Source organism: Lissotriton helveticus, chromosome 10, assembly GCF_964261635.1.
Source record: "Lissotriton helveticus chromosome 10, aLisHel1.1, whole genome shotgun sequence".
NCBI classification, from domain to species: Eukaryota; Metazoa; Chordata; class Amphibia; order Caudata; family Salamandridae; genus Lissotriton; species Lissotriton helveticus.
The window spans coordinates 1195928570-1196000658 of NC_136071.1; the positions used below are offsets into that span (position 1 = coordinate 1195928570).

The window sequence follows — 72089 nt, forward strand, 5'->3', positions numbered from 1 at the left end:
GAGTGAGCAAGGACTAACAATTTGCTCCTTAATGAGCAAGGAGGAACTAGCTTAGTTCCACGGGTCAAAAGACCATCGTTTACCGACAGTTCATCAGTAACCAACAACCAAGGTTTGTCTAAACGAGAGTTATTCTTCAAGGAAAGAATAACCTTTGAAATGTCCTCATCTTTCTCCAATTCAGTTCTCCATTCAGACTCAACAATGGCACCATCGGTCACTTCACACACATTTACAAACTCCTCAGAATCACACACTTCATCATGCTCAGAGTTCTCATTACCAACCAATCTGGATAAACAATCCGCTGACTTGTTGGCAATCCCAGGGATATACTCAACTTCAAATTCAAATTCTTGTAATGACACAATCCACCTTCTTATCCTTGATGAGATTGCATCTAAACCCTTTTTTGAAAACACCTCTTTTAAAGGTTTATGGTCAGACAAGACACAGATTCTGGTCCCCCAAATCAAATTCTTTAACTTTCTCAATGCCCAAAAGATCGCTAATGACTCCTTCTCTATTACAGAGTAATTTAACTCCGATCCCCTTAGACAACGGGAGGAACAACATATCAATGAATCTTTTCCATCTTTCTTTTGTACTAAGACTGCACCAAGTCCCTTATCACTTGCGTCAGTAAATAAAATAGTGGGTAAACCAGGGACAAAGGCATGGAGTGAAGGTGCCCTATTCAAATCTTTCTTTAAATTAATAAATTCAGATTCGCAATCAGATGACCAGTTAAAAATCGAATTTTTTGCTGTTAATTTTCTTAAATTGTATGTTTTCTCCGCAAAATTAAAAATGAATTTCCCGTAAAATTCTACCATCCCTAAAAAGGAGAGAAGTTCATCTTTGCTAGAAGGTTCCTTCACTTTATCTATGGTATCAACTAATTCCTTTTTTGGAAAAACCCCATTACACGTGATACAATGACCTAGATAATTGACTTCTTGTACACCAAACTTGCACTTTGTCCTTTTTAAAGTCATGCCAGCTCTTTCTAATCGTTTCAACACCATAGAAACCCGAGTATCATGTTCCTGAGCAGTATCGCCATAAATTAGCAAATCATCTTGGTAGCACTTCACACCAGTTAAACCTTTCAAAATTCTAGACATAATCCTCTGAAAAACAGATGCCGCCGAAACTAAGCCAAACGGCATTCTTTTGAACTTAAATGTACCCATAGGTGTAATGAAGGCAGTTAAGTCCTGGCATGAATCATCTAATTCCACCTGGTGGTAGGCAGAGGCAAGATCAAGAGTAGTAAAATATCTTGCTCCTTCCAATGTACCAATCATTTCATCTATATTAGGAAGTGGAAACCTGTCAACTACCACCTCTTTGTTTAGTGCCCTCAAATCAATGCATAGCCGAATCTCACCTGTGGGTTTCTTTGCTATGACCACAGGAGCAAGCCATTCTGTAGCTTCAACTGGGACAATTATGCCATTCTTGATGAGCTTATCTAACTCATCTTGTACTTTAGCCTGTTCTGAAAGAGGAATTCTCCTAACTTTGGCCACAACAGGAATGGCATTGTCTTTTAATCTGATTAGATGTTTATATCCACGCAAACACCCCAGATCATCTTTAAAGACATTCGGAAACTGTTTTGCTAACTTCAGAGATAAATTTTCATCACTCACTGTATTATGTGCATCAGATATTTCTTGAATACGAACCTGAGGAACAGCATTTGGATCAAGGGTGACTCCCAACTGTCGCTGATGCAACCAACCTAACAATGCATCTCCTTTTCTTGAAATATATACTTTTCCTACAATTATACGAGAGCCCAGTTCAATTTCAGCTAAAAATTATCCCAACATAGAGATTGGCTTTTCACTGTAACCTAGCGGAACAATATCACATTTAAACAGTTTTACATTTTTTTCAAATAAATCATTAAACATTTTCTCATTTATAATTGTTATCTTAGAGCAAGAATCAAACTTTAGGTTTATCATGTTATTTTCTACTTTGACAGGAAACGAAGGATGATCAGATTCATCATCATTTACTTCAAAGCAAATAGATCTTACTTGAGTTTGTGACCACCTCCTCCTGGGATTAGTACTGTTTTGTGGTTTGGTTCTGCAAAATCTAGCATAATGACCTCTCTTATTACATAAATTACATGTCGTTTTTAGAGCAGGACACATGGGAGAATTAGCTAAATGGTTACTTTGACCACATCTAAAACAAGACAATTTAGTGTTAAAAGAATTCATTTGCCCAAATGTCTTCTCTTCAAAATTTGCTCCATCAGTTTTTTTAACTTGGCAAATCGTTTCATCAACTTTTATCTCTTCTTTTGAATCAGCCACAGAAGGTTTATCCTTCTCTTTTTTAAGTTCACCGACACATTTCGTCATGTGCTCCACTTGTTTAGCAATCTCCAGTACTTCTTCGAGAGGTGGTTCATCTTTCAACCAAAGTTCCTTCCTTATGTCATCATGAGCACACCTTAAGACAAACTGATCACGAATTCTCTCATCAAGAGATTGTCCAAAATTGCAAGAGGATGCAAGTTTCCTCAAGGAAGAGACATAGTCTTCTACAGACTCATCTTTTTTCTGTTCCCTCAGACCAAAATGATACCTTTCCATAATCGTGCTGAGTCTAGGTAAGTAGTGTCTGTCTAGTTGTACAATAGCTATCTCATACTCATTCAAATTCCTTTGTTCAGCTGCTGACAGGTCAGGTAAATGCTCCAGAACATCTTGTCCCTCTCCTCCTAAACAATGCAATAGAAGTGAATGTTTTCTTTCTGTACTGAGATTAGTTCCACAAACTCTCGCATAGTTTGCAAAAATCTTCTTCCACTTTTTCCATTTTACATTTGGTTCACCAGGACTAACGAGAAAAAATGCAGGTTGAGTAACATTTTGCATCTTTATACTGGATTGTGTACTTGAACGTTTTATAAATAGTAAATAATATGATAAATTTAACTTCAGGCTTCTTCCCTTTATTTATTTAAAAAAATCTTTTTTTTTTTTTTTATAGAGCAGAATTCAGTCTTATCAATTTATATAATTATAGAGAATGTTTACTTGTTGAATGACTGATCAATTGAGTTATAATCTTCCAAGTGTCTATGAGGTCATATCATTTCCATTCTAATAACTTTTCCAGGGAGAGATGTTCCTTAGTACAATGTAAGAATTAGTTCCTTTGTTTATAAAGCTTCCAATTGCAGAAGGGGTTCTAAGAGAATCAATAGAACTTGTTGAGAAGTAGTGTTCTTCTTTTTTTTTTTCATGCGCGTTCGTTTACTTGCATGGAACGCTGTGTACTTGGCGAGTTACGCTATTCCATGCTGAAACGCAGCGTTGCTTAGAAACTGAAACGCAGCGCACGCGTTCTATTAGAAGACCGTCAAAGGTATGCGCGCGCAGCTTTGTTTCCTGTGTTGCGCGAGCAGGATCAGAATGTAGAGCCCGCGCATGAGAAATAGCGCTTCAGTTATAATATTACTCAAAGTCTCTTTTCACTCAAAATCCCTGATTAAGTTAATTTGGAGATTATTTATAGATTATCCTCCCGCTCTCCTCACCGCGTTGTTGAGATTGAGGCAGCCGCTGGGAAGTCGACGCTTCACTTCGTTCGTTCAGCCGCTGGAGGAGAAAGCGAGGTACTCTTCTTTTCATCAAGTTGTCCTGGTTGAGGCTTCCAATCGTCGCCAGTGTGAAATTTGTGGGATTTGTTAGTTGTATCAATAAAACATTGAAACTTAAGATAGGTAGATAAGGTGGGTTTATTAAAACCTCATCCCAGAAACAGCCATCAGTAACTGACAACAGTCAGAACATTGTAAATGCATACATTCTCAGAACATAGAATGTGGGAAGGGAATCTGAGGAATTAAAGGGGCAGTAAGTAAGACATTACAACCGCCTTTTGTCTCTTAGCCCCGTCCTTTTCAGACTGGGGAGCGTGTTTTTGACTGAGAACGTCACTAGGTAAAAAGAAAGTCAAAAACACGCCCCCCCAATCGCAAAAGGACGGGGCTTAGATCGAAAAGAGAACGTCGCTGAGACCTCTTCTCCAATGGCTGGCTGCCGTTTAGGAGGCCAGCCAATGGAGAAGAGGGGCGGGGTTTAACCTCGCTACTCAGAGTCATTAAATCTCACCAGCGAGACTGCGCATGTGTGCAGCCTACGCTAGCCGAGACCTAAACAGGGGCAGCCCAACAATAAACACAATTAAGCATAAATTAATTATGGCATCATTTACCCGATGTGACTAGGTATACATTGTTATTACGTAAGGTGTTTCACGGTTAACTATTCACTATCCTGTCTCTTCCATAGTTCTTGGTCTCCTTTTCGTAAAGAGGCTAGACATGAAATAACTTTGCAGCCCTTTTTAGGTCGAGGACCTAAAGGCTGCGCTTGCGCAGTCTGGGGTCGGAGATTTAATGTCTCTTAGTAGCGCTGTAGAACCCGCCTCCCTAAACGGAGGCCAGCCATTGGAGGAGAGATGCGTCACTCCGATTTAGCCCCGTCTTTTTCGGATTTGGGGGCGTAAGTTTTGCTGTTATTTAGACAGTGACGTTGTCTGTCACTCAGAACCTGAAAACCACGCCCCCAACTCCGAAAATGGCCGTAGTATTGTAAATGCCATTTTGCGCTGATCGTCTCTGCAAGAAGTCGCTGAATAATTCTTCCGACGGTATGTATGCTTGCTTTTATTTTTGTTTTTGTTTCTTTTGATGTAAGCTTTTTTTTTGCTAATCTTATGTTTATTCTCTCTTTTCTAGGTCCAACATGGCCCGTGGCGTCTCCCTGCAGCGATGTGCACCGCTGTGCACGGAGTGGTTCCGATATGCGGCTCCTTTGGGAAGGCATGGCTTGGCAGTTCGGGCTAGACTGTTCCCATGAGGCACAGGGTCAGACTGATTTGCATATAGCCATGTCTGAACTGGGGTGGCAGAGTGGGCTAAAGAACGGTGATGGATCAAACCCAGATCTTTTGACTGGGTGTGAGTGTTTGATTGGTTCAGATGCTCCGTCCATCACCTCCCCCTTTTGTACCGCTTTGACCGCCATAAGTGTGGCAGGGTATGCTCAGACGTGAGTCCCTTGCTCACTTTGCCACTGGATTCAAGCAAGCCGGGCTGAAGAAGGCTGGAATGCCAGAAAGCGGTCCTCGTAAGCTTGTTTCCGGTCCAGGGAAGGCTTGGCTTGGCAGTTCGGGCTGGACTGTTCCCATGAGGCACAGGTTCAGACTGATTTGCATATAGCCATGTCTGAACTGGGGTGGCAGAGTGGGCTAAAGAACGGTGATGGATCAAACCCAGATCTTTTGACTGGGTGTGAGTGTTTGATTGGTTCAGATGCTCCGTCCATCACCACCCCCTTTTGTACCACTTTGGCCGCCATAAGTGTGGCAGGGTATGCTCAGACGTGAGTCCCTTGCTCACTTTGCCACTGGATTCAAGCAAGCCGGGCTGAAGAAGGCTGGAATGCCAGAAACCGGTCCTCGGAAGCTTGTTTCCGGTCCAGGGAAGGCTTGGCTTGGCAGTTCGGGCTGGACTGTTCCCATGAGGCACAGGGTCAGACTGATTTGCATATAGCCATGTCTGAACTGGGGTGGCAGAGTGGGCTAAAGAATGGTGATGGATCAAACCCAGATCTTTTGACTGGGTGTGAGTGTTTGATTGGTTCAGATGCTCCGTCCATCACCACCCCCTTTTGTACCGCTTTGGCCGCCATAAGTGTGGCAGGGTATGCTCAGACGTAAGTCCCTTGCTCACTTTGCCACTGGATTCAAGCAAGCTGGGCTGAAGAAGGCTGGAATGCCAGAAACCGGTCCTCGGAAGCTTGTTTCCGGTCCAGGGAAGGCTTGGCTTGGCAGTTCGGGCTGGACTGTTCCCATGAGGCACAGGGTCAGACTGATTTGCATATAGCCATGTCTGAACTGGGGTGGCAAAGTGGGCTAAAGAACGGTGATGGATCAAACCCAGATCTTTTGACTGGGTGTGAGTGTTTGATTGGTTCAGATGCTCCTTCCATCACCACCCCCTTTTGTACCGCTTTGGCCGCCATAAGTGTGGCAGGGTATGCTCAGACGTGAGTCCCTTGCTCATTTTGCCACTGGATTCAAGCAAGCCGGGCTGAAGAAGACTGGAATGCCAGAAACCGGTCCTCGGAAGCTTGTTTCCGGTCCAGGGAAGGCTTGGCTTGGCAGTTCGGGCTGGACTGTTCCCATGAGGCACAGTGTCAGACTGATTTGCATATAGCCATGTCTGAACTGGGGTGGCAGAGTGGGCTAAAGAACGGTGATGGATCAAACCCAGATCTTTTGACTGGGTGTGAGTGTTTGATTGGTTCAGATGCTCCGTCCATCACCACCCCCTTTTGTACCGCTTTGGCCGCCATAAGTGTGGCAGGGTATGCTCAGACGTGAGTCCCTTGCTCACTTTGCCACTGGATTCAAGCAAGCCGGGCTGAAGAAGGCTGGAATGCCAGAAAACGGTCCTCGAAAGCTTGTTTCCGGTCCAGGGAAGGCTTGGCTTGGCAGTTCGGGCTGGACTGTTCCCATGAGGCACAGGTTCAGACTGATTTGCATATAGCCATGTCTGAACTGGGGTGGCAGAGTGGGCTAAAGAACGGTGATGGATCAAACCCAGATCTTTTGACTGGGTGTGAGTGTTTGATTGGTTCAGATGCTCCGTCCATCACCACCCCCTTTTGTACCGCTTTGGCCGCCATAAGTGTGGCAGGGTATGCTCAGACGTGAGTCCCTTGCTCACTTTGCCACTGGATTCAAGCAAGCCGGGCTGAAGAAGGCTGGAATGGCAGAAACCGGTCCTCGGAAGCTTGTTTCTGGTCCAGGGAAGGCTTGGCTTGGCAGTTCGGGCTGGACTGTTCCCATGAGGCACAGGGTCAGACTGATTTGCATATAGCCATGTCTGAACTGGGGTGGCAGAGTGGGCTAAAGAACGGTGATGGATCAAACCCAGATATTTTGACTGGGTGTGAGTGTTTGATTGGTTCAGATGCTCCGTCCATCACCACCCCCTTTTGTACCGCTTTGGCCGCCATAAGTGTGGCAGGGTATGCTCAGACGTGAGTCCCTTGCTCACTTTGCCACTGGATTCAAGCAAGCCGGGCTGAAGAAGGCTGGAATGCCAGAAACCGGTCCTCGGAAGCTTGTTTCCGGTCCAGGGAAGGCTTGGCTTGGCAGTTCGGGCTGGACTGTTCCCATGAGGCACAGGGTCAGACTGATTTGCATATAGCCATGTCTGAACTGGGGTGGCAGAGTGGGCTAAAGAACGGTGATTGATCAAACCCAGATCTTTTGACTGGGTGTGAGTGTTTGATTGGTTCAGATGCTCCGTCCATCACCACCCCCCCTTTTGTACCGCTTCGGCCGTCACAAGTGTGGCAGGGTATGCTCAGACGTGAGTCCCTTGCTCACTTTGCCACTGGATTCAAGCAAGCCGGGCTGAAGAAGGCTGGAATGCCAGAAACCGGTCCTCGGATGCTTGTTTCCGGTCCAGGGAAGGCTTGGCTTGGCAGTTCGGGCTGGAATCTTCCCATGATGCACAGGGTCAGACTGATTTGCATATAGCCATGTCTGAACTGGGGTGGCAGAGTGGGCTAAAGAACGGCGATGGATCAAACCCAGATCTTTTGACTGGGTGTGAGTGTTTGATTGGTTCAGATGCTCCGTCCATCACCACCCCCTTTTGTACCGCCGGACCTGGTAAGGCGGGGGCTGCCCGCGCATGCGCGGCATTTCTAACCGGGGCTCTGCAGAATGAAAGTGAGAAATTCCGCGCATGCGCGGGCAGCCCCCGCCCTACCAGGTCTCGTTTGCTATCTGTCAGCCAGCCAGAACCACATTCCTTCCGACTGATGTCTTTTGCTACACAATGCTCGTTTTATGACTGTTGTAATGCTTTATTACCCCCGACTAAATTAGCATGCATTGCTAAATTGCATACAACGTCCCCACTATGTTTTGAAAGTGGGTAGGATAAAGTCTTCCGTGTATATCCAGATATCTTTAGTTATATAGTGCATACATTTCTCATAGCGTTGGAACATTTGAAATAGACAAACAGCACTAAAGTATGCAATACTGCAATGTACTGAACAGTCAATCGCTCACACCAAGATGGCCGCTCAAGAATAGTTCTGTTTCAACAGAGACGTGAAACCCTCTTTTCAAAGATCGCCGCCACGTTCGCTCAGAGCTGGTTCTGGGCACCCTGGCGTGTCCGTGCTCGATGTCTATGCTGCTAGACACGCCGCTGCTCTCCGTACTAACACCGGCGGGCCGGCGCATGGCCGCGGATCCACCGCACTGTTCTGACAGCAGCCCCGCCGTGACTATGCCCTGCCAGAACCAGCAGCCAGCCTCGGGGCCCGCGGAACCCGCTGCCAACAAGCAGCTGCGGTTTGCGGAGTCGGTAGAGAACGACGTCCGGGATGCAGGCGGCAGCACCGGGTCGTTCCCCGCCAGCAGCGACGGGAGCGAGGACAATGGGAGCAGCGCTGCCCAGCAGGAGCAGGAGGAGCAGCTCCTGGCACAGCAGATCGGGCCCCAGCTCAAGGTGCTGCCAATCAACGACCAGATCCGGGAGCGACAGACCATCACTCGGGACAAGTGAACGCAGGAGGGGGCTTGTCATACTGGAGGAGCGAGAAATGCTGTTATGGGGTTTGGAGATGCTGGGAATTTTTATTTTAATTTTAAAAGTGTTATATAGCGCTAGCTTGACCCGTGGGTATCAGAGCGCTTTACATATACACAAGAGATAAAGGTTGCATTACGTAGCATGATCTCAGGAAGCAAAAAAGATATGTAACCTATAGAGTACCTTCCCCACTTAGTCAAAGAGGTGGCTACTACTTTTTTTGAACCCCGATAGTATACTTATTTAATGAAGCCCCCTTGTTTCTTTTAGGAAATCTCTTGATTGTAGCCCATTAGGTAAAAACTGTATGCGATGGGATGAGCATAACCAGCAACCAACTGAAGACTGTCCAGTGTTTTGCAACTGCTTGTCACGATGCTGTAAATGACACTGGGTTAAGTGAGGTTAAGGCTGGCCACAATGATGCCATGACAATTATATCCTATGATGTCATCTGGGTCAGAAGCCAAAAATCTGAAGGGGTATCGGATGGGGTGCGCCCGTTACAGGCCCTCAGGGCAAAGTTCACTATAAATTACAATAACTTTCATTTAAGTATTAATTATTGAAAAAAAATTAAAAGGCATTGTTATTTGCAATATCAATACGTGTAAGTCACGTAAATACAACACATATTGCATTACAAATGCTATAGGTGTCACATTTGCGAAAGTTATAACTATTGGCATTGTAAATGACAAAGCTATTAATTTCGCTATTTTCAAAAACAAAACATAAATAAAAAATGTGTCATTTACAATACCAATAGCTCAAACTTTCCTAATGCGAGACCTATTGCATTGCAAATGCTTGTTATTTTTGCTAATCTTATGTTTTTTCTCTATTTTCTAGGTCCAACATGGTCCGTGGTGTCTCCGTGCTCCCTGCAGCGATGTGCACCGCTGTGCACGAAGTGGTTCCGATATGGCTAAGTGTCTCTATTTAAAAGTAGCTCTGTCTGTGTGTACCTAAGTTTAGGCTGGATATATGTGTGTAACTCTGTGTGTGTGGTGCTCTGTGTGTGGCTCTGTATGTGTGTGTGGCTCTGTGTGTGTGTTGCTCAGTATGTGTGGGTCTGTGTATGTCTGTGTGGTTCTATGTGTGTAGCTGTGCTTGTGTGTAGCTCAGTGTATGTGTAGCTCAATAAGTGCATAGTGGCCTCTATGTGTGTGTATAGATGGCTCAGTATCTTTATGTGGCTGGCTCACTATGTGTGTTAGGTGACTCTATGTCTGTGGCTAGCTCTGTATGTGTAAGTCAGTGGCTATGTATGTGGATGTCTGTAGCTCTGTATATTTGTGGCTCTGTATGTATGTCTGCGTGATACACTTTGTATGTGTGTGGCTCTTTGTGGGTGGGTCTGTATGTGTGTGGGGTTGGCTCGCTCTCTCACTACGTCACTCTCTCTCTCCCTAAATCTCTCACTACCTCACCCTCTCTCTCACTAACTCACTATCTCTCTCACTGCCTCACTATCTCTCACACTACTACACTATCTCTCACTAACTCACTCTCTCTCTACCTCACTCTCTACCTCACTACTCAACTCTCTCTTTCTCAAAGCATAACAATATCACTACCACAGTAAATATCTCTCTCTCTAACACACTACTTCACAACTTCACTCTCTCTCTATCTCACTACCTCACTCTCTCTACATCACTACCTCACTCTATCTATTCTATTCTCACTATCTCACTCTCGCTACCTCACTATATCACGACACACTCTCTCAGAACTTCACTACATCACTCTCTCACTACCTCACAACTTCATTCTCTCTCTCTAACTCACTACTTCACTCTCTCTCTATCTCACTACCTCACACTCTCTCTATATCACTACCTCACTCTATTTCTATCTCACTATCTCTCTCTCACTACCTCACTATATCACGACACACTCTCTCTAAAGTTCACTACATCACTCTCTCACTACCTCACAACTTCAGTCTCTCTCTATCTCACTACCTCACTCTCTCTCTCTCTCAAATACACTAACTCACTTTCACTCTCTCATTCACTACCCCACTCTCTCTCTAGCTCACTACTTCACAACATCTCTCTGTTTCTATCTCAATACAGCACAACAACTCTCACCCTCACTACCTCATTCTTTCACTACCTCACTCTCTCTATCTCTCACTACCTCACTCTCTATCTACTTCACTCTCTCACAAAAAAACTCTCACTACATCACTACTCAAAATATATCTATAACACTATCTCACTCTCTCTCTCCCTAACTCTCTCCCTAACATCACTCTATCTATTTTGATATCACTCTCACTACCTCACTATAACACAACTCACTCCCTCAAAAATTCACTACATCACTCTATCGCTAACTCACTCCCTATCTCACTACCTCACAACTTCACTCTCTCTCTCCAACTCACTACGTCACTCTCTATCTCACTAACTCACTCTCTCTTTCTATCTCACTAAGTCACTTTCACTCTCTCTTTCACTACCTCAACCTTTCTCTATCTTACTACGTCACAACATCACTCACTGTTTCTATCTCACTACCTCACAAAATCCGTCTCCCTCACTAACTCACACTTTCACTACCTCACTCTCTCTGTCTCTCACTACCTCACTCTCTATCTACCTCACTCTCTCTCACTACATCACTCTCTATACATCACTACTCCCCTCTATCTATATCACTACCTCACTATCTCACAACTTCTCTCTCTAAAAACATCACTACCTCGCTCTCTCACTACCTCACTCTCTATCTCACAACATCACAACTTCACTCTCTCTCTCTCTCTAACTCACTACATCACTCACTCTCTATCTCTCTACCTCACTCTTTCTATCTCACTAACTCACTTTCACTGTCTCTTTCACTACCTCTCTCTCTATCTCACTACATCACAACATCACTCCCTGCTTACATCTGACTACCTCACAACATCGCTCTCCCTCACTACATCACTGTTTCAATACCTCAATCACTCTCTCTCACTACCTCACTCTCGCTCTATATCTCAATACCTCACTCTCTCTCTGCTAATGCAATAGGTATCACATATGCAAAATATTATGCTAATGCCAACAGAAATGACAATGCCATTTATTTAGGGATAAAAAAAAAAGCAATACCAATAGCTCTACCTATAATATTGCCGAGACCATTGCATTGTAAATGCTTGTTAGGGTTGTCAGCCTTCCTGCTCACACTGATTTGGGTGCCAAGCTCGAGCTAAGATGGTGCATTAGGACCCTCTGTGCACCAGAGATGGAGAAGGAATGGCTAAAGGGCTGCTTCCCAAAAAGGGACGATAAAACACGTGATCTCAGGGACTGTCAAAACCCACCATGCAATGAACGAGTATCTCTAGTTTCAAAAACCTGTTAACAGAGGCAAGTGGGAGCAGAAACCCTGGGGCATATTATCAAGGGCAATCTCGCCGCTTTAGCTGCACTTTTTGCCGCTAAAGCGGCGATATTTTTACCGCCCTATTTACGACGTGTTGCTAAGATGCATTAGCACATGTTGCCCCCGTTTTGCCGACGCCTCACTTTACATCTCTAATGAGATGCAAAGTGGCCGTCACTGGGTGTACCCCACATGGACTACCTTGTAAATGATCGCGAAATGCACATCTACGAGAGAACAGATCATAAACAAGGCGTTAGACCCACCCTTACCCCCTTTACCTTTCTACGCCGACCCCTCAGTGGGATGAGCAGTGGCACAAGGCCAGCAGGCCCCAGCCTGTACCTGGCTGAGAGATGGGGAACAATAAGGAAACGGGGACAGAAAAACCTTAGGTTACATACGGGCTCCTCTTTATATCAGGGGCTTCATGAAAGCCTCAAAGAGGAAATGGGTTTTTTTGTCGACTGACAACACTCTGTGGGGTTTTTGGGGAGATGGAAAGATATGGTTGGTTTTATTGCTTCCGAGCGCCCAGAGTGACCAGGAAGTGCCTCGAGGCGCTGCTGTTGTAACACCAAAAGTCGAGTGACAACATTCTCGTCACACCTAGACCGAGCTTTAGCTCTCGGGGGCCCCTCGGACCGGTCACACCCCGATACTGGCTTCAGTGTAAATAAGGAATGTTTATTTATACATACACACCTCAAAGTCCCTTCATTGAGGGTATCACTGCACGACCCCCGCGTGAACCCCATTGTGGCAGCCCCCTTGGACCACCAGGACACGTCCGAGCTGCGTCTGCAGTGCCCCCCCTCTGACCCTCCCCGCGGACATGCCCAGGATCACACAATGCCAGCAGCCTGGGGGCATGAGCTGGGACTGAAGGGGGAAACCCCGGCTGTGGTGACGTCACGGGAGTGCAGCCCCGGCCCGGGGAGGGTGGGGGGGTCTGAGCGGCCCTACATAAGATGCCGAGGCAGAGGAGGGTGGACAGCAGCGGCAGTGACCCCCACCAACATCTGGAGCTCCAGCACTGCAAGGGGCAGGAGGAACCACATCTGGAGCTCTTGAATCCCAGGGTACAGAATCCCCAGCATCTGGGGAGCCACAGGGCCACATCTGGAGCACCTCTGGAGGTGAAGGACAACATCTGGAGCTCTTGAATACCAGGGTACAGAATCTCCAGCAGCTGGGGAGCCACAGGGCCACATCTGGAGCACCTGCGTCTTGGGAGCCAGAAGATCAGGCCTGCAGCATCAGCACCTCTGGAGGTGAAGGACAACATCTGGAGCTCCGGTGCCAGAAGAACACGCCTGCAGCATCAGCACCTCTGGAGGTGAAGGACAACATCTGGAGCTCCGGTGCCAGAAGAACACGCCTGCAGCATCAGCACCTCTGGAGGTGAAGGACAACATCTGGAGCTCCGGTGCCAGAAGAACACACCTGGAGCATCAGCACCTCTGGAGGTGAAGGACAACATCTGGAGTCCGGTGCCAGAGGAACACGCCTGCAGCATCAGCACCTCTGGAGGTGAAGGACAACATCTGGAGTCCGGTGCCAGAGGAACACGCCTGGAGCATCAGCACCTCTGGAGGTGAAGGACAACATCTGGAGCTCCGGGGCCAGAGGGACACGCCTGGAGCATCAGCACCTCTGGAGGTGAAGGACAACATCTGGAGCTCCGGTGCCAGAGGAACATATCCACATCTGGGGCTCAGCTCTCACGAGCCCGGCGGCACCAGAAGCGGGGTCCGAGTCCTCGCCCCCCCTCATCATGGAGGCGGACCCTCAGCCCCTGAAGACCCTGTATGACGCCCGGGGCTTCCTGACGTCAGTGCCAGTGCTGGCCCCGGAGGAGCTGGAGGCCGCCAGGAGGGGCTTCGAGGCGCTGGAGCAGGAGTTTGGTAGGTGCAGGGAGGGCAGCCTTATCTCTGGGGCTCATGTATGGGGCCTTGCGTCATCCTGGGGGTGAATGTTTGATTTGCTTTGCATCCGTCCATCATCTGTGTGTCTTTTGCTTCCCCGCCTGCAGGGAAGGAGCACGCCCAGTACAGCCTGCACAACGCCCACCTGCGCCTGCCGTGGGTGCTGGGCCTCGCCACCCACCCGCACACCCTCCAGGCCATCACCGCCGTGCTGGGGCCCCACGTGGTCCTGCTGGACTCCAGGTTCATCTGTAAATACCCGGCCTCCGACGTGCCCCACCGCGGGCACAGCGCCCCCTACGTGGCCTGGCACCAGGACATCAAGTAAGTCAGACTGCGGGGTGCTGGCTCCAGGGTGGGGGAGGGGAGGGCTCAGCAGGGGGGATGTGTCTGTTTGCACTTCAAGGGTAAGGCCAAAGGATGGCATTCCTGCCCCCTGAGCCTGGTGAGGTCTGATTAACAGGCTACCTGGTGGGCACCATGTGGTGTTTAATACAAAGGGCGGTGCGGGGGGGGCACACACAGCGTAGATTACAACATCTTTCATCTAGGCAGTACATGAGGGCATAGGGCTGGCTGCACTACCAGGCACACATCACCCTGTGTCATCCTGTGCCCTCATGTGCCGTCATGTGGCTTATTATGCCCTCATGCACCATCCTGTGCCATCATCTGCCATCCTGTCCCTTTATGTGTTATCCTATGCCCTTTGTATGCCATCCTGTGCCATCATGTGCTATCCTGCGCCCTCATGTGTCACCCTCTCCCCTCATGTGCTATCGTGTGTCCTCTTGTGCCATCCTGTGCCCTCATGTGCCCTCCTGTGCCCTCATGTGCCCTCCTGTGCCCTCATGTGCCCTCCTGTACCCTCATGTGCCATCCTGTGCCCTCATGTGCTATCCTGTGCCCTCATTTGATATCCTGTGGATTATTATGCCCTCATGCACCATCCTGTGCCATCATCTGCCATCCTGTCCCTTCATGTGTTATCCTATGCCCTTTGTATGCCATCCTGTGCCATCATATGCCATCCTGTGCCCTCATGTGTTAAAATGTGCCATCCATGCCTTGATGTGCCATCCTGTGTCATCAATAGCCATCCTGTGCCCTCATGTGCCATAATGTGCTCTCTTGTATTATCCTGTACCATCATGTTCCATCCTGTGCCCTCATGTACCATTCTGTACCCTCATGTGCTATCCTGTGCCCTCATGTGCCATACTGTGCTCTCATGGGTTATTCTGTATCATCATGTGCCATCCTGTGCCATCCTATACATTTATGTGCCATCCTGTGCCCTCATGTGCCATCCTGTGCCCTCATGTGTCATCCTGAACTCTCATGTGCTATGATGTGCCCTCATGTGCCATCCTGTGCCCTCATGTGCCATCCTGTGCCCTAATGTGCCATCCTGTGCCCTCATGTGCCATCCTATGCCGTCATGTGCCATCCTGTGCCCTCATGTGCCATCATATGCCCTCATGTGCCATCCTGTGCCCTCCTGTGCCCTCATGTGCCACCCTGTGCCCTCATGTGCCATCCTGTGACCTCATGTGCTATCCTGTGCCCTCATGTGCCCTCATGTGCCCTCATGTGCTATCCTGTGCCCTCATGTGCTATCCTGTGCCCTCATGCCCCGGGGTTTGCGGATGTGTGGCTGACAGCGTCCTCCTCCTTTTACTTCCAGGTATTGGGGCTTCGAGGGGGGCCCGGTGGCCTCGGTGTGGCTTGCCCTGGATGACGTAGACGCAGAGAATGGTGTCCTGCAGGTTATTCCAGGTGTGGATAAACTCCCATAGTCAATGCATGCATCACAACAGCCTGGAGCTTTAACACTGATTGGCTGAGAATGGGGGATGGGCTAATACTCTACTGGTGAGCCCCAATGTAATCACAGAGGAATCTAGGACAGGGCTCCACAGCATGGGAGATAGAGAGGCCATCTCTGTACCTTGAGCCCCAGTGTCGTGACATAGGGATCTGGGACAGGGCTCCACAGCATGGGAGATAGATAGGCCATCTCTGTACCTTGAGCCCCAGTGTCGTGACAGAGGGATCTGGGACAGGGCTCCACAGCATGGGAGATAGATAGGCCATCTCTTTACCTTGAGCCCCAGTGTCGTGACAGAGGGATCTGGGACAGGGCTCCACAGCATGGGAGATAGATAGGCCATCTCTGTACCTTGAGCCCCAGTGTCGTGACAGAGGGATCTAGGACAGGGCTCCACAGCATGGGAGATAGAGAGGCCATCTCTTTACCTTGAGCCCCAGTGTCGTGACATAGGGATCTGGGACAGGGCTCCACAGCATGGGAGATAGATAGGCCATCTCTGTACCTTGAGCCCCAGTGTCGTGACAGAGGGATCTAGGACAGGGCTCCACAGCATGGGAGATAGAGAGGCCATCTCTTTATCTTGAGCCCCAGTGTCGTGACATAGGGATCTAGGACAGGGCTCCACAGCATGGGAGATAGAGAGGCCATCTCTTTACCTTGAGCCCCAGTGTCGTGACATAGGGATCTGGGACAGGGCTCCACAGCATGGGAGATAGATAGGCCATCTCTTTACCTTGAGCCCCAGTGTCGTGACAGAGGAATCAAGGACAGGGCTCCACACCATGGGAGATAGATAGGCCATCTCTTTACCTTGAGCCCCAGTGTCGTGACACAGGGATCTGGGACAGGGCTCCACAGCATGGGAGATAGATAGGCCATGTCTTTACCTTGAGCCCCAGTGTCGTGACAGAGGAATCTAGGACAGGGCTCCACAGCATGGGAGATAGATAGGCCATCTCTTTACCTTGAGCCCCAGTGTCGTGACATAGGGATCTGGGACAGGGCTCCACAGCATGGGAGATAGAGAGGCCATCTCTTTACCTTGAGCCCCAGTGTCGTGACAGAGGAATCTAGGACAGGGCTCCACAGCATGGGAGATAGATAGGCCATCTCTTTACCTTGAGCCCCAGTGTCGTGACATGGAGATCTGGGACAGGGCTCCACAGCATGGGAGATAGAGAGGCCATCTCTTTACCTTGAGCCCCAGTGTCGTGACAGAGGGATCTAGGACAGGGCTCCACAGCATGGGAGATAGAGAGGCCATCTCTTTACCTTGAGCCCCAGTGTCGGGACAGAGGGATCTAGGACAGGGCTCCACAGCATGGGAGATAGAGAGGCCATCTCTTTACCTTGAGCCGCAGTGTCGTGACAGAGGGATCTAGGACAGGGCTCCACAGCATGGGTGATAGATAGGCCATCTCTTTACCTTGAGCCCCAGTGTCGTGACATAGGGATCTGGGACAGGGCTCCACAGCATGGGAGATAGATAGGCCATCTCTTTACCTTGAGCCCCAGTGTCGTGACATAGGGATCTAGGACAGGGCTCCACAGCATGGGAGATAGATAGGCCATCTCTTTACCTTGAGCCCCAGTGTCGTGACATAGGGATCTGGGACAGGGCTCCACAGCAGGGGAGATAGAGAGGCCATCTCTTTACCTTGAGCCCCAGTGTCGTGACATAGGAATCTGGGACAGTGATCTACAGCATGGGAGATAGAGAGGCCATCTCTTTACCTTGAGCCCCAGTGTCGTGACAGAGGGATCTGGGACAGTGATCCACAGCATGGGAGATAGAGAGGCCATCTCTTTACCTTGAGCCCCAGTGTCGTGACAGAGGGATCTGGGACAGACCTATACAGCATGGGAGATAGAGAGGCCTTCTCTTTACCTTGAGCCCCAGTGTCGTGACATAGGGATCTAGGACAGGGCTTCACAGCATGGGAGATAGAGAGGCCATCTCTTTACCTTGAGCCCCAGTGTCGTGACATAGGGATCTGGGACAGGGCTCCACAGCATGGGAGATAGAGAGGCCATCTCTTTACCTTGAGCCCCAGTGTCGTGACAGAGGGATCTGGGACAGGCCTATACAGCATGGGAGATAGATAGGCCATCTCTTTACCTTGAGCCCCAGTGTCGTGACATAGGGATCTAGGACAGGGCTCCACAGCATGGGAGATAGAGAGGCCATCTCTGTACCTTGAGCCCCAGTGTCGTGACAGAGGGATCTGGGACAGGGCTCCACAGCATGGGAGATAGATAGGCCATCTCTTTACCTTGAGCCCCAGTGTTGTGACATAGAGATCTGGGACAGGGCTCCACAGCATGGGAGATAGATAGGCCATCTCTTTACCTTGAGCCCCAGTGTCGTGACAGAGGGATCTGGGACAGGGCTCCATAGCATGGGAGATAGATAGGCCATCTCTTTACCTTGAGCCCCAGTGTCGTGACAGAGGGATCTGGGACAGGCCTATACAGCAGGGGAGATAGAGAGGCCATCTCTTTACCTTGAGCCCCAGTGTCGTGACATAGGAATCTGGGACAGGGCTCCACAGCATGGGAGATAGATAGGCCATCTCTTTACCTTGAGCCCTAGTGTCGTGACAGAGGGATCTGGGACAGTGATCCACAGCATGGGAGATAGAGAGGCCATCTCTTTACCTTGAGCCCCAGTGTCGTGACAGAGGGATCTAGGACAGGGCTCCACAGCATGGGAGATAGATAGGCCATCTCTTTACCTTGAGCCCTAGTGTCGTGACAGAGGGATCTGGGACAGTGATCCACAGCATGGGAGATAGAGAGGCCATCTCTTTACCTTGAGCCCCAGTGTCGTGACAGAGGGATCTGGGACAGGCCTATACAGCATGGGAGATAGAGAGGCCATCTCTTTACCTTGAGCCCCAGTGTCGTGACATAGGGATCTAGGACAGGGCTCCACAGCATGGGAGATAGAGAGGCCATCTCTTTACCTTGAGCCCCAGTGTCGTGACATAGGGATCTAGGACAGGGCTCCACAGCATGGGAGATAGAGAGGCCATCTCTTTACCTTGAGCCCCAGTGTCGTGACAGAGGGATCTGGGACAGGCCTATACAGCATGGGAGATAGATAGGCCATCTCTTTACCTTGAGCCCCAGTGTCGTGACATAGGGATCTAGGACAGGGCTCCACAGCATGGGAGATAGAGAGGCCATCTCTTTACCTTGAGCCCCAGTGTCGTGACAGAGGGATCTAGGACAGGGCTCCACAGCATGGGAGATAGAGAGGCCATCTCTTTACCTTGAGCCCCAGTGTCGTGACATAGGGATCTAGGACAGGGCTCCACAGCATGGGAGATAGAGAGGCCATCTCTTTACCTTGAGCCCCAGTGTCGTGACAGAGGGATCTGGGACAGGGCTCCACAGCATGGGAGATAGATAGGCCATCTCTTTACCTTGAGCCCCAATGTAATCACATAGGGATCTAGGACAGGGCTCCACAGCATGGGAGATAGAGAGGCCATCTCTTTATCTTGAGCCCCAGTGTCGTGACAGAGGGATCTAGGACAGGGCTCCACAGCATGGGAGATAGATAGGCCATCTCTGTACCTTGAGCCCCAGTGTCGGGACAGAGGGATCTGGGACAGGGCTCCACAGCATGGGAGATAGATAGGCCATCTCTGTACCTTGAGCCCCAGTGTCGTGACAGAGGGATCTAGGACAGGGCTCCACAGCATGGGAGATAGAGAGGCCATCTCTTTACCCTGAGCCCCAGTGTCGTGACATAGGGATCTAGGACAGGGCTCCACAGCATGGGAGATAGAGAGGCCATCTCTTTACCTTGAGCCCCAATGTAATCACATAGGGATCTAGGACATGGCTCCACAGCATGGGAGATAGAGAGGCCATCTCTTTACCTTGAGCCCCAATGTAATCACATAGGGATCTAGGACAGGGCTCCACAGCATGGGAGATAGAGAGGCCATCTCTTTATCTTGAGCCCCAGTGTCGTGACAGAGGGATCTAGGACAGGGCTCCACAGCATGGGAGATAGAGAGGCCATCTCTTTATCTTGAGCCCCAGTGTCGTGACATAGGGATCTAGGACAGGGCTCCACAGCATGGGAGATAGAGAGGCCATCTATTTACCTTGAGCCCCAGTGTCGTGACATAGGGATCTGGGACAGGTCTCCACAGTATGGGAGATAGATAGGCCATCTCTTTACCTGGAGCCCCCATGTAATCACATAGGAATCCAGGACAGGGCTCCACAGCATGGGAGATAGACAGGCCATCTCTTTACCTTGAGCCCCAGTGTCGTGACATAGGGATCTAGGATAGGGCTCCACAGCATGGGAGATAGAGAGGCCATCTCTTTATCTTGAGCCCCAGTGTCGTGACATAGGGATCTAGGACAGGGCTCCACAGCATGGGAGGTAGAGAGGCCATCTCTTTACCTTGAGCCCCAGTGTCATGACAGAGGGATCTAGGACAGGGCTCCACAGCATGGGAGATAGAGAGGCCATCTCTTTATCTTGAGCCCCAGTGTCGTGACATAGGGATCTAGGACAGGGCTCCACAGCATGGGAGATAGATAGGCCATCTCTTTACCTTGAGCCCCAGTGTCGTGACAGAGGGATCTAGGACAGGGCTCCACAGCATGGGAGATAGAGAGGCCATCTCTTTACCTTGAGCCCCAATGTAATCACATAGGGATCTAGGACAGGGCTCCACAGCATGGGAGATAGAGAGGCCATCTCTTTATCTTGAGCCCCAGTGTCGTGACAGAGGGATCTAGGACAGGGCTCCACAGCATGGGAGATAGAGAGGCCATCTCTTTATCTTGAGCCCCAGTGTCGTGACATAGGGATCTAGGACAGGGCTCCACAGCATGGGAGATAGAGAGGCCATCTATTTACCTTGAGCCCCAGTGTCGTGACATAGGGATCTAGGACAGGGCTCCACAGCATGGGAGATAGAGAGGCCATCTCTTTACCCTGAGCCCCAGTGTCGTGACAGAGGGATCTGGGACAGGGCTCCACAGCATGGGAGATAGAGAGGCCATCTCTGTACCTTGAGCCCCAGTGTCGTGACAGAGGGATCTAGGACAGGGCTCCACAGCATGGGAGATAGAGAGGCCATCTCTTTACCTTGAGCCCCAGTGTCGGGACAGAGGGATCTAGGACAGGGCTCCACAGCATGGGAGATAGATAGGCCATCTCTTTACCTTGAGCCCCAGTGTCAGGACAGAGGGATCTAGGACAGGGCTCCACAGCATGGGAGATAGAGAGGCCATCTCTTTACCTTGAGCCCCAGTGTCGTGACATAGGGATCTGGGAAAGGGCTCCACAGCATGGGAGATAGATAGGCCATCTCTGTACCTTGAGCCCCAGTGTCGAGACAGAGGGATCTGGGACAGGGCTCCACAGCATGGGAGATAGATAGGCCATCTCTGTACCTTGAGCCCCAGTGTCGGGACAGAGGGATCTAGGACAGGGCTCCACAGCATGGGAGATAGAGAGGCCATCTCTTTACCTTGAGCCCCAATGTAATCACATAGGGATCTAGGACAGGGCTCCACAGCATGGGAGATAGAGAGGCCATCTCTTTATCTTGAGCCCCAGTGTCGTGACAGAGGGATCTAGGACAGGGCTCCACAGCATGGGAGATAGAGAGGCCATCTCTTTACCTTGAGCCCCAGTGTCGTGACAGAGGGATCTGGGACAGGGCTCCACAGCATGGGAGATAGAGAGGCCATCTCTTTACCTTGAGCCCCAGTGTCGTGACAGAGGGATCTAGGACAGGGCTCCACAGCATGGGAGATAGATAGGCCATCTCTTTACCTTGAGCCCCAGTGTCGTGACAGAGGGATCTAGGACAGGGCTCCACAGCATGGGAGATAGAGAGGCCATCTCTTTACCTTGAGCCCCAATGTAATCACATAGGGATATAGGACAGGGCTCCACAGCATGGGAGATAGAGAGGCCATCTCTGTACCTTGAGCCCCAGTGTCGTGACATAGGGATCTAGGACAGGGCTCCACAGCATGGGAGATAGAGAGGCCATCTATTTACCTTGAGCCCCAGTGTCGTGACATAGGGATCTGGGACAGGGCTCCACAGTATGGGAGATAGATAGGCCATCTCTTTACCTGGAGCCCCAATGTAATCACATAGGAATCCAGGACAGGGCTCCACAGCATGGGAGATAGACAGGCCATCTCTTTACCTTGAGCCCCAGTGTCGTGACATAGGGATCTAGGATAGGGCTCCACAGCATGGGAGATAGAGAGGCATCTCTTTACCCTGAGCCCCAGTGTCGTGACAGAGGGATCTGGGACAGGGCTCCACAGCATGGGAGATAGAGACGCCATCTCTTTACCTTGAGCCCCAGTGTCGTGACATAGGGATCTGGGACAGGGCTCCACAGCATGGGAGATAGATAGGCAATCTCTTTACCTTGAGCCCCAGTGTCGTGACAGAGGGATCTGGGACAGGGCTCCACAGCATGGGAGATAGAGAGGCCATCTCTTTACCTTGAGCCCCAGTGTCGTGACAGAGGGATCTGGGACAGGGCTCCACAGCATGGGAGATAGATAGGCCATCTCTTTACCTTGAGCCCCAGTGTAATCACATAGGGATCTAGGACAGGGCTCCACAGCATGGGAGATAGAGAGGCCATCTCTTTACCCTGAGCCCCAGTGTCGTGACAGAAATGAAATGAAATGAAATGAAATGAAATGAAAAATTGCATTTGTATAGCGCATAACTGCCCTGAGGCCTCGCAGCGCTTGTCGTGACAGAGGGATCTAGGACAGGGCTCCACAGCATGGGAGATAGATAGGCCATCTCTTTACCTGAGCCCAGTGTCGTGACACAGGGATCTAGGACAGGGCTCCACAGCATGGGAGATAGATAGGCCATCTCTTTACCTTGAGCCCCAGTGTCGTGACATAGGGATCTGGGATAGGGCTCCACAGCATGGGAGATAGAGAGGCCATCTCTTTACCTTGAGCCCCAGTGTCGTGACAGAGGGATCTAGGACAGGGCTCCACAGCATGGGAGATAGAGAGGCCATCTCTTTACCTTGAGCCCCAGTGTCGTGACATAGGGATCTGGGACAGGGCTCCACAGCATGGGAGATAGATAGGCCATCTCTTTACCTTGAGCCCCAGTGTCATGACATAGGGATATGGGACAGGACTTTACAGTAGGGGAGGCCATCTGTTAACCAAGGAGCCTCAATGTCATGACATAGGGATGTGGGAGAGAGGTATACAGAATGGAAGACAGTGCATCCATTTACAATGAGCCCCAGTGTCATGACATAGGGATGTGGGAGAGAGGTATACAGAATGGAAGACAGTGCATCCATTTACAATGAGCCCCAGTGTCATAACATAGGGATGTGGGAGAGCGTTATACAGAATGGAAGACGGTGCATTGGTAAAAGAGCACTCGGGCAATGGGCGATGGGCCGGTATCTGAGTTGCAGCTGTGGGCCGCTTTTTTGGGCAGCGTGGTGGCCGATATGGGCTGTCTGTGGTGCTCCGCCCAGTGGGGGCCTGAGCAGCCTTTGCGGAGGCAGATGGACCTCCGTTACCCCCCTTTTACCAAGGGGGCAGAGGTATCATTCCCAGCCCCGGGCTGGCCCCGCCCATTAATGTATGCAGATTGAGCAGGGGCAGGGGGGCTGAGTAGAAGTGGCCTCACTTATATTCACGGGTGGTTCACCAGTGTAAACTAATCCATCAACACAGAGTCCTAGCAACAATCGCATTTTTTAAATCTTAGTCAAGTTAAGATAAAACACACCTCTCTTATAGAAATCCCCCAACTTCTGTTTATAACACAAAAGACAGGGGGCAGATTTACAAACCAATTGCGTCACATTTACGCCGCTGTTGCGTCACTTCTGTGACGCAGCGGCGGCGTAAACCATGCGCCACGTTGCGACTTATTTACAACCTGACGCATCTAGGGAGATGCGTCACGTTGTAAAGCCCTGCACCACATTAAACCTGCGTCAGGTTTAATGTATTCAGGGTTGGCGTTCCGTCGGCAAAAGCCTCGTAAAAGTGACGCTGTGAAATCTACAAGATTTCACGGAGTCATTTTTCAGAGGCTGCTGCGACGAAAGCTTACGTCTGCTTGAAGCAGGCGTAAGGAGTGGCGCAGCACGTAGGGTATGGGCGGTCCCTGAACATTGCTGGAGTTGCGTCGGGCCTGCGACATGACTCCAGCCATGCACCCACCTTACACCATCAGATGCGACACACATCTGTCTATCCCATGCGCCACAGTGTGCTGCATTGTAAATGCGACGCATCCGTGGTGGCGCAAGGATAGAATTGCGTGTCGCATCGTTACTGGCGCATCCCTGCTAATCTGCAGGGATGCGTCAGTCCTTGTACATCTTCCCCGCAATCCGCAAATGTGGGGCTCTTTTTTCAGGGTGCCCGGGCCAACTTTTTTCAAAGCCATTCAAAAACCCTGACCCGTGCTTTGCTGTACAGCTGGAGCGGGGGGACACGAGGTTCTAACAGAGGGACGCTGCTTATGGTTCTACAGGCAGAGATGTCTTTGCCTGTAAACACGGGCACCGCTGCCTTGAAAGAGTGATATTGGACAGGGTTGGTCAGACAGGGCTCTAGTATGACCCTACAATCTTCACCCAGATTAGTGTCCGAGGCTGGACTCCTGGGGGCTGGTGAGGCCTCGATGAAAGATCACCGGGGTCCTCGCGGGGGGTTCTAGTGTTCAGAGATGGCTCTCTCTTTATTTAGAAGCCGCAGTCCTCTGTTAGATGAAAAACATCCATTACCACGCGTCTTTTCCACGCATGCCTTTACCACGCAGATGCCTTTACCACGCAGTCTTTTCCACGCTTCCTTTACCACGCAAATGCCTTTACCACGCAGTCTTTTCCACCCATACTTTACCACACTTCCTTTACCACGCAGATGCCTTTTCCACGCAGTCTTTTCCACGCATGATAATTAAAGGTAAATGTGTGTATAATTATTGTGGGTGTGGCCCGTGCTGACACCTCATTTTAGACAGAGGCGGGGACTGCATGAGTACCCAGGCCAGGAATCAGTGCCCCCTCACTCCAACCCCCCTTTCTTCTGTAGGAAGTCACAAACAAGGTGTCCTGGAGCACCGCACAGCAATGACCCCCGGGAACTTGCTGTCCACCAATCAGGAGATTCCGCGGCACCTGGTGGATGCAGAGAAGGCGGTGGAGTGTCCTCTCCAGGCTGGGCAGATGTCGGTGAGTTCACAGCGCTCTGTCGTTTCCTGGACTCATGTCTCACTGTTGTGGTTATTCCCACAGGCAAACAGGGGGTTACTGCAACGTTACGAAGTAACATGAAAAGCCATGATACTCGAGCCCGGTGCATTGTGGGTGTCAGGCAGACCAGTGATTCCCCCACTTATAAATGAGGCAGCCGGTAAGTGGGCGGGCCAAGACATCCATCAATTTATGGCAACGCCCTTCCCATAATGAGCCTTTTGTCTCCATTACTGTGTACTCACAACCCCCTTAAAGGTGCCCCAGAACTGTGTACTCACTACCCCCCCTTAAAGGTGCGCCAGCACTGTGTACTCACAGCTCCCCCGGGTCCACCCACACTGTGTACTCACAGCTCCCCCGGGTCCACCCGCACTGTGTACTCAGAGCTCCCCCTGGGCATGCACCAGCACTGTGTACTCACAGCTCCCCCTGGAGTGCACCCGCACTGTGTACTCACAGCTCCTCTGAGGTGCACCCGCACTGTGTACTCACAGCTCCCCCTGGGGTGCACCAGCACTGTGCACTCACAGCTCCCCCTGGAGTGCACCCGAACTGTGTACTCACAGCTTACCATCGAGGTGCACCCACACGGTGTACTCAAAGCTCCTCACGGGGTGCACCAGCACTGTGTACGCAATGCTTCCTTTGATGGTGCGTCAGCTCTGTGTACTCTGTACTCACAGTTTTTCTTGGGGTGCACCCGCACTGTGTACTCACAGCTCCCCTTGGGGGTTGCACCAAGACCATGTACTCACAGCTCCCCCGGAGGTGCACCAGCGCTGTGCACTCACACCTATCCTTGGGGTGCCTCAGGACTATGTACTCAGTTTCCCCTTGAGGTGCACCTCAGGGCGCTGCCTCTCTTTTCTCTGTCCCATATCCAGTGCTTAATTTGCGCCTGTGTTTTCCGGTGCTTTTCTGTAAACACTTGCTCACTTTGCCACTGGATTCAAGCAAGCCAGGCTGAAGACGGCTGGAATGCCAGAAACCGGTCCTCGGAAGCTTGTTTCCGGTCCAGGGAAGACATGGCTTGGCAGTTCGGGCTGGACTGTTCCCATGAGGCACAGGGTCAGACTGATTTGCATATAGCCATGTCTGAACTGGGGTGGCTGAGTGGGCTAAAGAACGGTGATGGATTAAACCCAGATATTTTGACTGGGTGTGAGTGTTTGATTGATTCAGATGCTCTGTCCATCACCACCCCCTTTTGTACCGCTTTGGCCGCCATAAGTGTGGCAGGGTATGCTCAGACGTGAGTCCCTTGCTCACTTTGCCACTGGATTCAAGCAAGCCGGGCTGAAGACGGCTGGAATGCCAGAAACCGGTCCTTGGAAGCTTGTTTCCGGTCCAGGGAAGACATGGCTTGGAAGTTCGGGCTGGACTGTTCCCATGAGGCACAGGGTCAGACTGATTTGCATATAGCCATGTCTGAACTGGGGTGACAGAGTGGGCTAAAGAACGTGATGGATTAAACCCAGATCTGTTGACTGGGTGTGAGTGTTTGATTGATTCAGATGCTCCGTCCATCACCACCCCCTTTTGTACCGTTTCTGTAAACACAGGCTCATAGGTCTGATAAACCACCACATGGTGGCAGTGTGTGTGTATTTTTAACTAACGTTCTTTAGTAGAGAACTAAATGATTTAATATAGCTTTAAAAAAACGACAAAACTTCAAGGTAAAAAAGTGACGCGGGCAGTGCCAGCTGCAGTGGACCAGTGAGTAACACATTGGGCGCTGGCACTTACATTTTTGGCAGATAAGCACGGCTAATATCCAGCATTTCTCTCGTCAGATCCACGACGGGCTGACAGTCCACGCCAGTGAACCGAACACGTCCCACAGACGCAGATGTGGCTTCGTTATTCGCTACGTCCCCACCACAGCCTACCCCGTGGAGGTGAGTACAATCCTCTCCTTCATACTGTCTGAGTATGGTTGTGTGTCAGTGGGTTTATTAGACGACAAGAGTGACAATGTGGACTGTATGTGCTTGTGTGTGTGCATCCATGCACGTGTGTTTGTGTGCGCGCATTTCTACTCGCACCTGTGTGTGTTTGGGGATTTAGATAGTTTTGGTTGTTAGGTATGTAAGAGAGGCAGGTTTGAAGGTTCAATAGTTTGGGGAGTTTGATAGTTTATGTTGTTAGTTATATAAGAGAGGCAGGTTTGAAGGTTCAATAGTTTGGGGATTTAGATAGTTTGGGTTGTTAGTTATATAAGAGAGGCAGGTTTGAAAGTTCAATAGTTTGGGGATTTTTATAGTTATGGTCGTTAGTTATATAAGAGAGGCAGGTTTGAAGGTTCAATAGTTTGGGGAGTTTGATAGTTTATGTTGTTAGTTATATAAGAGAGGCAGGTTTGAAGGTTCAATAGTTTGGGGAGTTTGATAGTTTATGTTGTTAGTTATATAAGAGAGGCAGGTTTGAAGGTTCAATAGTTTGGGGATTTAGATAGTTTGGGTTGTTAGTTATATAAGAGAGGCAGGTTTGAAAGTTCAATAGTTTGGGGATTTTTATAGTTATGGTCGTTAGTTATATAAGAGAGGCAGGTTTGAAGGTTCAATAGTGTGGGGATTTAGATAGTTTGGGTAGTTAGGTTTTTCTATTAGAGAGGGAGGTTTGAATGTTAGTTTGGGGATTTAGATAGTTTGGGTAGTTAGGTTGTTCTATAAGAGAGGCAGGTTTGAAGGTTCAATAGTTTGGGGATTTAGATAGTTTGGGTAGTTAGGTTGTTCTATAAGAGAGGCAGGTTTGAAGGTTCAATAGTTTGGGGAGTTTGATAGTTTATGTTGTTAGTTATATAAGAGAGGCAGGTTTGAAGGTTCAATAGTTTGGGGAGTTTGATAGTTTATGTTGTTAGTTATATAAGAGAGGCAGGTTTGAAGGTTCAATAGTTTGGGGATTTAGATAGTTTGGGTTGTTAGTTATATAAGAGAGGCAGGTTTGAAAGTTCAATAGTTTGGGGATTTTTATAGTTATGGTCATTAGTTATATAAGAGAGGCAGGTTTGAAGGTTCAATAGTGTGGGGATTTAGATAGTTTGGGTAGTTAGGTTTTTCTATTAGAGAGGGAGGTTTGAATGTTAGTTTGGGGATTTAGATAGTTTGGGTAGTTAGGTTGTTCTATAAGAGAGGCAGGTTTGAAGGTTCAATAGTTTGGGGATTTAGATAGTTTGGGTAGTTAGGTTGTTCTATAAGAGAGGCAGGTTTGAAGGTTCAATAGTTTGGGGAGTTTGATAGTTTATGTTGTTAGTTATATAAGAGAGGCAGGTTTGAAGGTTCAATAGTTTGGGGAGTTTGATAGTTTATGTTGTTAGTTATATAAGAGAGGCAGGTTTGAAGGTTCAATAGTTTGGGGATTTAGATAGTTTGGGTTGTTAGTTATATAAGAGAGGCAGGTTTGAAAGTTCAATAGTTTGGGGATTTTTATAGTTATGGTCGTTAGTTATATAAGAGAGGCAGGTTTGAAGGTTCAATAGTGTGGGGATTTAGATAGTTTGGGTAGTTAGGTTTTTCTATTAGAGAGGGAGGTTTGAATGTTAGTTTGGGGATTTAGATAGTTTGGGTAGTTAGGTTGTTCTATAAGAGAGGCAGGTTTGAAGGTTCAATAGTTTGGGGATTTAGATAGTTTGGGTAGTTAGGTTGTTCTATAAGAGAGGCAGGTTTGAAGGTTCAATAGTTTGGGGAGTTTGATAGTTTATGTTGTTAGTTATATAAGAGAGGCAGGTTTGAAGGTTCAATAGTTTGGGGAGTTTGATAGTTTATGTTGTTAGTTATATAAGAGAGGCAGGTTTGAAGGTTCAATAGTTTGGGGATTTAGATAGTTTGGGTTGTTAGTTATATAAGAGAGGCAGGTTTGAAAGTTCAATAGTTTGGGGATTTTTATAGTTATGGTCATTAGTTATATAAGAGAGGCAGGTTTGAAGGTTCAATAGTGTGGGGATTTAGATAGTTTGGGTAGTTAGGTTTTTCTATTAGAGAGGGAGGTTTGAATGTTAGTTTGGGGATTTAGATAGTTTGGGTAGTTAGGTTGTTCTATAAGAGAGGCAGGTTTGAAGGTTCAATAGTTTGGGGATTTAGATAGTTTGGGTAGTTAGGTTGTTCTATAAGAGAGGCAGGTTTGAAGGTTCAATAGTTTGGGGATTTAGATAGTTTGGGTAGTTAGGTTGTTCTATAAGAGAGGCAGGTTTGAAGGTTCAATAGTTTGGGGATTTAGATAGTTTGGGTAGTTAGGTTGTTCTATAAGAGAGGCAGGTTTGAAGGTTCAATAGTTTGGGGATTTAGATAGTTTGGGTAGTTAGGTTGTTCTATAAGAGAGGCAGGTTTGAAGGTTCAATAGTTTGGAGATTTAGATAGTTTTGGTTGTTAGTTATATAAGAGAGGCAGGTTTGAGGGTTCAATAGTTTGGAGATTTAGATAGTTTGGGTAGTTAGGTTGTTCTATAAGAGAGGCAGGTTTGAAGGTTCAATAGTTTGGGGATTTAGATAGTTTGGGTAGTTAGGTTGTTCTATAAGAGAGGCAGGTTTGAATGCTAGATAGTTTGGGGATTTAGCTAGCGTTGGCTCTTAGGCTGTTTTGAAAGAGAGGGAAGGTTTATGGTTAGTTATTGTTGCAGAGTACACGTTTTAGAGATTCGGTTGATCATGCACTTTTCTCCCTCACTACACGACACCAGTGTAGGTCTCTATGATAAGGTCTTGTATTCTCCCACGTCTGAATGCCCTCATTCTAATGCACTTCTCTCCTCTCTGATTCCAGGACCCCGAGCGCCCCCGCTCCTTCCCCGCCACCGTGCTTGTTGCAGGAACAGATGAATTCCAGCACTTTACAGATCATGCACCCAACTTTTTCTCCAAGACCTTCTGACACCTCTGCAGAGCATCATCAGGAGACACCTTCCTCTCTTCATGTGGTTCATAACTGCCAGTAACATGCTGCTGCAGGGTGCAGGTTCATTCCTGATCTCAGATGGAGCCCTATAGGTTCAAATATGTATTTCCTCTTTTTTAACATCTTGCAGTGAGCCTCAATATTGGCTACAATAATGTTCGGATGGTAGGCCAAAAGGTGCTGCAACTGTTACCGTAAAACAAACAATTGCGGTGTCAGAAATTGATAATGTGAATTCCTTTTTGCACTGCATTGCACTTTCATCAGAAAACACAAGCCTGCATCCTGTTTTGGAATCTCAGCTGCCTGACTATATGTAATTCTATTTTATTAAGGTTTATTTATTGAGCTAAACATACAGCTGGAAGACAGATTTACAAAAGTGTGAATGTCTTTTTGTATTCTTTTTCTACAAAAGTAAAATAAAAAGGTATCAATACATTTTGGATAAGAGTACCACTTTTGATTTTCAACACATCTAGATGATTCCAGCTTGAGAAATATGTAACGAGGAGGCTGGTCTCATTTTAAGCATGAATTTGGATACATGCCGGTACATAAGATACTCTAGATCAATTTACTTCGATATAGAAGTCTAGGGGACGTCCCACTACGACCACCATCAGCCTTCCTCATCGCCACTGGCCTAACTAACAAGCTTGCATTGTTACACATCGATCATTGTATTCTAGTCTCATTGACTGGCTATATATGTATACCTATGATTGCCATAAAAGAGGGGATATATCCTGTAGTAATGTTGCAGTTTTCATGCAGGATGCCTCTGACAAAGTGTGTGAAGCCCGAAACTCGTCAGCACCGGACTGCTGGGTACATGTGATTCACCAAAGTTTTTCTTTTCTTTTTAGAAATAAATCTGCTGAGAGTGCCCTTTGTCTGGGGGCAACCTCTATTCTTTGTAAAAATATATGTATGTATATATATATATATATATATATATTCACTGAAAAAACCATAGGTTTCAGGGACGTTATAGTTAGTTGGACATTTCACTCGTACAAAACCATAGAAATTCGCCCTTTATAGTTAGTAGAGCTAACTATAATTAGCATCTTCGCAATGCACTCCTGATTACGTCACATATTACATCATTCATGACATGGTTAGTGACATCACTGATGACATCTCAAATGACATCACTGATTACATCATCAACGTCAAAATCTGATGCACCTCCTCACACTCTAATATAATCTTTGATACACCCACTGTAAAATACAGACTACCATTTTCAAAACCAAGATTGGCCATGGGGAGGGCGCCTTGTGTGCATCTCAGGGCCGGCGTATGGTGGGGCAGGTGCTAAGAAGCAACTGATGATCAAAAAACACACGTGAATCTACGGGGATACCTATGCCGCTACCCATGGAGTAATTCTCCACTCTACCATAGGTCTCCTTTTAGAGTAGACCAACTATCTGGTCACAGCGGTGCTGTAATTTGCACAGCTCCCCCTCGCTCCATTAACATTGGGGGCTAGTATACCCCCAACACTTGCACTCACTCACTGCACCTTTCACTTGATTTCTCTGGTCCTGATGAAGCGCTTAGGAGCATTATGACTGTCTGAGCGAGAAACATGTCGACCTGACCACTCTTTCTGTTACCCAGGGTACATTACTACCCATGGTGTAACGCACAACTTCTGGTTTTTAGCATGACAAGGGTACCTATACTACTAATAAATTCCCTTTTTTGGAATCCCTTAGCTATTTTCAGCTCACCACACACACACACACATTCAGTGTACACAGAGGACCCTCTCCACATACCCACACTCATATAACAGCTGTTCTCTTAAAAAGAGCCCCTCTAAAGTGACCCTTCCGGGGGACCCGTAGGGAATTGCAGTGAGGCCCGACGAGGAGCATGATATCCCTCGGGGTGTGTGGGGGCACCAAGAGACAAGAAGTGTCTTTCCCTTTCCTCCATCCCACACGAAGAGGGTCCCGGACCTAGCCTAGTTATTCTTTCCCTAAAACCTTCTACTTTGTTCAACTCTCTCATTTTCGCTGTGAAGGTGACTATTTAGCACCCACACAGATGGAACAGTGACCCCCTTCTCGGTTAAAGCATTAGATTTCGGAGCACGAGCACTGGACCATAATAAGCTCTTGGTCCCCCTCTCTTCTTGTTTGATATAGGCTTTTTAAACACCTTCTTAATCACTAGTTCCCATATCTCTGCTGTTTGGCGTATGAGGTAAGAGGTTCCCTCTGGCACCCTATTCTCTAACATAATATGTGAGAGCGTTCCATGTGTTCCCCTCAGCATTCGCATTTTCGCGTTTTCCTCTTCTAATACCCATTGTGTCACGTATTGCAGTTTGGAGGCATAATAATACTGCTCAAAATCTGGGAGACCCATCCCCCCATCTCGTGTATCGCGTTTCAACTGTAACAAAGCTACCCTACTCCTTTTCCCCGCCCAGACCAGCAGGGTCAAGAGACTATCCAATTTTCATAACACACTACAGGGAAGCTTATACGCTACATTCTGAACAGTATACAAACAGCTCGGGAGGAACACCATCTTTGCTATCGCCACCTTCCCCATGGTTGAGAGCGGCAGTGTATTCCAGAATTGGATGGACCGATTGAGGCCTGATATCATCGGTTTTACCGCTAAGCGCTCATGATCCTCGAAACTGTGGCCCCCAGGTATCGGAAGGACGACACCTCCCACCGCAGACCCACCTGTGGCAGCTGTGATACCTCTTTTCCTTCCAGCCCTCCCAGGGGGAACAACAGCATTTTAAGTTTATTCACGTGTAGACCAGCGACTCCACCGAACTCTTCCAAATGTTGCAGGAGCTGTGGGACTGTTGCCCCTGGCGCCCTTAGGCAGAACAGCACGTCATCCGCGTAGAACGAAATCAGGTGTGCCTTCTCTCCCACCTTTATCCCCATCGCCTCTGCCTCCTTCCACAACAATGCGGCCACAGGCTCCATTGCCATTGCAAATAACAATGGCGAGAGCGGGCAGCCCTGCCTCGTGCCCCTCCTCACCTCCCAGTCTTCTGACAGACTGCCTCCACTACGTACTCTAACTCTGGGGGATGTGTATAAAACCCTTACCCAATGGCAACATTTCGGGTCGAAGCCCACATGTTGCAGGACCCGCTGTAGATATGTCCATCCCACTGTGTCAAAGGCTTTTGTGATATCCACAGACAGAAGCGCTAGTTCCTCCTGACTGCCTCTCACTGCATGCATTATGTGTGCCAACCTGCGCAGATTCAATGCCGTACTCCGCCCCGGGATGAATCCACACTTGGCTTCATGGTCTGGTTCCCTCACTACGCCTGTCACTCTCCCAGTTAGTATCTGTTAGAATTGAGGGTTTCTGTTTGGCACAGGTATGCACTTATGACAAGCAGGGACCCTTTCCTCTAGTCAGGGCAAAGGACTACTCCTAGAAATAACCCCTGCTCACCCTCTAGGCGGCGTGGCGCGAGCAGACAAGGCTAATCCCCAGAGCATATATGGTTAAGCATTTGTAATAACACACACAGTAATTTATCAACCCACCACACAGAGACACAAGGCTGTTCGTATGTAAAAATATACTCTTTATATTTAGACTTTCAAGCAGGCTTAGTTTACAGGCTTAATAACTTTTAAACTGTTCCAGTGACTTTAAAAGAGGTTCCACAATACTCAAAGCAGGTTTTCAGCTCACTTAGCAATGTGCTAGTTCCTTAAAAATAGTTATTTCCCAGTCTGTGCGCGTTGGAGCACTCCTGTGCGCTCTGTGCGGTGCAAACTCGAAAGCCTTGCCAAATCTCACGCGCCTCGCGTGGTGAGGCGTACGGCGCAGTCAGTGTAACAAGGGGTACGAGTCGTAGCACTCCTGTGCGACTCGAAACGCGGGGACAGAATCGAAAAGGCTTGAAAAATGGTTCGCGCCTCATGGACACTTCAGTCCGGGGCGCAGCAAAGCACGGGACGATCACGGGGGGCTGCTGACACAAAGGCGGTGCGAGTCATAGGGCTCTGGGGCGACTCGTAGGATACTTAACAAGCAACAAGGGTATCCAGAGACTAACACGCCTCACGGTGCGAGGCGCATGACACGGTCACAGTACCTTCAGTCCTTGGGAGTTCGAGGCGGACGGTGTGGAGAGCAGTCGTCCCACGCCGGGATGCTTCCCCGGTGCGATGCGAGCTACGGCTCGAGGCTGGGCAGTCATGGTGCACTCGGGTTGGCGATGGGTTGTGGGGGCAGGCTCTCAATACAGCGTACGCTTCGACCCTGGAGGGGGAGCGGCTGAATGCGGTGCAGACGGCGGTACGGTCCACAAGTATGAGACGTACTCAGCCGTAGTATGCGCCGCAGCTGTTCACTTAACAGCAGCGGGGCGCTTCAGCAGATCGTTGGTCAGAGGAGAGTGAACGCAGGGCGGGGGTCCGTCTTTACTTTGTAAGCTACGGCTCGGGGGCCAGAAGGTCGCGGTGCTTGGACGGTACGGGTCCTCTTTACGTTGCGAGCTACGGCTCGGTTTTGCTCACAGTCACGGTGCTCGGGCCAGGCGGGGCTGGCCTTTACTTTGTCAACTGCGGCGCGGCCAGGCAGGAGTCGCGTTGCTCAAGGAACAGGGGTGCACTGCTTCACAGAATGGGCAACAAGGGTTCACAGCGCACTCAGCTTCCCTGGATCAGCGCTGCAGGGATAGGCAGCACAATCAACAGCTCTTCCTTCAGGGGGGTAGCGCCCAATGTTCCTGGGGCGCAGTTCAGGGGGCAGGCTCACACACAAGCCCTTGGAGATCTGTTTTCAGAGATTGCACAAGTTGAAATAAATAAAGTCTTTGTCAGTCTTTGTCTTCTCTCCTTCTTGCAGCAAGGCACCCACCACAGGCCAGTCTCTCAGGCAAGAGACAGTAGTCCTCCATGTAGTTTTCCCAGGTCCTCCTCTTGGGGCAGAGTTTCTTCTTGGCGCAAACAGGATCTAATGTTTAGGAGCAGGGCTCCTACTTTTATACACAGTTTCTTTTGTCTCTGCAGGCCAGGGGGCCTGAGCCTGGTTCAGCCCAGTTTTGGAGCACTTTATTTTGGAGACTCTTGCTGTTTCTTTCAGGGTGCAGGACAGAGACATCAGACGCTCCGTAGGAGGTGGAGCCAGCATTGTGGTGGCTGAGCACAGCCCTATTCAGAGTAAAGGGGCACTCCTCCCACCTATCCTGGCAGCCCAGACTGTCTCCTGGAATCCCCCAGCCCTGTCACTCACAGATACCAGACAGCAGATACACATCCTAGCAGTGGTGGGTTGAAATAGTTAGGCAAGCAAATGCTAACTTTCTAAAAGTAGCATTTGCAAACACAGAATATTAAAATAAACTTTACTGAAATAAGTATTTTATTATTCTGAGTTCAGGCATACCAAACTTGACTTTCTACCATGTTCCCTGAGCCTGCTGGGATTATAGAGTGTAATAATCCCATTCTGGCCTATGAGAACAGGTAGCCTTACAATAGTTAAAAACGAAAATGGCTGTATTTCACTATTAGGACATGCCACACACATCAGGGCGAGTCCTACCTTATGCTTATAATGCACCCTGCCCTTGGGCCTACCATAGGGGTGACTCACATGAAGTAAAGGGGGAGGTTTAGGGACTGGGAAGTGGGTGCACTTGCCCAGTCAGCATGACAGTACCAGACTGCACGCAGGTTCTGCAATGGCAGACCTTAGACACATTTTAAAAGGCTGCTTCTGTGGGTGGCACAACCAGTGCTGCAAGCCCACCAGCAGCATTTGTATTTACAAGCGCTGGCACTCCTGGTGCACTTTACTGGGGACTGACAGTAAACCAAATAAGCCAGACATGGAAATCAATCACATATAGCAATTTACAGTAGGGAGAGCATGTGCACTTTAGCACTGGTCAGCAGTGGTAAAGTGCCCAGAGTCATTAAACCAACAAAAACAAGTCAGAGAGAATATTGGAGGAAGGCAAAAAGTTCAGGGATGACCCTGCCAAGAGGGCCAAGTCCAACAGTATCTTGTATAGTATTTTACTATCTACATTCAGCATTGTGAAAGGTCGGTATGCCGCTGAGTCCATCGCACTCTGGTTTGGGCACCATACAAATTACCCCATCCCTAAGTGTCTGAGGCATTATTCCAGTCTGTCCCACATCTCTATACACCTCCAATAGTGGCCCTGCCAGCTGTTCCATGTACATCTGATAAAACTCTACGGGGAATCCGTCGCTTCCCGGTGTCTTAACCCTGTTTAGCCCCTTGATTGCTTCCTTTACTTCCTCTAATGTAAAGTCTGCTTCGATTTCATCACTGGCCTGCTGTTCCATTCTGGGGAGTCCCGCCTCCTCCACGTATTCTACTCTTTCCCCTTCCATCGGCTCTACTCCCCCCATGTATACTTCTCGGAGAGGGTCTTTGAGCGTGTTGTGTTTCAATCTTTGTGTAGTAGCTACTATTCCGTCCCGCCTACCCAGCAGTACTATGGGGTCCGTAGCCGTTTCTCGTTTGAGCAGCCATGCAAGCATTCAGCTGGGCTTGTCCCCTTCGCCATGCAGTTGTTGCCTGTATTCCCTGCATGTAAATGTAACCATCCTGTCCTATGTATCATCCAGCTGTCTCCGCAACCTGAGCTCATTCTCCTCACTGTCCTGTCCCGTAACCCTCCTCTGCTGTACCTCCATCAGTTCTGCATCCAAACTCTTTAATTACACTTGTAACTGTCTCTGTACACCACATATCTTGCCCATACACTCTCCCTGGACCACCGCTTTTAATGCTTCCCATTCCGTGCCCCGACTGGTAGCTGTGCCCTAGTTCCCCTCGATATACTCATTGATTGTATCCGCTAACTCTTGTCGAAAGTGTGTTTCCGTCAACATGTCCAGTTGCATTCTCAAAGTTCTACATCTCGTACCGCTTCTATTCACCCCCCCAACAGTAGCAGGGAAAGGTCAGAAAAATGCCTCTCCAAGTAACCCATTCGATGTGTTTCCGCGTGTATGCGTGCCGTACCAAGCGTTCTGTCCAGACTACTATATGTGTTGTGGGTTGCAGAGTGACATGAATTTTCCCTTCTTGTTGGATATTGTTCCCTACATATAACTTTGCATCCTACGTTTTGCATTACCTCTTTTAGTTTGTTCACCATACCTGGTTTAGTCCAAGCACTGGAGGCGATCTATTGAGGTTAGCATTTAATACACAATTGAAGTCCCCCACCCAAAGCAGTCTTTCTATCAAGTTTTCTGAGACCATATGTTGCAGGCGAGGGAAGAACTCCCTGTCGTCCACATTGGTCGTGTATGTATTGAGTATAGTCATGTCTGTTCCGTCTAGCACTCCCTGCACCAATATTTATCTACCCTGTGCGTCCGCCTCCGAGTATACAAGGCGAATCGGGACCCCAGGAGCCACCCAAATTACCACTCCTCATGCATAGGAGGTAAATGTAGATGAGTATAAGTGTCCCCTCCATTTTTTTGTAGCTTCTTCATCTGTGAGGTGGTTTCCTGAATACAAGCTATGCTTACTCCCATGCGTTTCTGGTATGAGTGTATTCTATGCCTCTTCACATAAGTACCCATGCCCCTGACGTTCCAAGAGACTATCTTGTATCGCTGTGTCATAGCTGTGCAATTCTCCCCTTATTTGTCCCACATATGCGGGGGTCCTCCCCATGTGTCCCGACTTGCACCCCTGTGTCTTCCAACACTCCTGCTTCCCTCAGCCCCATAGGTTTTGCACCGCACCTTTCTGTGTAACTTATCGTTTTTATTAACATGTATACCCCCCACCCCCTCCCTCCCCGCACAATCATATGAACCCAAGAACTAGAACTCTTATGATCGCCCATCCCTTGGGGCACCAAGTGTCCAGCACCACCCATATGTCCTCCTGTGTTAAAGAGAAAAGAAGTTCCTCTTACACCTGTTGTCTTCTATAGCCTCCTCCCTCGTGCAGACGGAAGGTGTCCAGTTGTCTCCCCCTCCCTCAAGGGGAGAATCAGAGTCCACACCAGATCTTACCTCAGCTGCCCTACCCCATTCCCAAACATTCACAACTGCATAAGTCCCTCCAATTACCTTTGTGTGTACGTTTACTTTCTGTCGTCTCACAGGTCACCAATGCTTCCATGCCTCGACCTGTGACATTCGGGCCCTCCTCCCTCCCCATTGACTAATTTTCTACCTCCTGTGTTTTCTGAGTTGTTCAACTTTATTCCCCTCGGTCTTCTAACTCCAGCATCGTTTGCGTCAAATTTTCAACTTTGTCTTCATGTTCCATATCGCACTCCGCTTCCGCTGGCTGCACCGCCAGCAGCGATGCTTCTTCCTGGACCTCTATCTGGGGGTCTTCACGTTCTCTCCAGTCGATGTTCCAGGAGACACACTCTAGTTCTCAAACCTTTGTGCTCCTCCTTTATGCTTGTGGTCTGTTTTCTGGTTGCCTCTTTCCCTGCTTTGCAACTTATCCCAGGTTTCAAGCCAGGTCCATTCCTCCTCAGGCTTCTCAGAAAAATGCGTGTTGCCTTGTGCTACTACTTGGAGCTTGGCCGGGAACATGAGCATGTATAGTAGCCCCATTGCCTTGACTTTCTGTTTGGCTTCCACAAATGACTTACGTTGCACCTGTACTTTCCACGTGTAATCCGAGGTGTTATTAATGGTATACAATCCGGCTCCCCCAGAGACGCCTGTCCACCGGACTGGTGCAAGAGAGCTATGGAAAGTATATTAATTGACTATATCAGTCACATGGTAACTCTATCATTTCAGGAATGCTACGTACCTGAAACATGGAAAACTGCCCAAGTTATACCACTAAAAAAGAAGCCCAATATTCCCATTTCTCAGCTCCAAAACCTTCGCCCCATCTCCCTCCTCCCATTTTGCGTGACAATAATAGAAAAAATTGCTAATAGACAGCTCATGGAGTACTTGGAGGCAGAAGCTCTCCTCCACCCCTCGCAATCGGGATTCAGAGCGGACTACTCCACTGAGTCAGCCGTTCTATACTCCACTGAGCGTCTCAGGCAGATAGTGGACGAAGGTGAGACGGCAGCGTTGGTCTTATTAGACCTTAGTGCAGCATTTGACACCGTGCTGCACTCAACGCTGCTGTCTCGTCTCTCGGACATGGGGGTCACAGGCCCAGCACTCGCCTGGCTGCGTTCCTTCTTGGCCGACAGAAGCTTTCAGCTGCACTGCCCAACCTTTAGATCCTCCCTCCGGAAGGTGAGCCATGGGGTTCCTCAGGGCTCAAGTTTGAGCCCTACGTTGTTCAACATCTATATGGAGCCCCTGGCCCACATTGTAGAGGGTTTCGGGGTGGGCATTGTCAGCTATGCTGACGACACCCAGCTGGTGTTTAAGCTTACTCCCGACCGTAGAGAAGATGCCATCTATTTCTCGAACTGTATGTCAGCAGTAGCAGTCTGGATGAACGACAACTGCCTGCGTCTAAATGGTGAAAAGACTGAACTACTGGTGATCGGGAGAGCAGCATCTGCTTGGTCTCGTTCATGGTGGCCTATTGAACTAGGAAATCCCCCCATTCCTGTGGAGTCGGTAAGAAACTTAGGTGTTATGCTGGACTCTGATCTCTCGGGCAAGACCCATGTCAGCAGGGTAACGGGAAGGTGCTTTGGCATACTGAGGATCCTTCGAAAGATATTGGATCTCCTTCCGACCGGAGTCAGAAAAACAATCGTCCACGCACTGGTGACCCCCCATCTTGATTATGGGAATGCCCTGCTGATAGGGCTCAGTCAAAAGGGATTACATCAACTCCAGTGCGTGCAGAACGCCGCCGCACGCCTCGTGCTCGGACTCTCACGGAGAGCTGCCGCAAAAATCGCCCTAGCCAAAATCCACTGGCTCCCGGTTAGGGAAAGAATTCAATTTAAAACCCTCTGCTATGCACATCGCATCGCTCAAGGCAAAGGCCCAGAATACTTAAAAAGCCTTCTCACAATACATCGCCCTACTCGGAACTTAAGATCATCCGGCACGATGTTATTTAAAGCTCCTCGCATTCTTAGGGCCAGAATGGGTGGCAGGTCCTTCAGGTACCTAGCCCCCAAACATTGGAATGCGCTCCCGCTCCACTTGCGGATAGAAACCATCTGAATTGAGATTTCGAGGAAAACTTAAAACGCTTCTGTTTCCCAACATGTAACATCTCATGAGCCTCTCCACAGCTGCCTTTGGGTTTCTATACTTTTTCAGCAGTTAGCGCGGGGACACACAGTTTTGTGTAGCCAGGCGCTTTACAAATGATTTATTATTATTATTATTATGTAATCTTGATGTTTTGATTTTTGAACTCTAGTGTACCACCTTCTTGTGCCGCTGTCAGGTTACATAGCCGAAGAACAACAAGGGCACCCAACGAGTCAGCAGAGGACCTCGGGGAACATAGTTTATATCTAACAACAGTGGTCCTATGCATAGGTAGGAATAAATCTGGATAAATATAGACGCAATAGTGAACACGGAGGCACTCTCCGTGTTCACTATTCGTCGGACGCTCTACCTACCGCTGTGCAATCCCTTCTCCGTCATGCTCTTACCAAATAGGCCACGAATGGCTCCGGGTTCTTCACATTAATGGAACATCCTTTTTCACATAAATGAAAGATCACTCATCTGGACACTCGCCGTATTTCTAATGATCCATCACTCTCATGATCACGCGTGCCACAGTTAGCTGTTCCCTTATGGAATTTTATTCACTTAAATTCACTTGATGTCACAAATACAGTTTGTTCTGTTATTCTCTTACTGATATATTCCATTTTCCTTTCTTCTTTAGGCTATTGTGTAATGTATTTTTTAGGCACAATACTTTTGTCCTGATGATGATTCCGTGTATTATGGTTATGGAATCGAAACGCCGTCGACCTTTTGTCACACCATATATGCAAATGTATACCGAATGAGATATGCAACTAATGGTGTAACTGAATTTCTGTTATCTTTTCATTTCTCAGAAATCGCTCACTCTTTGCCTAAATATTTTTCCTTTCTTTGCCTTTCCCTATCCTTCTACCTTGCCAATTTGTAAGCGTGAGGGCACAGGCTTGTGTCTCACTCTTTGTGAATGTAAGATATTTTTCTCTGTTGAATTTTCTGAATAGTAAAAGATTTTTTGTGATCACTGTCCGGCTGGACAAATCACGCCAACTAATATAGCTCTATAGCTGTCAGGTTACAGTCCCGGTCACGATGATTAAAGATGCATGCAATTATGGCCCGGGGGGCCTTCTCACCAAGGCTCTATGTGCTCTTTCCACTGCAAACATCTGTGACAATCCTTTCCGTCTCAAGGTGGTACGTATAACATCTTCCACAAAGGAATCCGTGGACCCTCCTTCCGCTTTTTCCGGAAACCCCAGGAAGCGTAAATTATTCCATAGAGATCTGTCCTCTGCGTCTTCTGCCCGATTTTCCAGTATTGCTGTCCGGTTTGTGAGTTTTCCGACCTGTTCCTTGAGGGCACTGACGTCTTGCAAGACCTCCTCAATCCTGTGCTCATGTACTGTGACCTTCTCTGAAACTTTACGAAGATCCGCATGGAGCAGGCCCACCTCGATGGATACCATGTCTATTTTTCCCTCTAAGGTGCAGTGTGTGCCCTGTATTGCTGCCAGTAACTCTGCCCTCGAGGGCTCCTAAGCACTCTTCTCTTCCTAGGTCTGTCTCGTAACTCTCTGCTGCGGTGCCCGCGGTTGCGCATATTGCGTTATGGTGTTGCTCTGTTCCCCGTGTTTGTTTTATCCTTCCCCATCTTGCACGTCTGGGAGATTTGTACCCTATGTATCCCCCTGATTTAGGCCTCCTAGCTTCAGAGGTCGTCCTTCTCCTCGCCTAATTATGCCCTGTGCAACACGTTGTTGGGCCCTACCAAGTCTCAGAGGCCTGCTTTTCTCACCTCCTCCTGCACTTCTTGTCAGTGCGCAGGCTTTTTACCCCCTGAGAGTTTCTCAGCTTTCCCCCAGTCCTCTGTTGTTTTCTGAGGGCGCACGCTCCTCCATACCACTTTTCTTTGCTACTTTCTGCTCTCCACAGGTACAAGGAGACTCCATACATTGTACTCCGCTTTAGCCCCTAAAGCACAACTGTATATCAGGCCAGGATGAAACAATGGCGGTTCCAGCCTGCTGGCCCTTACAGGGCTTTGTAATCCGGACCTCCTGCATCTCGCTAGTTGCTGACCTCCTGGTGCAGCCCTCTTCTCGCACGTCCTCCACCTCGAAGTCTCCTACCGACTCCCTCCGTGCATCCGGCTCCCACTGGCGATCCATTCTGTCCTCTCCCACAGCCGAACTGGTGAAAAAGGTGGGGATCTGAGCCCTCCTCTCCCCCGAGGCCGTAGAGTCACACCCTGGGAGCTCTTGCATCCTCAGGGCCGACCCCAGCGAAAGCCGATCAGGCGAGGAGGCTTCTCCCCAAGGGTCACAGACCTCTCTACTCCCTCATTGCCGGTTCCTTCTACAGCTCAGCGTCTGCTCCTCCGTAGCCGGGCTTTCCTCTTCAGGCGGACGCCATAGGCTACACCTCCGTTTGCTGCTACTTAGCCGCCTCTGTCGCAGGGCCTTCGCTTTCGCCCCCTCGAGCGCAGACGGGGAGCAGGTCAGGGAAAAGGATCTATTCAGGCACATCCACTTTTCCTGGCTCTCAGCCCGATCCCCGTCACCTCCCCACTGCAGGCCTCACCGTGTCGCCCGCTCTTCGTCCGTGTCGACATTGTTCTCTGCAGGCTGCTGCGCTCAACGCCAGACCTGCTTGCTGCGTATCTGCGGCCTGGTCACCCAAAGGGTGGCCTCCTTCTCACCGTTCCCATCTCTCTGCTATGGGATCTGGAGTCCGTTCAAATTTGCCCAGGAGGGGGGCCAGGATATCACAAAGGTAATCCTGTTCTTTTTTTTCTACAGGGTGTTACATTGCAAGGATTATTTTTTATTTATGTGTTTTATAGAGTGCGAACTTGACCTGTTAGGGTATCAGAGTGCTTTACAGGAAAGCAAAGCAATGTACAGAAGATTTTAAACATACCTAGGGGAAGAAGAGCACATATTTACAGTTCACATAATCAGTTAACCAAGACGAGATACAATATTTACAGATTACGTTTACAATTGTTCAAGCCAGGCCCCAAGGTTCTGAAGGGATGACAAGGTAGTCAGAGGGGAGGTAGTGGATGGCCATAGGTCGGGCCATAGCGGTGATTAACGCATTCATTGGCTGAGAAATTTGCCCATAAGGAAGGTTTTGGCATCCTTTTTGAAGCGAGACAGAGAGGGGATTCTTCTGATGTCGGGTGGGAGAGAGTTCCATATTCTTGGAGCAGCCCCTGAGAAGGCCCGATTGTAAGGTTTTTTTCCGAAAGCGTGCAGGTTAGAGCAGGAGGTCTCTAGAAGATCAGGAATTCTGATTTCTCCGGAGAGGACACGTTTCTGAGACAGATAAACAGGGGAGTTAGAGTACAGCGCTTTATGCAGGATTATAAGTTTGGGCGGCAGAGCTCTGCCTCAATGCGTCCGATCGACCATCTTGCCAGGCCACGCCCCCTAGTTGACAACATATATTGGTGCAAAACCTTTATGTTACATATTAGAACTTAGAAAATTTTGATATAGATGCTTAATAATATCTAGATTTTAAAATTATTAAAATTATTTTGACCAAATGTTTTTGTTAACAAGTGCTTTTGCGAAGCCTAACATTCTATGTGACTTCACCTATCCTTCAAGTCTATACCACTGTTTAAAATTCCTTATGACCTCACAGAAAGTGCAAGTCTACACAGAACCACCTGACACTACGTTATCCTACCTACCCTGCAATATATACTCATTATCAGTTAACACTACATGTGACCTCCGCTGCCCTGTTAAAGGCATTTCGGCAGGCCTTAATTTAAGAGTCACTTAAAGCTTCATGGTGACAGCAATATATTCTTTGTGAGAGCCAATGTAAGTTTGTTTTGTGCCGAATTCTGGCGCACATCCTTTTAATGCACTCAAATATTCGCACTATGTACAACCTCATTACGTATTACTAAAATATATGTTGAAAGCACTTTTTTGTTATCTTAAACACTCCTTCATTTTTTAGCAGAATAGCTTATACTGCATGTGATACTATTTTAAAATAATGACTTACATATTCACAGTGCTTTCCGTCACAAGATGAGACCTCAGAGCGCTAAAAATACACAAGTCATTGTTCCCCTCTGTACCAGATAGGATTCAACTCTGGGCCACTCTGGTTATACGCACAAAGAAATCACATCACATCAGCCAACCTAAAGGAGTAAACGTGCCACTGATTAGCTCAACTTGCTTTCATTTTTCCTTTCAGCTAATTTATGTGCAGTTATTTGAGGTGAAAACAAAATAGGTAACAGAATATGTTAATAAAGATCCCACAGTTTTTAGGTCTCGCCTAGCTATCGCGTAAGCGATGCTCTGCGAGATGTTAAGTAAGGGGCTTTTAACCCCTTGGCCGCGGCGGTAATTCCGCCGCAGCACTGGTGGGGAGGGTGGGCCGCGCGGCGCCGCCATGCTCGTGACAGAACCACTCCGTCACGAGCGTGCTGTGCTTGTGACAGAGTGGTTCCGTCACGGCCCCGCCCATTCAATAGAACGCTCAGCGTAGGCGGGGAATTGATGCCGCGCAGACGCGGCGGCCGGGCCGTGACGGAACCACTCCGTCATTAGCACAGCGTATCCATGGCTGGCGATGGAGTGGTTCCGTCACCAGCACGCAAAGGGTTAAAAGTGCTCCCAAAGGCTGCAGGCGGATCGGGTACAATGCATGTGCGCCCGCACCATTTGTCAGCCTGCTCCTGCGTGATCACTTTCACGGCCACTGAGAACATCAAAGCGGCCGCGAAAGTGATTACAAACGGGTACAGCTGTGCTCCTTGCATTCCTCCCTCCCTTTTAGCTGGCACCGTAAGGGGCAGAGCGGCGCACACAATTAAACTCCGTTTACCCGTGGCCTTTATTTCACTCTTTCTTACCTAATTTATTATGTGTGTCTTGCTCTGTATGCAAAAATACAGTCTTCTGATATTTCTCCCTTTCTCCAGCTTTCCAACAGTTTTTTTTGGTCCAAGCACTTCACAATAGACTGCTCCTGCGAATGTTTTGCTTCGTTTGTTTGAAAAAGTACTTTTAATTTATACTTATGTTCTTTATTTTGTATTTGGTTGTTGTTGCTTTCCACTCTAAGCACTATTTTGGTCTGTTTTGCCATATTAGCTTATTCGACAGATTAAGACACTTTCTCGGCCGCTTTGATGTTCTCAGTCAGCCGCGCGGCCACTGAGAACATCAAAGGCTGCAGGCGGATCGGGCACAGTGCATGTGCGCCGGCACCATTTGTCAGCCTGCGCCTGCGTGATCACTTTCGCGGCCACTGAGAACATCAAAGTGGCTGCGAAAGTGATCACAAACAAAAAAAGTTTTACATTCCCCGGTGACTTCCAGATAGCTTGTTAATTTTTGTATACTGTGCTTGGTTAACATGACCCCTTGTACATATCGTTCTTATTATGGAAAGATATTTACGTGAGCAGGATTCTCCATTTAAAAAAAATATCATTTTTTTACTGTCTAAAATGGTAATATGTCTTCTGTTTTATATTTAATCGCACTTTCATGGTTTTGTCATAAACCGAATAGAATACTAGTGAGGCTAGCACCTCCACGTTGACATTTTTTCTGGCACCACTGCTCACCTCCTTCCCTGCAAACTTACACCCCCTCGCAGTTTCCATTCTCACATTTCCCCCATCTGCTTGGTCTACTCCTACAGATTCCCTTCTCCATTTCACCTCTCCCAGTCCCTTGTCCGTTTCACCTGCAGCCACTCTCCCCCTCGCGTTCTCCCCTTGCAGCTTACCACCCTCCTTTCAAGTCCCCTGAATATCCGGAGGCCCTTTTCCTACAGGCACATTTTGGCACAGAACTGGTCTGCTTGCTGCTTCACGCGCCATGAAGGCAGATGGGCTTGAAACATGCACTTAAAACCGTCTACAGGCTGTAAACACGCAATACTGCTTCTCGAATATTGTTGCTTTATAACCAACTGTGTCTAGGTGGGGTACCTCATACATGCATTCTGCCTCCTGCGCAACATCCCCATACCAGTGCATGACATCACTCCTCTCCCGGGGCGTGGCTAAGCGCGCAACGGGAATGCCGCCTTGGGGTAGAGCTCCGCTCTGAGCTCCCCTTCCCGGCGCATTTCTCCGGTGAAGCACAGCCTGCAGCCTGCAGAAAACCGCCGGCGCTGCCACGAGACATTGCCTCTAAGCACCCAGCTGACTTTGGGGAAGATCGGCACACCCGCGACGCACCGAAGATTCCGCGGCGTTGGGACCGCACGCGTCGCTCCCGACCTCGGGGGACGCTCAGGAAAGACCGAGGCTTCGGCTGGCGTAGAAGGCCCGGACTCGCGGCCTACATGCAAAGCGAACACACGGGGCTGTGGTGCAGAGACGAAACGTGGCGCCCGGCCTGACCTGACCGGAAGTTCCGCATGCTGAGCACTGGCTACCCCGACACCTGACCGGCCGAGCGGCTGAAAGTGACCGGATGGAGCCGATCTGACCGACACGAACCGGAGGTAGGGGGAGCGGAGCTGATCCACCGACTGCGGAGGCCTACTCCTGCCCGCCGGGTGTGCCTGAAGCCTTGCCCCTCCACCAGGCGGTCAGCAATGACGGAGCTGAGCGGCCACGCGGGGTGAATGGTGCGCGGTTGGACGGCGGAAACGATCGGACTGCCAATGCGCCTATTGCAACACGCCCGCATATTGGCAAGAAACGGTGGGAACGCATAGGCGCCCACGGCCGGGGAAACAAGACGCCCACGACGCTGCCTACGCCACGTGAGTGCCGAAGTGGCCTGCATGGCCCACCACCGCACCTGACCCACCACAGGGGGACACGCGCTGGCCCTGCTCTACCTACAAGCACGGACACACCGTCCTAGCTGGCGCCGGACGCTGCGGGCCACCCACACGGAGCCATGGACACAGGCGCCGGCTCACCTGCGGGCCGCGAATACTGAGGAATAGTCCATTCACCCGCCGCCTGACGACCACACGCACGAGCTGGTCCTCTGGGGGTGAGGCACGCCGCTAGAACGGAAACAACGCTGTGGTGCAGATGTCTACCGGACCTAGAACACGAACTGGGACCGGCAGCACGAACCCAAAGGGCAAGATGGACAAGTCCGGGAAGAGCAATGATCCGGACCAAACGGCGGCGAAGCTGGACACCATGCTGGCGGCGATGGAGAGGCTAGAAGAGTCAATACACCTAACCCGCACTTCCCTGGCCACCAAAATTGATAGCGTGGTCATCGACCTAACACACCTGAGGGCGGACCATAAAAAATTGGTAGAACGCACCACGACCTTAGAGAGTGCTATGCAGACGCTTCAGCCTCAAGCCAACCAGTCGCACAAGCACATACAGGATTTATTGAACAGGGTGGAGTTCTTGGAGGACAGAGCCGAAGACGCGGAAGGTAGGACCCGCAGGAACAACGTGCGCTTGGTCGGGGTCCCGGAGAAATGGGAAGGGAGGACCCCAGAGGAGCACATGGAACAATGGCTGAAGGGCATACTACCAGAGGGATCACTCTCCCCACACTTCATAATAGAGCGTGCTCACAGGGTCCCCACCAAACCTCTGGCACCAGGCTCCAACCCGAGACCCATGCTGCTCCGCATAATGAACTATCGCGACAGAGACTCCATACTGCGAGAAACACGCAAACCCCAAGAGATCCGGATTGAAAACGCGTCGGTAATGTTCTTTCCGGACTACACTGTACAGGTCCAGCGGCAAAGACATGACTTTATGGTGGTGAAAAAACGACTGCGGCAGCTAGACCTACAGTACTCTCTGCTGTTTCCTGCGAATTTGAGGGTTGTGGCCGGGGAGCGGACTCATTTCTTCACGGACCCCGCGGAAGTGAAAGCTTGGCTGGACAGCGGAGTAGATACAGACCCCAAAACTACTGCAGGTCCTGCGCCCCGGCGACAATCCGGAGGCAACAGACGAAGACGTCGACCCAGCCAGAGGTCTCAGACTGAGACGTGACCAACGGCAAGAACTCCCCCTCCAGCGAACACAACGAGGCAGGAGAAACAGGACGCCCTCCGCCTGGTGATGGAACTCAGCGGATCCCCTGCACGGAGCGACGTGGCGGGCAGCGGCGCGCAGGAACTCCACAGCGATGACGAAGCCATTTATGGTGTGCCGGACTCCCCAACATCGGAGGAACGACCAGACGTCACTCCCCAAACAGCGGACTACATCAGCTAACTGCACGACGAGCACAGCACTCTGAAGGGACATTTGCCAACAACCATCGCTACGGATCTGAAGGAACACGCCAATACAACCGCAACGCAGCGGCGGCAAGGAACACTCGCGGCAGCGAACTGCACCCCCGACCCTACCAGCCGCACATGAGACACGCACATGCCAGGCGCCTCCTCAGTGAGCACGAATCCAAGACTCAACATTGAGTGCCCGTACTTGACCGAGGTGCAGCTACAGAGACGCTTTGCTTCGCCTGGTAGCAGTTCGATTGGGCACGTAATGTACAGAATTTCATGCATATACAAAAGGGGTTCACTGTATGCAAGGGCGGCTTAGACTGGTACATTCCTCCCGGGAAGGCAGTGGGCCTTTATACAACAACTATACTGACTCAGAACTACTGATCACGTGCACATAGCACAAACACCCCCTTAGATTTAAATTTTGTTGCTCTCCTAGAGAGTATGGACGGGAGCACGTTTCGCATCCGATCTTTTGGTATTTTGAAGGTTTATAATGTTCATTGGCTTATTGTTCCGTTAGCCATGTTTCCTTCCCCTCCTCTGGTCTCAGTGAAGTGGTGTACTAACTTAAGTATTTACTCGATTGCAGGGACCGCTTGTTTGCTGGCGGGCACGGGATACATGGGGAGGCGGTGGCGGGTCTGGGTGAGGGACGCTGTTGAAAATTTGTAATGTCAGCCATTAAGATATGTACGTGGAATGTGCGGGGTATACATACACCGTTCTGACGTTACCAAATCTACTCGTACCTCAAACGCCAGCAATATATGCTACGGGTTTCTCGTCCTATGCTAGGGGGACACTGGTGTGGGTTAGGCCAGGCACTCCATGGACCACATTGGACGTACACATAGATCCCGGGGGACGATACGTGGCGGTCCACGGCAGGTTGGATGGAAACCCACGAGTACTGGCCTCAGTGTATGCGCCTAACGCAGGGCTGTCGGATTTCCTTGCCCAATTGTCACACATGTTAGCTTCATGGCATGGAGTCCCCTGGGTGCTTGGCGGGGACTACAACAGCTCATTAGATCTAGAACTGGACCGCTCTCACCCTCCACCACACAACTCACAGGCACGGAATACTGCGGATGCACTACAGGCATGGTCCACACAATGGGATCTACATGATGCGTGGCGCACTCGCAATCCACACTCCAGAGTCTACTCATATTATTCGGGAGCGCACGCCCTGCATGTACGCCTTGATAGGTACATGGTAACCAGTTTGATCCTAACACATGTCACAGATACCTGCTACATGGGCCGCACGCACTCTGATCACAACCCACATCTATTGGATCTGGCTTTGGAACAACCACGGCCCCGATACCCACAAGGCGGTTACAGCCTGACCTACTACTGGATGGCCCATTTAGAGGTTCCATCTGCATGCAAACAGCACAATATTTCGAAGACAACTCAGGCACGGCGTCGACACCACAGATTGAATGGGACGCTTTTAAAGTGGTCCTCAGGGGGCAATGTCTAGGCACCCAGGCCCATTCCCGACGGCAATTAGAGGCAGATCTCAGACGCTTAGAATCAGACTTGTTGCGAGCGGAGCAGGCAGCGGCCTTGGGTGCGGACACCGACTTTTTGGAAGCACGGGCGGAACATGGCAGGCTGATTGACAGGTTGAAAAATGTTAATTACAAGGCCCACTCAGCCCGCACACACCACACTGGAGACAAGCCTGGCAAACTGCTGGTTTGGCTGATACAACGCGAAGAACGCACGACGCCAGTGACGACGATACAATCAGTGGCTGGCCCGAAAGTGTACACCCAGGCGAAAATACACGAGGCCTTTGTGGCGCACTACAGCACGCTATATGTGTCCCGTCTTCTAACCACACCACCCACCATAACTGAATATCTAGACGGCGTCGCGCTGCCTGCCCTAACGGATGACCAACAGGACGACCTAGGGTCGCCGTTGATAGCAGAGGAGCTCCGTGAGGCCATCTTTGCCCTCTCGAATGGCAAAGCCCCCGGCCCAGATGGGTTGCCGGCGGAATATTACAAAGCCTACTCCGATATCCTGATCCCGGAGCTTCTCAAGGTGTACGCAGCGGCACTGGAAGACTCGGCTTTACCCCAGTCGATGAATGAGGCGACACTAGTGTCCCTTCTCAAGCCGGGTAGGGATGGTACGCTCCTCGGCTCGTATAGACCTCTAGCGCTGCTGAATACAGATTATAAGATACTGGCATCGACCCTCGCCCGACGACTGGCAGGCCAGGTGCCCGACTTGATACACAGTGACCAGAACGGCTTTGTACCCACTAGATGCACCTCCCACAACATACGGAGGCTGTTCCGAGTGCAAACATACGCAGTACAAGATTGGCCTAGGTCAGGCTGCCTAGTCCTAGACCTAGAGAAGGCATTCGATTCGGTCGAGTGGCCCTACCTACTGGCTGTGTTGCGCAAGTTCGAGCTTGGGGATGACTATATTGAACTGGTCGGATTGCTGTACAGACACCCTGTGGTGCGAGTCCGCACGGGCAAGCTGCTGTCCGACGCCATTAGGGTGCGACGCGGCACCAGACAAGGCTGCCCACTATCCCCTTTACTCTTTTCACTGGCGATAGAACCCCTTGCAGGAATGTTGCGCAATAGGGGCACGCGATGGGGCATCCCACTGGCGGATGGTATACACGTAGTCTCGCTATATGCGGACGACCTACTCTTGTACGTCAGGGACCTCACCCAAATACCTCCGGAACTCTCGGAGATCTTCCGATCCTTCGAGAACGTGTCAGGCCTCAAGGTAAACTGGGCCAAATCAGGGGCGTATTCGTTCAACCCCGACATCCCGGACCCTGAAATTAGGATTAATGGCGAACAAGTGCCGTGGCACCATACCACGTTCAAGTACCTGGGAATATATATATACAGGACGCCCCAGGACATCCTAGACGGCAACCTAACACGCGCCATAACGTCCATAAGGTCCCAAATTGTCTTTTGGAAGTCCCTACCGCTCAATGTCCCGAGCAGAGTGACATTGACGAAAATGATCGTTCTCCCAAGACTCCTATATTACTTCGCCAACATCCCGGTATACGTACAGGTCCGCACCTTCAAAGAACTAGCATCCATGATCAGGGACCTGATATGGAACACAGGGAGGCCCAGAGTAGCCCTGCAAAAACTATATACGCCGGTTAGTGCGGGTAGCCTTGCAGTACCGAACCTAGAACTCTACTATCTAGCTGCGCAACTACAGTGGGTAACTGCCTGGCTCGCAGGAAACCGCCTGGAGGACACGGCAACAAATGCGCTGTCCTCCACACAGCTACATACCTTATTCCACCCCCTGACACACCCGAGGAGAACGTCACAACTGCATGTAGATGTGGCGGTGCGATGCTACGTCAGGAGCTTGCGGCTCACGAGACACACCAAACCATATGCCCCACCACTCCCACTCCTAGGCACCCCCAAAAACACCTCTGTTGTCACGGAAACAGCACTGGAACACTGGACTCGCACTTGAGTGGACACCATGGCGGATTTGTACACCGATGGTGCCCTGATACCTTTTGTGACACTAGCTACTGACAAGGGTCTCGAAGCGGGACAGTTCTTACAACACGCCTCCATAATTATGGCACACACGCAAAGGTGGGGTAACATCACGGAGGAACTACCAACACATCAATTGATACAGAGCCTACATGTCATGGGGAACGGTACACATGTGGTGCACTGGCTGTATCAAGCACTATTGTCGCACACGCAACACACGTTACAGCCGCTCCGTGACAAATGGGCAATTGACAGGGGGAGGGACTGGACAGATAAGGAGTGGGAGATGGTACTACTGGGCCCCAGGAACGTTCCCCGCAACGCACGCTTCAAATTGATCCAGTTCTATATACTGCATAGGGCGTACCTCTCGCCTGACAAAATTAACCGGTACTTCCCAGGCGCTACAGCTGGCTGCCCGAGATGTGCTCTGGAGGGAACAGACTTGCTACACATGCTGTGGCGATGCCCGCGGCTCCAGACGTACTGGCGGACTGTGCTAGCGATACTGGAAAAATGCACGGCCATGCTGATACCACACACATGGGAGGCATGCATACTAGGCCTGTATAAACGATCCAAATTAAATAGGGTCCCCTCTCGTTTCTGGGACCTTGGCCTCCTCACGGCCAAATGACTGATCACAAAACACTGGAAGCGAGCTACCCCACCCCTGACGGAACACTGGCACACGTCCATAGACAACTGGGCGAGAGCGGAAAGCACCACCCTCCATAATGAGGAAACAGCAGGTCTAAGACAGTTCCCAATAGCGGCATTATGGGATGGACTGCTAAGCTCCTTTCATAGGGAATGCCAACTAGCACAGAACCCCACGAATGACGACCACCCGGACGATGCCACCAATACGCCCCTTGCTGACGTCCCAAGCTGACTGACATGGTGATACCCCGCCCGACACTCCCCTCATACCAAAGGCCTGCCGCAGCTGACCCATTGTCCTCCCCAGAGCTACACTCACACCGATCGTCACTGTTCAATAGCGCCCGCACGCCCCTACTGCATCGATGCACCCTCAACTTGACATACACACCACACTTCCATATCAGATGACCATATTCCCCCTTTCCTTTTCCCCCTTTGTTTTTGCTTTTCCTTCATTGTTTATCTAGGAATGTCATCTCCTCTGTTGCGCCAACACGGTTGGAACATTTGTGATGAATCATTGTCATGATGTATGAAGCGGAGAACTACTGCATTGTGTGACGTGCCCCGCAAACATGACAGGCATCTCTGAGATGTAGTAATATGTATGTTGTAACAGTCATGTTTTCATTCCTCCTGTGACTTCAATAAAGGATATTTAAACAAACAAAAAATGACCTCACTCCTCTCCCCCACTTCCCTCTTTGCCAATTCAGAGGTGTTCGGATATTCAAAACCAAAAACTGGTTTAACTTGTCTCTATTTCAGTGCAAATCTTACCATTAGTAATTAAAATTGTGTTAGCTTTGGCTTCTTTTCAATGCACACACACAATCACACAACCACACACACATAACCACACACCATCACAACTACACACAAAACCACAACACACAACCACAACCCCACACACAACCATAACAACACCCACACACAACACACACAAACAACCACAAAAACACCCACACACACAACCACACACACAATCACACACACACAACCACAACCACACACACAACCACAACCACACAACCACACACAACACACACATAAAACCACAACCACACACAACCACAACCACTATCACACACAACCACACACAACCATACACAACCACACACACAAAAATACACACACAACCAAACACACACACACACAACCACACACCCAGAACACACAACTACAACCACACACACAGCCACAAACACACACAACCACACACACACACAACTTCAACCACACACATACCACACACACAACTACACACACACAACCACACACACAACCACAACCACACACACACAATGAACCACACACACATACAACCACACATACACACACAAAAACCACACACGCACACACACAACCACACACACACACACACACACACAACACAACCACAACCATTTTTTTCACTGACAGGTGTGAAAAATAGACAAATATTGCCAATATTTAATTATGCTGTATCTTCAGTTGAATATTGGGTGCTCTTTTAACTTGTCTCTAGTTCAGTGCGAATCTTACTGTAGTGTAGTTCCTATTATCCCAATAGGCTCTGCGCATTGGAATAATACCTTCAATAGTATAGGCCTAGACCAGACGTTAACTAGGTCTTCTATTGTCGATATTAGACTTAAAGTTTTGGGTTTGCCAGCTAGCTCAGAGTTCACTAGAAACTTTCTCGAATAGGCAAGGAGGAGTTGAACCTCCCTGGATAGACAAGAAGGGATTTAGTTTCTGACAACCATAGAACATGACAACTTTGCTCTCCCCTAATCAAGAGTGTATCTCTAGAGTCGTGTGAAAACAAAAGACAACTTATTTTACTCAGTCAGTACGTGCATTCTTAGTCTCACCAGATTGTAGAGAAAAGGAAGAGACGGGCGTGTTCAATAAAAGATGTTATTTATTGATCAGTCTCTTTTCTCATACAAGAGAAATGGATCGATATTATCGCAATACTTATGGTTAAGTAAAGTGCATACAATAAAAGCAGAAGTATAAAATAATACTGTAAAAACATTTATATGGTTTCTAAGCCATAAGGTGGTTTAAAATGGATAAAATAGATACATACACATATACATTTGATTAATCGTACTCAACTGGTGTTTCTAACTACGCCTACCCCGGTGTACCTGACCTAAGCCTAATACGTGGGCGGGAATAGAAAGTAGCAGTTTAAGTTAAGTTTGTGTTGCCAAGTGACTGACTCAAGAATTCTCTGCAAGGGGTTATTCAGTTCTGTACCTTGAATCTAGGATGGATGAGGGATAGTATCTCTCGTCTCTGGTCTCGATATTCCAGGCTGCCTGCGAGGGCTGCTCGGAAGCGCCGGAGCTGGATTTCTCGGCAGGAGAAAGCAGCGTCTCGTTCTCAGCGCGTCAGGAAGGCGGGGCTGCGCCAGCGGGGTCTGCTCTGCTCTGGGCTTCGGCAAGTCTGGCTGCTCCGATCTCGTCACCACCGCGTGTGTTTGCTTAAGGCAATACCGGTAATATTTATACCTGTAAGGTGCCGAGATTGACGTAAGGATGGACATAGATACGTCAATAAGGATGTCATACGACTTGGTCGTTAGCACATTCTTTTGCTGAAGTTCTCGATGAAATCAAAACAATGGCCGCAGGGTTTTTCCCAGGTTGTCATAGGTTTGATTTGTTTTGAGAACTCCGTATGCCTTATCAGGGGCTGGAGGAATATTGCTTGTCTAATTAGATGGCAAGCGTTATGACCTAATCAGATAACACGTTCCTGTGCCGTAGTGTGGCTTAATCAGATAACGGTTTCTGCATCATGGGATGGCTGCTAGTTAACTTGTTAACCAGAACAGGGTCAGGAATAGGGGGATCGATACAGAACCTATAAGAATACATCACACCCACTCCACGCTAACTATGGCCATGTTTACGAATCTAGGCATAGTAAAACATACTGTAGAGTATCGTGTATACCTTACCACCCCAAAATACATATAATGCATTTCGAATAATGTAATATAAGGAAATAATATTCACATGTACTATATGCACTCAAGCTGTATAATAATGCTAAAGTAATCACCCATATGTATACATTATTTCTAAATGGTATATGAGAATTTACACATGAAATGGCTCTTAATACAGAAGAAAAAGGTTCGAGACCATTTCATCACAGAATAAAAATAATTATGAACATACCAGCGGGCAGCTAATGTCTATAAAGTTTCTAAAAATAGAAAATTTTAGTTCTCTAAGAATAGTTTTTACTTTAAGCAGAAGATAAGTGTCCCGAAAAATCGTAAAAATATTTTGGGGCTGCTGAAAAAATCGCTGTCCGTGAACTGGAGGGAAATTTGTTCATGTAATTTTATCATTAAAGTCGAAGGCCAAATTCAGGGTGTTTGGAACGCCGTGTGCTAGCTTGCTCAAAAGTCTCTATTTCTGCTCTGGTGAGAACATCATATCATTTAGACTGTCGAAAAAGCGGTCAACAGCTTCTTGGGAGAGTTCCACTAACTCGGAAAAAGGTGTAACCATGCATTCGTGCGCATGATTGTCTCCATTGACGTTTTGATTAGTATTGCTGACAGAAGGTCGTACCTGATCGATGCTGCTTTCATCTTGAACTCCACTACCCCTTAATCGTAGTGGTGAAGTTTCCACGAATGCCGTCATCAGGATTGGCAGCCGTTGAGGGCAGCACAAAGCATGAGCCTTTATCGGACCCAACAATGTTTCTGCATCCATAGGCGCATCCGATTGTAGCGTCAGACAGGTGTCCAACACGCATTCTTCTCCGCACAGCAAGCACCTTAATATAGGTAAAACACATCGATGCCACATTGGTTGAAATGAAAGAAACCAAGTCATGTTTAGGTCTCTAAGCCGGGATAGTCCCAGGATTTTTGATATCCGGTCCCGGTATCCAATGGCTCGGATTGTTTCTTCCCTTGTCGCAGGTGTTTTGTCTGTGACATGGTTTGCCATAACGAAATATTAGGACCAAGAATAGGATTCCTGCAATTAGTCCCAAAATGAGGGGAAGTCCGCCAAAAATCGAATGGACGAAGTCTGGAAAAATACCCAGTATGGCTTTGAAATGTGTTAATGCCATTGAAAATACTGTCTTAAATACTTTTGAGACTCCACTGGTATCAGAAATATTTAAGATTTCATTCAGGATTTCCGCGAAATGTATGGGGGAATTAGTTGATAACAATGAGTGAATCTCTGCAGTCGTCCTTGCGACTAGGAGATCATACGTTTCTTTTGATGACGTGAGTCTGGTCGGCGTCTGAAGAAGCACTGTTTTCATTCTGCTTAAAGTATCTATTCGAATAGAAGTAATTTTTAAGTTAGGCCATGCCCTTGCCTCCCTGTCTGGAAAGGAGCTGGGGAACAATGAGTGTCCACAGCACATGACCTTCGCAGTCGTAGTTACGAGATAAGGAGTCCCGGGCATAAGACTACAACATCTGCGATCCACAATTAGAATGTAACTCCCGTTATAGAGTCTTTTAAGGAATGGTTCTATCTCTGTTGCAGGTGCGCCTAGCTGGTGACATGAAAGGTTATTTGAGTTCCCTTCACAGGCTCCATGCAAACTAATTCCATTACACAGAAGTGTACCGCTTAGTGACATCGCACAATTATTGCCACTAAGAAACACTTTCTGTCCTTTATTACTGACACATGTATGTGAATAGGGCAAGTTCCATGTTGTCTTAATGTACCCTTTTCCCAATTTTTCGTACATGCCAGCCTGTATATATTTTTGGCAGTATTGAAACCTGAAGGTTGATATTGGAATATTAATTATCCCATGTATTATCCATTCACTGACAGGTCGTTCTGACATTGTCACTGGTAATCTCTCGAGTTTCTCAATGCTCAGGATTGTATAATCAGCACCCTTTTGTGCCATACTGATTTGTTTATCAGTAAGGTTAAAGATATTGAATAGTGACGTTGTGTTGATTAAACGCCAAGGCACATAGCCTGAACGCAGATTTTGTAACGTCCAGCCAAGCTGTACAATAGAACGCAATTGAGACTGACCGTGTTGTAACAACAGTAAGTCTTGCGATATTATGTCGATTGCTGAAGACACAATGCTGTCCAAAGAAAAAATTCTGGAGGACAGAGTCATTAACCCATTGTCCACTACAGAAAGTGATTTTTCCAAATTAATACGGTCAATTTCCCGTATACTTTCTGCTGTCTCAATTTGAGTTACCTTCCAGGCCTCGTTGTAAGCTGCATATACAGAGGCTGCTATGAAGCGTTTTTGACGCTGTTTGCGCGGTCCCATAATGAAATCACGCAAGTCAGCACCATCAGTAAGTAAAGTTAGGTGTTGCTTAATTTCTGTCAGTGTGGAAGTTTGTAGCCATTGAAGGCATAATTTGCCCACACTGTAGGTGGTTATTATCCCTGGGTGTTGTCTTTGGGAATATCTAGGGTCTGGCCTGGTCAATTTGAACCCCTGTTTTTTGTTCAGGAATCTGTCTTGACAGTTATTAGTATCTGTGGGCCAGATCAACCACTGTTTCCAATCAGGATGTGTTCTGTTTTGGTTTAATATATAGTTTACGTCTATCTCTTCATCTGTAGAGCTATTGCTGTCCATTGTTGGCTTTGGAATAGACGGTTTATTTAAGTCTTGGATTTTGGCTAAGCCAAGACAGGTGGTTTGTTGAACAGTGTCATTTAAAAATATAATTTGTTCTGGGATCATGCAGGCTCTAAACAATGATTCTATACCTTGTACTTGCCATTCTTTTGTACCCCAAACACTTTTAACTTCAACATTTTTGTCCCAATAATCAAAACCAAAAGTATTCATTTGTTCAAAAAATGAGTCTGAATATATCAATTTCGTGTTTGTTAGCATGGTCTTTGTCCCTGTCTTATTTGACAATTTGAAATAAAATGTTTCAGCATTACTTGTGTTAAACCCTGAAAAGTATGAATATTTGTCGTAAAAGGTTCTTGAGCTTCCTTTTGGAGGGGTTGCACAATGTTCCCATTGATTATAATTTAAAACATTTCTAGGTTGTGCAGATTTATGTAGAAAATGGTTACCATAGTGGTTGTAACAGTACATACTATCATAATTAGTCGAACCCTGCAAATAATCATGTTTGGTAAATTTAGCAGACATCACTAAGTCAGACATCATATTATTTATACTTTCAAAGTCCCAATCATCAGCAAATGAGCTTGTTTTTACAAAGTCACTCAACGAGATCTTAATTTGGTGTGGATATTTCAGGATCTCAACCGGACCATAAATTTCGTAGTCAGTATTGTCCCATGCTACCCCACCCGGTATAGGATTGGCTGTGAAGTTGACTGAAGAAAGTTCTCTTTTCTCGACGTGTGAAGATGTGTGTGGCTTGAGGATCAAGTTGATTTTCTGACTTGCTGTGTCCATTTTAGCATATTTTCCCTCAATGAAGCGTCCCAAAGTTAGTACCATGATGAGCCAAAGTATGAGGATAAATGCACCAAAGCCCACCCAAAATTCAATCCATGGAGAAATCAGATATGTTTCTTTCAGCTGTTTCAAAAGTTCTTTAGCTTTATCTTTGAAGGTTTTTGTTGATGGCTGTGTTTTTGATTCACTTAGGTCTTCAGAGGAATCATCGAAGTTTATGAAGTAGCCGGATGCAGTTCTGTCAATTGTTCCAATTGCTTCAGGATTACTGTTTCTTGCATATTCGTTTGTTACTTCATTGTAGGTTGGTGTGTCTCTACTAAATGTTTTTATTTGGGTTTTCAGAGGTTTAAGTTCCAATGCATTGTTGCATAGTCCTGGTTGTTCTTCTGTAGGCGTTTCGAAAGGGATTAGCCTCTTAGTTTGGACCTCTGTATTGGTAGCAAACCTTGGTGTTCTACTACTTATCGGGAGTCCACTTGGCCTACTGTTTGTTATCGGCCACATGATTGTGGTTTTACCAGGTCGATGGATACAACTCGGTTCTCCTTTTTACCAGCAAGCGGCGGTAGTACAACTGATCTTGTCCCGTTAACAGACAAGACAGGAACTGCTTTTCTGTAAGAAGGCCCAAATTCCTTCTTTACCGCGATCTTTTCTCTGACTAGATCCCCGACTTTTGGAATCCAGACAGGTCTTGCTGGGACAGGTGGTGGTTCTTCAGTGGTTGTTGGCTGCTGTTTCAACTTTATGTTGCTCAGGTCTTTTCTTGTTTTGTTTAAGTCCTGCAAAATAGCCAAACGATCTTTGATATCAAAGCTTTTTTCCTTTACCACTGAAGTCTGACTGTCAAGATCTAAGACTAACATCCTAGTTCCAAACAATAATTCGTACGGACTGAATCCCTTCAGAGAATTTCTTGGCAGGTTATTTAGACTACGTTGGACACTTATTAGATGTTTGACCCACCCAGCTCCCGAACCTAATATCCTTTCTGTTATAGATAGCTTTATGCCTTGGTTTTTTCTTTACACCATCCCGTATCCCTCAGGAAGGAAGTGAGAAGAATCCCGCATCGCTATGCTCATTTGGCCGTGCTTCCCCACAAGCTTGAGGGCTAAAGTGAAAACATTGGTCAAACGTAGCATGCTCCTAGCGTATATGCCATTTAGACTTGCAAATCTTTGTATAACAGTCCAGACGTCAGCCGAGTGCTGGGGATCTACATTATAAGTGGAAACTAGCCTGTATATGTTAATCGGACGCTCTGCTTTTTACTGCTGATCCTTTCTGGAGTGAAACGCCACGGTAGTATACCGTTTCTCTCGCCACTGCGATCTCTGTTGCAGTCCGGGCATTTTTTTACAAAAATGTGATGCTGCAGGCTCATGCCTGGCCACCAGTACACTGATTGTAATTCTTCCAGAGAATCTTTTAGTTTGAGGTGTCTGAGACCCTCGCCCATATGTGCGTCTGCAATTAACAAAGTTCTCCTGTCCATGTTTGGAATTACTCTATCCCTCACTCCAGGGATTCGAGCAAAAGGGACGGAGTTTGCATCGATTATGTATGTATAATTGAGTGGATAGTTGATCGGTAGCGCTGAGCAGTCGCCTTTTGATGACGTTTTTACCGCCAGCACTGTTTCACCGTCAATGTATTTCATTGTACGCTTTTTTCTAGCTACGGAAGTCGATTTAGTTGCTACCGCTGTGGCTGTCTTAGCCAATGAATTCCCTGCAACGTGAACGCCATCACGCTGATGACTCAGTGAGTGTGTCACGTGAGTCTTTGGTAGTTCTTTTTGTAACAGAACTATTTGTTCCCAAAGCAGTTTTTGCTTTATTGTTGCACCTGTGTCATCTTTGTAACCGTTTTGAATCCATTTCTGCAAATCGCTGTTATATGATTTGACGCAGTAATACGAATCGGACACTATAAGTGTCGGGAATTCGCGATCTGCATTATCTAGCGCCATTTTCAATGCTATTATTTCAGTCTGTTGTTCTGAATTAGTTTCTACTGAGTGTGTTTTTGTTAATAGAGGTCTTAGTTTACCTCCGCGCCACACTTCTTTTGTAATCTCACACGTGGGGTTGTATGCTTGTTCTCCCCAAACTGAGGGTTGAGCATGTCCGTCTGTATAGATTACACAAGTGTACTGTCGTAAGGGCAGAATGTCGATTGGCAGAGGGAATGTTCTTTCATATTCTAGATTTTTCAATTCTTTTAATTCTGGATCAAAGTAGTATTTTACTTTGTCCGTTGTAATTGAATTCACCCATTGTATCCATTCCGGATTCAATGCAGTTGTTGGTAAATTACACGGTGTTGTTAATGCCTCAAAGGCTGATTCTGCTGTTCTGACTGTGGTGTGTCTACCGTCAGCTTTATCTTTTTCTCTAGCTATTGCGGTTTGAACTGCATGAACAATGTTTTCTTTAATGCTGAATTTCTTTTCAGCTTCTGTGTACAAGTGTGATTTGAATGCAATTGGTACCTTTTCTCCCTCGTTAGAGGTCAGGTATGTGAATCCGCATCTTCCTGGGATGACTCGAATCACAAGATTGCGTGTGTTATCACGTGTTTCTAATTTTGTTTTAATTAACATGTCTGTTTGTAAGGATCTCAAAATTTCTGTGTGTATTTGAGTCCAATTGGTTCTTTTAAAATCTGGTTTTATTAGATCATAAAGGGGTTTGACCCTTTCTGCGTAATTTGCAATGTATGTTCTTCCGAAATTTAGGAAGCCTAGAATTTACTGTAGGTTTTTTAGTGTTCTAGGTGCTTGGAGTACGGCACATTTCTCTAGGAAATTGTCAGCCAGGCTTTTGTCTTCACTTGATAATTCATATCCTAAGAACAGGACTGTTAGATGGGCAATTCTAGATTTTTTAAAGTTGAATTTGTAACCCTCTGCTGCGAACCCAAGTATTATGGTGTTCACTCTCTTCAAGTGAGTATCCAAGTCATCATCTGTTAGGTATATGTCGTCGACATAAGATAATGCTTCGTCATCATATGTTTGTAGTAACTCTGTTACTCTCGCTGAGAATAATCCTGGGCTGTTCTTGAACCCTTGGGGTAACCGACAGAATTGTTTTTGAGCGCCATTTATTGAGAACGCAGACAAATATCTGCTCTCTGGTGCTATATTTTGACAAAAGAATCCATTAGAGATGTCTAATGTTGTTTTGTATTTTTTGCGCACTATGTTATTCATTAGCGCTGCACTATGCGAGTTTTGCACTGCAAAAGTTTTGCAACATGAGTTAAGGTGTCTGTAATCCAAAACTAGACGATATGAATTGTCTGGTTTGGAGACAGGAAACAAAGGGTTGTTCATTTGTGAGGTGCAAGTTTCAATCACCCCTTGGTATTCTAGTTGATCTAGGATTTCTTTTACCTGTTTTTTAGCTTCTTGCTTAATTGGGTATTGTCTTTGTGCAGTAGGTTGTGATTTTAACTGGATTTTGTGAGGAGGAGAGTCCTCATCCCATCCTACGTGATTTTTATATAAAGCAGGAGCTTGAGCTACTGCCCACTTTCTAGCAAGTGTGTTTTTTTTATGAATTGGGATATGATTTGAGAAGGCAGGCATAATTATTTCTTCGCCATGAGGGCAGTCCCTGACAAACTCTGGTGGCCAGTCTTTTTCAGCTAGAAGGATGTCATAGCCCTTGGAGAGATTATCCCAAAATAGTCCCCTTATTTTTCTAGTCTTATCCCCTTCTATACGTAAAGTTATTTCATATATTTTGTGAGGTTTGCTAACTCTGGTGTCTGCAGTTTCCACTTGAAGGTATTCATTCGTGTCCACTGTCTCCAGATGATTCATAAGGACTTTGCGAGCTATGCTCACTTCTGCTGCGCTGTCTAGCATTGTCTGAGCCCATTCTCCGTTTTTCAGTTGTGTCCTCAGTATTCTCGGCATTGTTAACTACTTTAATACTGGCTACCTTCTTTTTTGGAAATTGTAATTTCTTATTTGGATGAGCAGGTTCCTTGTCTTTGGACTTGACGTGCCCTTCCCTGGGTTCCGATCGTCCTCTTCTTTCCGATTTCTGCGAGGAAGTCCGAAAAGATTGAGAGGGACGTGTATCAAAATCTTGATATCTATCCGGTTTCTTTATATTATCCCTATTTCTAAGGTTGTATTTTTTCACAGAGGGCTCACTTTGGGGAGACCTAGGTCCTTGGTCCGGAGATCTTTCTCTCCGCCGAGGAGACCTTCCTCTGGACTGGAATTTCTTTTCTTTTGGATTGGATTGTTTGTTTCCATCCCAGTTCTTCTTTTGACTGTTTAGATTATTTTTAATAAATATTTTTTCAGGACTTTCAATCAGTTGGGGTTTTACTGGTATTCCACCTAAACTATCTCTACCTAGTTCCTCATAGGATTTTTCTATAATTCTGGCAATTTCAGCTGGTTGGTCTGCTATATCTGTTTCTTTTAACCTTTGGCGGATCGCCACGTTTGCTGCTTCTCCCTTTATATTGGCTAGTAATATAGCCGAGACCTGCTTGAAGTCTTTCAGTAATTTCATACCAAGAGTTAAAGCGGGTTCTGGACCGTATTCGTCTTGAATTTGTTTTAGCACATCTGGTATTACCGAGATGGATGGTACACCATGCGTTTTTGTGTAAATGGAAGCAAAGACTGTACCCCAAGTGTCACAGTCCTCCACGTGTGGTGCGATTCCCATTGGAAGACAGATAGTCAGAATCCTGTGTTTATCCACAGGAGTGGTGTCTGGAAACACCGCCTCTATTTGGGTGATTTTTTGTGCTAACCAGAATGGTATTTGTTCCCTTTTAGCTGGTACTTTACCTCGGCAGGACTGTATGTTCTGTGGTGTAATTTTATTTGTGTTCCCCTGATGAGGGGTCAGCTGTGGAATTTTAATTGCTGGTTGGATTGTTGAAGTCCGCATTACATATTGGACTAATTGTCTATGTACTTTTATTAATTGTTTTAGTTGTATTAGAAGATCTGCTGCAGACATTCTTTCGATGTCTGGATGTGGTGTGTATCCGGCTAGGACCGGCCACGTTGCTCCTGGTCTACCTAATGGACCGAGCCTGGTGATGTGATTGTTGTGTTTTAGGGCGCCATTAAACAAGAGCAGGTGCTCTTGAAATTTAAGTGGTACTTCCACCTCCTCGAAAGGAGTGTATTCTTCAGGAGGTTCCTCTGTTTTGTAATGGTGGAAGTGCTTTGTTACAGCGTTTGCTGCTGGAAAGTTTATCCATGAATAGAATACCTCTGTCTGCCGATATTCGTGTGCCTCTATTACAAATATGACTGTGCCACCTCTAGGTGTCAGTCCATTTTCTATAAGTTTTAAAGTTATAGATTTTCTTATGTTGACCGGGATGAGTATTAAATCCGGGTCTGCTTCTTGCATAGTATTATCAGCTGCTACGAGTTCAGCTGCTACTCTAGCTATCTCTCTTTCTTCTTCAGTGTCTGACATTCTACTGTCAGGAAGGTTATTTTGTTTGTTTGCAGATCAGGTTTCTTTGGAAACAAAGATTAGATGCACAATATTTTGGAACAGTGTATCCTTCAACGTTGACTAAACCAAGAACCATACATAGGAGTTTCTTCCTGCGAGGTTTGGCGGATATGACCTTTCACCCACTCCAGACGTCTTTGGAGTATTATGGGTAAAAAGGGGTCTGAGTGAAAAAGCACAACTGAGTTACTCTAATGTCTTGCGTTAGTTTTATCGCCTTTCCAAACGTTTGGGCGCCATGTAGTGTAGTTCCTATTATCCCAATAGGCTCTGCGCATTGGAATAATACCTTCAATAGTATAGGCCTAGACCAGACGTTAACTAGGTCTTCTATTGTCGATATTAGACTTAAAGTTTTGGGTTTGCCAGCTAGCTCAGAGTTCACTAGAAACTTTCTCGAATAGGCAAGGAGGAGTTGAACCTCCCTGGATAGACAAGAAGGGATTTAGTTTCTGACAACCATAGAACATGACAACTTTGCTCTCCCCTAATCAAGAGTGTATCTCTAGAGTCGTGTGAAAACAAAAGACAACTTATTTTACTCAGTCAGTACGTGCATTCTTAGTCTCACCAGATTGTAGAGAAAAGGAAGAGACGGGCGTGTTCAATAAAAGATGTTATTTATTGATCAGTCTCTTTTCTCATACAAGAGAAATGGATCGATATTATCGCAATACTTATGGTTAAGTAAAGTGCATACAATAAAAGCAGAAGTATAAAATAATACTGTAAAAACATTTATATGGTTTCTAAGCCATAAGGTGGTTTAAAATGGATAAAATAGATACATACACATATACATTTGATTAATCGTACTCAACTGGTGTTTCTAACTACGCCTACCCCGGTGTACCTGACCTAAGCCTAATACGTGGGCGGGAATAGAAAGTAGCAGTTTAAGTTAAGTTTGTTTTGCCAAGTGACTGACTCAAGAATTCTCTGCAAGGGGTTATTCAGTTCTGTACCTTGAATCTAGGATGGATGAGGGATAGTATCTCTCGTCTCTGGTCTCGATATTCCAGGCTGCCTGCGAGGGCTGCTCGGAAGCGCCAGAGCTGGATTTCTCGGCAGGAGAAAGCAGCGTCTCGTTCTCAGCGCGTCAAGAAGGCGGGGCTGCGCCAGCGGGGTCTGCTCTGCTCTGGGCTTCGGCAAGTCTGGCTGCTCCGATCTCATCACCACCGCGTGTGTTTGCTTAAGGCAATACCGGTAATATTTATACCTGTAAGGTGCCGAGATTGACGTAAGGATGGACATAGATACGTCAATAAGGATGTCATACGACTTGGTCGTTAGCACATTCTTTTGCTGAAGTTCTCGATGAAATCAAAACAATGGCCGCAGGGTTTTTCCCAGGTTGTCATAGGTTTGATTTGTTTTGAGAACTCCGTATGCCTTATCAGGGGCTGGAGGAATATCGCTTGTCTAATTAGATGGCAAGCGTTATGACCTAATCAGATAACACGTTCCTGTGCCGTAGTGTGGCTTAATCAGATAACAGTTTCTGCATCATGGGATGGCTGCTAGTTAACTTGTTAACCAGAACAGGGTCAGGAATAGGGGGATCGATACAGAACCTATAAGAATACATCACATTACCATTACTAATTAAAATTGTGCTCGCTTTGGCTTCTTTTCAATGCAAACTTTATCTCAAAAAGTTGCTGTACCAACTTGCAAGTCCGAAACGGAAGCCTATTCATTTGCTAATTATTTTCAACATAAGGTTGCAAGATCATAAATTGGAGTTTCCAGGATTTTTTATTAATTTCTTGTTTGAAGATGTTACTCTCTCCTGCGCACCCCACTCGTGTACTAAGGTTATAAGTAACCTGGCACCCGCCTTTCAGAGGTTCTTCCATCCAGCCAAATCGGGCATGGTACTGGAGCGTCCCAGCCAGGTACACACCGGCTGATGATCTCCGCACCTCCTTCTAGAACCCAAATCACTACTGTTTGCAGTCTGTCACTCATCCCTCACATCCCTGGCACTCACCCTTCACACATCAGGCCTGGCAGTCACTCCTCGCACCTGGCACTCACCCTTCTCCCTATCTGGCACTCAGCATTAACTCTCTGTAACACTCAACTGTCACCTCCCTGACACTCACCCTCCACCCTCCAGGTACTCATACTTCCTCTCCCTAGCACATATCCTTCACCTCACAGAAAATCACCCATGTCCCTCATAGCATTCACTAATTACCCCCTTGGCACTCACCCTGCACCTTGATGCCACTAGCCCTTCATCCCCTGGCCTGGCAGCTACCCTTCACCCCTTGCACTCACCCTTCCCCTCAATGGCTCTCACAATTGACCCTCCTGACTCTTACGTCTCACCTCCATGGGACTCACCCTTCATCCACCTGACCTGGCACTCAACCGTCACTTCTCTGGCATTCACCGTTCACCCCTCAGGCCTGACAATCCCTCCTCGCACCTGGCATTCACCCTTCTCCCTCTCTGGCACTCAGTATTGACTCTGTATGACACTCAACTGTCACCTCCCTGACACGCACCCATGTCCCTCCTGGCATTCACTACTCGCCCCCTTGGCACTCACCCTTCACCTCCATGGCACGAGCCCTTCATCCCCCTGGCCTGGCAGCTACTCTTCACCCCTTGCACTCACCCTTCCCTGCCCTGGCACTCACCCTTGACCCTCCTGACTCTTACGTCTCACCTCTATGGCACTCACCCTTCATCCCCCTGACCTGGCACTCAACCTTCACCTCTGTGGCACTTGCCCTTCACCCCCATGGCCTGGCAGCTACCCCTCACCCCTGACACACATACATCTTCCCCTCTCGGCACACACCCTTCCCCTCCCTGGAACTCACCCTTTACCCTCCTAACTCTTACGTCTCATCTCCCTGGCACTCACTCCACACCTCTCTAGCTCTCACCATTCACCCCCATGGCCTGACAGTCACCCTTGTCCCTCCTGGCATTCACTACTCATCTCCCTGCCACTCACCCTTAACCCTCCTGGCAATAGCCCAGTTTAAAAAAATACACCCCCCATACCACTCAGTACCATACAATTACAAACCACATATTTACAAACTAATCAATGCAACATAAATAATCTACACATCATAACACTCAATACCACATAATTACACAACACATATTTACACTCGTATCGTATCAAAAACTTTTATTCGATTGGCATTTGGCAAATCATAAAAAGTACATCATAAAATTTCAGTATATAATTAAAACACAGTGTTATAATACAGATAAAAACTGAGTGACATTTAAAAACATTTGATAAAACCAATGTTGCGAATTGATACAGATAAACTTGGAATCATGAAGGCAATAGCTCAACTTTACAGCGAATTTTCAAACATGATTTTAAGAAGCGAGCTACACATTTAGCAACCTGTTGTGAGTCTAGTGACTGGAGGGCCAGGTAAGCTGGCCGACAGGTTCTCAACCCCATTTCTCGAAGAAGTGGAATAATCCAGCGCTTACGAGGATGCTCGTAATAGCGGCAAAACAGAGTTACGTGTATTGTCGACGGGGATGATAATCCATCACACGGACATTTGGTCAGATCATGGGACCAGTTTAACTCAGTGGGAAAAGTAACAAGGCGGAAAAAAGAATTAAAACGAAACCTGGTTAGAACAAATTTTTCATGGTTAGATAAAAAAAAGGTTAAATAAGGCTGAATACCAGGGGAGGTCTGAACCATTAGGATCTGCACATTTGTTGGCTTAGATACTTCTTGTGAGAGACGCAAATCCCTGAGATGGTTTAGACAGAGATTTTTCAAGGCGCTTCTGCTAATATCAGATGTTGAAGAAGGCTCAGAGAAGTAAGATGTGCAGTTCAGGTCCTTTAGGAAGTTGGAGACGTACAATAGCCAAGGAATTTTGTTCCAACTTGCCAAGGATAAGCAATCAGATATTAGTGAGCGGGTTAAATGGCATTGCGGTCTATTCCAGATACGATGCCATAGAAGAATCGGCTGACATCTGATGTTATCGGTTAAGTAGTCGATGCCCAGCTCGATGTGGCAACCGTATATTGGAGCGCTTTGGGGAAGTGCCAAGATGTATTTTAAAAACCTGTTTTGGACCTTTTGTAAATCGTCTACGGGAGCGTAGCCCCAGACACCAGCGCCATAGGTTGCTACGCTGTGGCATTTCGCGTGATAGATTTTGAGCAACTCAGTTGGGGCTGGTTTGCCCAATTTTCTTGAAAAGGAAACGAGAGCTTAAGTTGCTCTCTGATAGAGCAACTTTTTGCTTGCCACTGCTTGTTTCCAAGATAGCTGATCGTCCATTAGAATGCCTAAATAGGGATATTCCTTGGCACGTTCCAATCTAACTTGTTCTATAAAGACAGGTTTAGGGTTTTTTGCCTTGGGACCAATGTGCATGACAAAGGTTTTACTTTTATTTACTTTTAACCCCAAGGAGAGCATAAACTGGCAATATTTGTCTAATTGTCTTTGCAACTGGATTAGTGTTCTTGCTAGAATGACTGAGTCATCCGCGTAAAGTAAAGCGGGAATAGGGTGATGGTTGATGGATGGAAGGTCCTGGCTCCTTGCTAACATGGCCGATTCCAGCCCGTTGGTATAAAGGTTAAACAAGAAAGGGGCCAGGACACAGCCCTGTCTAACTCCTTTGCTTACTGGGAATGAAGGGGAGAGTTCACCGCCGATCCCATATCTCACGCACGCAGTAGCGTCGGAGTAAAGCTCGCGGAGGAATTTAATGAGAGGGGGGTCTACCCCCAGTTCACTGAGAATGGACCACAGCCTAGAGTGTATCACGCAGTCGAATGCTGCGCTGAGATCAACATAAACTAAGTACAAATTGCCTCCTTTTGCCCCAACATACTTGCCTATTAAAAGGGTTAAATTCAGTGCCTGTTCAACAGTGCCAAGTCCCTCCTGGAATCCGTACTGGAGATCAGTTAGAATGTTGTTCCCCGACGCCCAATCCTGGAGGCGTTCCAGGATCAGTCGTCCTGCAACTTTCCCCAGGGAGTCCAGGAGAGAGATGGGCCTGTAACAGGCTGGGTTGTTACGTTCCCCCTTTTTGAAAATGGGGAGCAGAATGGAGGAGGACCAGGAGTCTATTAGGCCAATCTTAGAGACTGCAGCCATCACCTGAGTGACGAGGGGGGACCAGAGTTCTATATTGCTTACAAAGATATCAAGTGGAACTCCGTCGGGACCGGGAGCCTTACCAGTTTTTACGATGTAAGGGCGTAAATGACCTCACTAAGGTTAAAATGGAGTTCGATGGGATATATTTGGGCCTTGGTACGATCCTTTTCCAACTGGACAGTTGTAGCGTCGACGGGGAAGCCGCCGAAAATCTTTGAAAAGTGAGCCACCCACTCGTCAGCCGTCACGGCGACATTTAAGTGTTGGGGAGTTGTGGCATCAACCAAAAAGGGTGATTTAACTGTGCGCCAGAACTGAGAGCTGTCTTTACTTAGACAGCTCTCATGTAGTTGGGCCCATAACTTTTTCTTTATTTCCTTTTTGCAATTATGTTGTGCCATTTTGTACGCCTTTCTGAGTTTGGCTATCTCGACTGTGTCTCTATTTTGACTGTGTATCGCCCTTTTTACACTCAACTCAGTACAACATAACTACACTCAACTCAATACAACATAACTACACTCAACTCAATACAACATAACTACACTCAACATAATACCGCCTAGTACAACATATGCTTGTTTCAAAGGTTGTGGTTAGTTTAAGATATCGTACTGCAGTTAGTTTTACGTACTGTGATCAGTTTCAGGTATTGTGGCTGATTTCAAGAACTGTGGTCTGTTTTATGTTGTGAAGTTAGTTTGAGGCAGTCAGGTGCTAGTGTTGCATTATTATTAGCAATGCCAACTGCTCAAACTTTTATAATGAGAGACCTATTAAATTGCAAATACTTGTAATGCATTTCAAGGGCTGGGTGTAAATGAGAGCGCCTGGAAGCTGCCGCATAAACGAGGAAGCGCTGCTAGGCATCCTGCAGGGGCATTTACGACCCCAGGGAATACATCCATGTCCCCCAGGGGGGCGCCCCAGAGTTTGACCTCCGCATTAATACCACTGAAGGGTTTGACTCGGTCCAGAAATTGATGAAAACTTTGTAAAACCATGAATATCAGTTGGTCTTGAGAAATTGGCAGGGTTCAGGCCCCTTGGCGTTAAATCCGGGTGAACAGAAGGAATCCTTTTCCTGGCCATGACCGCTCCAGTGGTGAGGGTTTCTTCTTTTTCTGCCTCTGGCTTAAAACTCTCTTTCACAATCTCCAAAGTCCACTCAAGTCCACCAATGTGGCTTCAGGAGAAGGATCAAATGTTCCGCTGCTAGTCCTGGCCAATGGTGGCGAGCAGCCAACGCCAGAGGGCTCTGCTGGGTCTTTGGCCATCAGATGCTCCACTGCCAGGCAATTTTATCCGACAGGAGACCGATACAGATGCCTGCTGTTCTTCTCCCAAGTGATCGCTATTGCAGCACTTTTTTCCCCGATTTCTCCACCGGCTGGTGAAGAAATCTGCATATATTGCCAAGACACCCCTAATTGAGAAATACTAGCGAGGGTGTCGGCTGACAGCCCGCCCCCAGAAGCTACGGAAGAAGCCTCCATACCTTCAAAACTATCAGGTTGTCCTATCTTTTGTCCTGATGAAGACCCGATACGGTTGCTAATAAGTCTGCACCATCTACTAGGGTCGAAACATCGACGTTATACTATCAATCAGTCCATACTAAGTCTCAACAGATAAAAAGAATAATTGTGTTGTTTGAGACCATTGATGTCAAATGATGGACTGATGTTATTTTATGTATCTATAAGTTATTCTGTCACTGCATAGTCACATAATCACTTATCACTATCACTCACCTTAGCACTTCACCCCAACTGTGATTCCAGTCACTATTGTTTTTGGACAGTGTGAGAAGTTGGCCTGATGTGCAGTGCTCACTATTCTAGTGATCACTATATATCAGTCCAAACAACCCTTATTGATGATTGGTTGTAAGTCAACCTTATAGACCAGCTATCCTAGTAGCATGGATACGAGCAGTCTAAGGCTAAGACTCTAGAGGGCGTGTTAAGCCAGCTGTTTTACCATCACATTACCCCTTGAACACCCAGTGAAAGGACACCACACAAGTGTTATGAAAATAAACAGTGTATTTATTAGAATCACAACAACCCTGTACTCTTTATGAGGACAGGGTGCTAGGCACACAACAAAACTCTTACGAAAATACTTAAGTTAGCACGGTATACACAAATGCCCGAGGGGCACGAAAAACCATATACTCTAAAAGTGGAATGCGAAATTACTAGCAGGTAAGTACAGTACTAATAGGCTTTGGAATCGCTAGGACTTGACTAGGGAATCGTTAGATTACTTCTAGGAGACCTAGGGGACTCGGGTGCAGAGTGTGCACTCTCACGCGGGATGCGGGACAAAGTCTATGGAAGCTAGTAAAGTTAAAGTTAGTGTTCAGGGGCGAACCCGACCTGGTAGGGAGAAAACGACAGTGGATCCTGACCCTTGGATAGTGAGGCTATGCTGGGGCACCGAAATGCCGAAGTTAC

At 47.7% G+C, this 72089-nt stretch overlaps 1 protein-coding gene across 1 annotated transcript; it reads left to right on the forward strand.

The window, feature by feature from the left end:
- Positions 1-13784: 13784 nt before the first annotated feature.
- On the forward strand, positions 13785-30284 carry LOC144785679 (phytanoyl-CoA dioxygenase domain-containing protein 1-like). Its single transcript, XM_078664474.1, has 6 exons — positions 13785-13962; positions 14091-14307; positions 15671-15762; positions 24923-25062; positions 26883-26987; positions 29847-30284. Exons 1-6 carry the CDS (start codon positions 13833-13835, stop codon positions 29952-29954), a joined length of 792 nt encoding a protein of 263 aa, XP_078520600.1. The 5' UTR covers positions 13785-13832; the 3' UTR covers positions 29955-30284.
- The last annotated feature ends 41805 nt before the right edge of the window (positions 30285-72089 follow it).

Excerpts from the sequence above, each read along its gene's own strand:
- LOC144785679 (XM_078664474.1), top strand. The coding sequence starts at position 13,833 with ATGGAGGCGGACCCTCAGCCCCTGAAGACCCTGTATGACGCCCGGGGC. Across the intron at positions 13,963-14,090 it reads GGCGCTGGAGCAGGAGTTTG|GGAAGGAGCACGCCCAGTAC; the intron begins GTAGGTGCAGGG and ends CCCCGCCTGCAG. Across the intron at positions 26,988-29,846 it reads CCACAGCCTACCCCGTGGAG|GACCCCGAGCGCCCCCGCTC; the intron begins GTGAGTACAATC and ends CTCTGATTCCAG.